At 34.6% G+C, this 60,948-nt stretch overlaps 5 protein-coding genes and 3 pseudogenes across 5 annotated transcripts; 5 read left to right on the forward strand and 3 right to left on the reverse strand.

Annotated features, from left to right (window-relative positions):
- The first annotated feature begins 21,965 nt into the window (after positions 1 to 21,965).
- Positions 21,966 to 24,453, forward strand: LOC132949878 (uncharacterized). Its single transcript, XM_061020983.1, has 2 exons — positions 21,966 to 22,095; positions 23,666 to 24,453. The coding sequence occupies exons 1-2, from the start codon at positions 21,966 to 21,968 to the stop codon at positions 24,451 to 24,453; spliced, it is 918 nt and encodes a 305-aa protein (XP_060876966.1).
- A 1,511-nt stretch (positions 24,454 to 25,964) lies between these two features.
- Positions 25,965 to 30,391, reverse strand: LOC132949882 (uncharacterized; annotated as a pseudogene).
- Positions 30,392 to 31,317: 926 nt separating this feature from the next.
- Positions 31,318 to 31,695, forward strand: LOC132949891 (jerky protein homolog-like). The gene has a single exon (XM_061021007.1). It carries the CDS (start codon positions 31,318 to 31,320, stop codon positions 31,693 to 31,695), a length of 378 nt encoding a protein of 125 aa, XP_060876990.1.
- Positions 31,696 to 37,292: 5,597 nt separating this feature from the next.
- On the reverse strand, positions 37,293 to 38,670 carry LOC132949894 (zinc finger MYM-type protein 1-like; annotated as a pseudogene).
- A 62-nt stretch (positions 38,671 to 38,732) lies between these two features.
- Positions 38,733 to 40,251, reverse strand: LOC132949901 (52 kDa repressor of the inhibitor of the protein kinase-like; annotated as a pseudogene).
- Positions 40,252 to 42,281: 2,030 nt separating this feature from the next.
- Positions 42,282 to 43,126, forward strand: LOC132949910 (uncharacterized). Its single transcript, XM_061021033.1, has 2 exons — positions 42,282 to 42,713; positions 42,764 to 43,126. Exons 1-2 carry the CDS (start codon positions 42,282 to 42,284, stop codon positions 43,124 to 43,126), a joined length of 795 nt encoding a protein of 264 aa, XP_060877016.1.
- An 8,133-nt stretch (positions 43,127 to 51,259) lies between these two features.
- On the forward strand, positions 51,260 to 52,201 carry LOC132949920 (putative nuclease HARBI1). Its single transcript, XM_061021046.1, has one exon. The coding sequence runs from the start codon at positions 51,260 to 51,262 to the stop codon at positions 52,199 to 52,201; it is 942 nt and encodes a 313-aa protein (XP_060877029.1).
- Positions 52,202 to 54,834: 2,633 nt separating this feature from the next.
- On the forward strand, positions 54,835 to 58,767 carry LOC132949929 (tigger transposable element-derived protein 4-like). Its single transcript, XM_061021056.1, has 2 exons — positions 54,835 to 56,217; positions 58,696 to 58,767. Exons 1-2 carry the CDS (start codon positions 54,835 to 54,837, stop codon positions 58,765 to 58,767), a joined length of 1,455 nt encoding a protein of 484 aa, XP_060877039.1.
- The last annotated feature ends 2,181 nt before the right edge of the window (positions 58,768 to 60,948 follow it).

Consider the following 60,948-nt stretch of genomic DNA (forward strand, 5'->3'; position numbering starts at 1 on the left):
ATGAACATGTTTATCCTCGGAATGTGCTAGATCTTCAATGTTTTTGTAAAAGAATTCTGCATCTTGATCAGAGCAAACTCCAAAAAGAATGTTTGCTAGCCTTCCTACTGCATTTATCAACCCGTGAGGTTGTCGATTCGGATGTTCCGAAGTTCTGTGGTTTGACCCAAGGATTCGTATGACAGAATTGAAATTTGATTCAATTTCTTGCATGAACGGAAACGTGAATTGTATGAAATCCGTACACGCACTAGTTAAGATCGAGTCCTCTCTTTTTTTCAGTTGAATACAAACGTCTCCCGTTTGATCATGGAATTTCTGGAGTATTTGGTACTTCAAGTAATAAGTTGTCAGATTTACGTAAGTCATGAAATCCCAATTTGTGTAAGATATGCGAAGAGGTCCCATTGCTTCAAAGTATAAGCCTGATGAGTTCTGGAATGAAGTAACTTGAGAACGTCCGATCTGAGAGTTTGAAAGTCTACAACATAACAGTGAGATTCTGAAACACAATTTAGATTTCATTCATGAAATTTCTTCAAGAGATTTTTGTGCAATTTTACATGTTTATTTTTTTTTTAATATGGTCACATTCGGAGAGTCTGTATTAGTTTCCACCACTGGGAATGGTCCTAACCACTAAGGTACTAATTTTCCTTTACTTGCTTTTTCTTGCACTATGACTTTATCACCTACATTGATTTGCAATGGTACTGCTATACGATCATATCGCTCCTGCGATTTGTGTTTTGATTTAATTTATTGCTCTGTTACCATCTGATGCGTTTCTTGCATAAGACGTTTCATTTCATATTGGTAGTCTTGATAGTTATACTGAGGTTCTGGCTTACAACTTAGAGAATTTGGTATTGATAATGGATATCCATACACGACTTCGTGTGATTGAAACCCTGTGGAGGTGTGTACTGAAGAATTATGTCAGTACATGGCATAAGGAACATATACATCCCAGTTTTGCGGATTTTTTCCAGAGTAGTTCCGCAAATATTCACCAAGGGTTCTATGACTTCTCTCTAAACTACCGTTACTCTGAGGATGATACGAAGTAGTTGATGTTTGAGAGATCTTCAAGAGTTTGCATACTTCTTTAAAAACCTTACTAAGGAATTCGGTTCCACAGTCCGTCACTAGAGATCCTGGTTGTCCATGCAGACATACAAATTGAGTAACAAAATGCTGTGCGACGGTGTTTGCTTCATGATCCTTCATGGCACACGCCCAAGTGAACTTTGAAAAATCATCGATCAGAGTTAATATATATGAATTCCCGTGGTAAGATTTGTTGAGAGGCCCTACGATGTCCATGAATACTTTTTCGAATGGTTTCGAAGCAGTAGTTGTTATCACCATAGGTTCCCTGATGGTCTGGTTTGGAGTTTTGTTGATCTGACATACAGGACATTTCTTTATGTATCTCCGGATTTGTGCTCTCATGCCCTGCCATTGGTATTGTTGTGCAATTTTGTCGTTACACCTTGATGTCCACCAAGAGGATTTTCATGAAATTCCTGGATGATCTGTAGTTTGCTATCTGCCGTTAACTCATCGCGTGTGTATATCTGAATATACACAGGAGAGTCACTGAAGATATACCTTAATATATTTCGTACGACTTCCCACTGCAGTCCATCTAGGTCGCAACCTAGACGTGGACAAGCGAGCTGTGTAACTTTATACTTGACACAGATTGACTTGAGGTTCTGCAGACTTTGAAAGAGAATTTCATAAATTGTTCTTTGCCAGAAAAATTCTTTTGTGATTATATAAAACACCTGATGATTGTTCACATTGATTGTTGCAATCTCTGTTATTTGGCATTTTTGTCGACGGAGTTCATTAACTTTTCCAAATCGGTTTCGGAATTCGAATGCAATTCCTTTTCTCGATTTAAAATCTGCCGATACACAATGAGCTAATGAGATTTCAACATCTACGGAAAACAGATCTCCTGTTCGCTCGGCAATGTTCTTCGTAGGACCCAGCTTGGTTTCATCTGCTTTCAGAAATGCTTGATAACCAACATCACCTTCGCCCTTCGATTCTAAGTCTAGGTGTTCGTTATCTACTAATTGTAAAGAGGTTCCTTGAGTTTCTGGAGATTCTGACTGGTTATGATGTCCCAACGAGGTTTGAGCTGTCGTAGTTACTATTTGAATACGACTCAGTGCGTCTGCATTGGTATTATTCACTCCTGGTTTGTAATGAATAGTAAACTGGTACTCTTCAAGCTTCAAATGCCATCGAGTTAAACGTGATCCCGGGTCTGTAATATTGAATAACCAAACCAATGCACGATGGTCCATTATTACGTTAAAATGCTGTCCAAAATGGTACGGCCTAAATACTTTTATTCCCCATAAAATACTAGTTAGTTCTTTTTCCGTAGTGTTGTAGTTGATTTCAGCCTTGTTTAGTGTCCTCGATGGGAAAGCTATTGGTAAATCCTTTCCAATAGGTACTTGAGACAGAATACAGCCTATGGCGTAGTTGCTTGCATCACACGTTAGATTAAATGGCTTCTGGAAATCTGGGTATTGTAGAATCGGAGCTTGAGTGAGGAGGTTCTTCAATGTTTCAAATTATGCCTGACATAAATCGCTCCGTCTATAAGAAACGTCCTTTTTTAACAATGAGGTTAGTGGCTTAGCGATCTGCCCGTAGTTTCTGATGAATCTTCTGTAGTAACCTGATAGTCCTAGAAAAGACTTGACCTCTTTCACATTTCTCGGAATTGGAAATTGTTTCACACAACTTATTTTCTGAGGGTCTGGCTTGACTCCTTCGTCAGTGATTTGATGTCCGAGATAATTAACTTCTTTTCGGAGAAATTCGCACTTCAGTGGTTGAAGTTTGAGATTATATTGGCGGAGTCTCTGAAAAATCTCGGTGATTTTCTGTGAATGATCATTTAGATCTTTTGCATAGATGATGATATCATCTAGATATACGAATGCTTTGATTCCATTTATACCAATCAAAACTTTCTTCATAAGCCTCTGGAAGATCCCTGGAGCTCCCTTCAAACCAAATGGCATTCGTTCAAATTCGAAATGTCACCGGTCTGTAGAGAACGCCGTTTTGCTACGGTCGGAGGGATCCTTCAAAGTTTGGTAGTACCCATGGGCTAAATCCAAGGTACTGTAATATTTTGACCCGCCTAGTTGGTCCAAAATATCCACAATGTTTGGAAGTGGGAAAGCATCTCCTATCGTGACCTCATTCAGTCGGCGAAAATCCACACAGACACGGTATTTAACCTGGCCATTGACGTCGGGTTTTTTCGGGACTACTAAGAGTGGAGCGTTACAAGGTAATTCACTAGCTGTAATCACACCTTCCCGTTCGAGGGCCTCCATTTGGTCCGTAATTTCCTGTCTATGCCTTTGTGGTAACCGGTAGGGCTTCACGTGAATTGGTGAAACCGTTTCTGAGGTTTTGATCCTGTGCGTCACCGCTGTAGTTGCTGATACTCGATCTCCTTCTAAAAAGAATATGTCTGAGTAGTCTTGACAGATGGCCACTAATGATTCCTTTTCTTCAGAATTCAGATGATCGGTTCTAAGTGCTCCTTCCAGTTGTTTCAGTCGACTACTGCTTGCATGAGGTTCTTCCTGTCGATCCGTGACTTGTACCGAATGGATCAAAGCTTCCCTGAACTGCTCGTGGACCAGTTCCTTTAACTTTGGCGTCTTTAGTCTAATCGCTTCTTCAGTAGGGTTGATGAATGTGGCTAACACCTTTTTGTTTTGTACTTTGGTTATGGCGTTGCTGCAAGTGATTGATATCGTGATTTCTTGACATTCGATTATGATGATTTCGTCTTCTGCGCGATTCCATGCTTCTATTACTACAATGGTTTCAGTGCGGAGTTGTAGCACTATTTCAGCCCCGTCAGGAATGATAACTTCATTAGTCTGATAATTCAGAATGATTTTGTTTTCCACCATAAATGGCCGTCCAAGGATACCATCATTGAGGATCGGGAATGCAGAATGGATTACTTGGAACATTGCAACTATAATTTTATCCTCGAAAAATAGTTCAAGTTTTGTTTGTCCCAGTGTGTGTACTATCTGGTCATTAATGCCCTTCAGGTGGTATATAAGGTCTTCATACACGATTGTATGATCCACGAGAGAAGATATTTTTATTAGATTAAGCTCACTCCCAGAGTCTAAAAGTAGCTTTGATTTTTTGCTGATGGTCTGTTCGATATAGCAGGTTAGATGATCTTGATCTAATTCTGCTTTGAAGTAGAGGATTTGGCGTTGCCGGTATTTTTTAACTCGCTCGCCGGGCGCCCACCGCTTGCTGCTGGTTTTCCTGCTAGTTGCCTTCCTTTTTGGAGTTTATATAATTCCTTTTACGACAATCTTTCAACAGGTGTCCTGGCTTTTTACAATAGTTGCATTCAATGCTTCTAATTTGTGCCGTTGTGGAAGAAGGTCTTGAGTTTATCGTTGTCAGTTTGCTTCTGCAATCCTTTGCCATATGACCAACTTTACTACGGTGGAAACATGTGGGTGTCTTCGTGGGTTGGTTTGGCGCTCCACATAGCTTCTTTGTCGCTTCTTGTGAGTTTCTGACCCTTTATTCTTCTCCTGCTGCTTGTATGGCCTTGTCTAAAGTTCACGGATTCCTGGCCTTGATGAAGCCTTTTAGAGGTCCTAGTCCCTCTACAAATACTTGAATGTTTTGCCTCTTGATACTTGCTCCTAGCGGTTGAGCTACCTCCCAACTGTGTCCACTCGTCTCTTGCTCTATGATAAGTGTTTGGAGTTGCTCAATCCTATTTGCGTAGTTAGTTACATCTTCTCCGATTTTCTGTCTGGTTGAATACGATTCTGAGAATAGATAAGTGGTCGTCCTCTGCGGTTCCAATGCAGATTTCTACGCTTCCTTTAGTTCAGTCCAATGTCTTATTTCCTAAAAGTTGACTGCCTGACGGGCTTTCCTTGTCAGTCTAACTTGGATACCTTGGAGAAGTCGAGCCTGTACATGGTCATGTGCACATGCTATCGCAAACTCGCATTTTTCCAAGAATATCTCCAATTCCTCCTGCTTGTCTCCACTGAACGAGCCTGGCAAGAGTTTTAGAGTGGCCTCCAGTCCTATTGTCTCTCCTCTTGATCTGAATGAATATTGTTCACCGGATTGATCTGGATTTTCTTCGATTACTTGAGGATTTGTTATCGTTTGAGTATCTGCATTTGATGGTCCTTCAGAATTCACCATGACGCTTTTCTTATTATTACCGGTACCACCCTGTGTTTGAGCTGTTTCCTGAGTACCTGGATTCATGGTTTGGTCACTAGTGTTAAGAGGAGGGGAGGGTATATTCTGATCTAAAAGATTTTCTTCAATGGATTGGTCTAGGATATTAAGGTTGAGTCGATATTCTGTTTCCCCCAAAACGGTATCTACTTCCCCCAAAGTTACTGAGACGTTATGTATTATCTCTGAATTATGGTCTATTATATCTACTGCGTGTTCCCTCTCCTTGTCTTGTACACTAGAGTTCCTGTACACCTCGATGTTTTGGATTTTCTGGACACTTCGGATTTTCTTCTTCACTTAATTATATTAAAAGCATAGATTTACTTTAACTCGAAATCACACGACAATTACTAACTTATTGTTTAACGAACTGGAATCTACAGATCCCACCGCTGCCACCAAAAATGTTATGGACGTCTCCAAAACCGAGTTTGTTCGTTAATAAAGAAATACGTGGTGTATGAGTTATCACTAATACTTTATTAATATAATCAATTTTAAAAGAAATTTAGTTGTACAGAATACTTATGAGACTTAAAAGATTAACAGAGGTTCTTCTCGATGGTCTGACAGTACTACACTGACTCTTATACAGACAGCGAAACACGGTAGGGGCTCGCTCGGGCTCAAAACTGTCCACACAGCGAATTCCCTTAGCCCGTGTGACTCTGCCTGTTCACATATTAATATGCTTACACACTATTCTATATTATACTATTACTATATCTCATACTGCGTAAAGCATACAGACAGGGGTTCACAACAACAGACTCAGTGAATATTTTTCAGTAAAACAAATTACATACGTGGACGAAAAACTAATAATTACGAGGGACTGAGGGTTCCAAATAAATAACTTCCAAGAATTCCAAGACACATTCAGAGACGAATACTGGTCAAGAGATATACAAATGCAAACTTGGAGCAAATGTCTAAATACCAAGCAAATACCGAATGAAAACAGCTACAGAGAACACTTCTCATACTGGGCAACCAAGTTAAGACATCTTGAGGTACCAAGATTAAATGAACATGAAATAGTAAGTAATATTGCCGGTCATTACCCCGGATATTTACGGGCTATTCTAATATCACTACCTAAATGCACAATATTAAATGCAATGAAAATATTGGGTACCGAAGAACATCATTTTTTCAGACGATCCAGGACTGATCAGAGGATATGAATGTCAAATTAAACTGAATCCAGGAGAACCGATATACCAGCGACCATACCCGATACCCATATCTAAACTAAGCAAAATGGATAAGGAAATACAACGTATGATAGATTAAGGAATAATTGAAAAATCGGATTCGCCGTGGTCATCACCAATAATTGGGATTGAAAAAAAGAATGGGGATATCAGATTATGTCTCGACGCAAGGCAGATTAATAAAAGAATCATACCAGATCGTGAATGTCCCATGAATATAGAGGAGATATTATTAAATATAAATGCAAATACCTCAGCACTATAGATCTGACGGCCGGATACTGGCATTGCCTACTTAGAAAAGAAAGTCGAAAAGTAAAAGCTTTCCTCCATAGGGGACGAAATTACCATTTTAAAGTACTTTCTTTTGGGCTAGTGAATTCGGTGGCAGAATTCCAGAAAATATTGGACAGAGTTCTGGGACCAGAAATACTAGAATTCACGGCGACGTATGTGGATGACATACACATAACATCCACGAACTTTGAAGAACACATACAGCACCTGAGAGCAATATTACACAAATATATATACACAACGCGACAGTGAATATCCATAAGTCACAGTTTCCACAGAAAAAAATCACCTTCCTGGGCCATATAATCTCGGAAGAAGGCATCGGCATGGACCCAGAGAAAATAAGAACTATTCAAGAGTTCCCCGCACCGAGGAACCAAAAACAATTAAAAGTAAATATGGCAAGGTATCGGCAAAGGATCGACCAGCTATTTGGAAATGACGGGGTCACCGAGGACGAGGAGACCATCGGAGAACAGCAGTTATTGAAACAAAGATTGAGAATTTGGAAGCGATAGCGAGCCGGAAGAAAAGAACGAGCAATGGACCGACACCAGCGTGACCGAAGGTGAAGAGGACTGACACTGTACGCAGCGTCCACCAGTACAAAGTACAGGTACCGCAGCGACCAGTCTACATTTTTCGTCAACCGCCACTACGGGCTACAGCGCGACAACGCCAACTCCCCCACCACGCCACAAAGGCACAAGGTGGGACGGGAAGGCGAGTCGCGTAGAACGAGTACCGGCCGTCGTAGACTAGTCACTCGTCAAAAGACACACGTTGTGAGCACACGCCACGACCACAACCATATATACCTATATCTTCTTCATATAGCCCGCCGTCAATTGTTCTTTTTTTTTTCTTTAATATCTTTTAGTATACATATATTATATAAATATACGTGTGAAATAAACACCGATCTTGTTCACCCGAAATTGTGTTTGTCGTTTTCTTTTTAAACGCTCGAGTGTGCCACCCATCCTACCACATCAACGACCGGCTCTCCGCGGACCATCTACCACCACCGTCGTAGCCGCGTCAAATTGGCTCCCCGCAGAGGAATCATCGCCTCAAGTCAGCGAAAAGGTAAGAGTTTTTCACGCTGACACATACCTCGGTAGATTGCTTATATTAAGTTAATATTAAGACTTTTAACCAGGAGTGTGTTTGCCGGTTAGCTAGGATTTCCAGTGAACATTACGTAAGAATTATTTCTAGCACGTAACAGGGAATCCCGCGCAGCCGTGCATAACCGTGATACGGATTGGGAAGTAGTTATATAACAACCACCACCCCTCCGCAACGCCTACTTTTCGTCCCACGACATTACCGTCGATAACAGCACAGCGCGCAGGCCAAAACTGGTTTCAGCAGCTGCAGCCGTCAACTGCCGCCGCCGAGTACGTCGACCCAGTTCTGCTATTCTTGGAACGCAACGGCGGTACCGTCAACAGCTGACCAATTAACGTAATCGCTAATAAACTTCCGTAAACAGCGCACAATATTCACGTAAAAAAAAAAAAAAAAAGCCTCAGGCTACCCCACCGACCAACAGCTTAACGACAGCATTTGTAATTTAATCGTACATGACTGGTAAAACGTTACAACAGTTATCGTCGGCGGAGCTGCGTAGCGAGTGCTCGGCCCGCGGACTCAGTGTGTCCGGGTCGAAGTCGGATGTGTATGTCAGGCTAGAGGAGCACCTTAGGGAAAGCGGACTAGTTCCCGAGAACGTGAGGTTCGAACCAGTGCAGCCCCCAATCACAGGATTAGGGGACGGTACTGGACAACAACCACACGCTCGATCAACGCTGTTAAGCACGGACGTCAGTCAGATCTTCGAACCATCGACTAGGGGTATCTCGACAAGCCATACGGCAAGTCAAGGACCAACGGACGATCGGCCAGAGGACTACGACAACCAGCTGACCATGCAACAGGACCAGTCCGCACACCCATCAAATACCGACATTTTTAAAACCGCAGCGGAACAACTACAAAAGTTAAAACTGGCGTTGCCACAAACGAACGACACAACGTCGTTCGAAGCACGCCTAATGGCGCTTGAGGCAAGCATGACGCGGTTCTTTACGGAATCGCGCACGACCGCCACGCAGCAGCCACACGACTTTGCAGTCCCGCGGTACACCAACCACCCGTCACCCGTACACATAACAACTCGTACACACGATATTTACCAGTCGGGTAGGTCGTATGAGCGTAACGAAGGCGACGCTCAGCCGAGCGCCAGCCACACTGCCGCCACGAACAACCGACCGTTCTTCACGCGCGACAGTCAACACGACTATACGGGTCACACCACACGCGTCATACGAAGCGCACGTACATGAACGTTCGGTACTAATACCGTACGAGGACTTGCGTACAGCAAGAGCCTCGTTACTCGAGTTCACAGGAACTAGGGCCGAAGACCCCGTACGGTTTATAGACAATACCGAGTCGATTTTGACGCAAGCTCGTATACACCCATCGGGTTGGTGCAGGGCGGTCGAGCCGCAATTAAAAGGAACGGCGAGTACATGGTACAACTCTATCAGGGCACTCGACCTTTCCTGGACAGAATTTAGGGAGGAATTTTATGAAAATTTCAATAACGCCGAAATTCAGTCTCGATTGCGCGCCGACATCGTGTCAACACGTCAAACGCCCAGACAGTCGTTAACGGAATTTGTGCTGATTAAAAACCAGCTGGCGCGCCGCGTAAATACCGGCCTATCCGAATCGGAGTTGGTAGGTATTATCGCCGGACTAACGCGTGACACTTTTCGTACACACATACGTCTACACCGGCCATTGACGTTCAGCGAGCTGCGACGCATCGCAGGCGTTTTGGACCCGGTAATGGACAACACCAACCCACCCCCACAACAATGGGCTCCTAAAACTAAAAAAGGGGTGGAAACCCCACAGACAGCCCCCCCGGTCAAAAAAAAATTTTTTGCGAAAGCAACTGATAATACACCACCGGGGCCGTGCAGATATTGTGGGGAACTCCATTGGAACAGTAAATGTCCAAACAGACCGACCACGTCGGGAAACGGCGGGGGAGTCGACGAGGACTAGTCCCCCTCATCGACTCATCACCACCCCCCCCCCCCCCCACTCATCACCACCCACTCTCGGTAGTACACACGGAAAAAATAAGCGTAATCGAAAAGCGCGTAGTTCGGTAATTCAACACACAGAACAACCAACTACGAACATTTTTTCCGTCCAATCACCACTCGGCACCCGTTCACAGACCCCCAACCTACACCAGCCCACCATTGAACACACTCACCTCACCGGTGACACGTGTGCTCAGCAACAACCGGCTCATGGGGCAGCCACAGGTGTAGGGACAAAGGCAACAGAGACACAAGTGTTCACCCGCACGGGTGACGGGGACACAAGCACACACACCGCGCTTATCCCCGCATTAGGTCAGTTTGCGCACGTAAGGCAACAGGCGAGCAACGAGGCAACCGATGTTGACAGTATGGTCATGGCGGTTAACACCACCGACAGTCTCCATCGCGGTTCAGAACCAGTTGTCCCGCTCGACCAATTGCAATACGACTAATAACGGTACGCGTACATGCCACGACAAAATTCCGACCCCCACGGTCGAACTCGAATTTCCGTCAGGTTTCGTAACAGCCCTATTAGATTCGCAGGCACAAAAATCGTACGTAAACCCGACAGTAGCCCGTAAATACGGCAAAACACCCACCCACGGACCAACAAACACAGTCCGGATGGCGGACGGTCGCACTTCCACAACCAGTGGCACCTCCACATTCGAAGCTAGGATAGGTGCACTCGATATAAAATTCGAAGCGACCATCCTAGATAATTTGTATTGTGACGCGTTACTAGGACACGACTTTCTTGTTAACAATGAAGTCCCTTAGGATTACGCCGCGTGCACAATTCACATGGGTAAGCAAATTTGTACGTCGACATGTTGGAAAGGGAAATCTCAGCCACCCGCCACTCGTCCCGACCTGTCACAATTAGAATTCGGAAACGACCCCGAAACACGCGCGAAACTAACCAAGATTTTAAATAAATACGCGGTAGTATTCAGCGAAAAAGTAGGACGTACCAAATTAATTGAACACGAAATTCTGCTAAAAGACCCGTCCCCAATCGCGCTCAAACCATACCCATATCCGCAGCAGAAGCAAACTACTATCGACGATATGGTACGCGATATGGAACTCCATGGGCCGCACCAGTAGTAATGGCAAAGAAAAAAGACGGAACTTTTCGTCTCTGTGTCGACTACAGGAGGCTTAACGACGTTACGGAATCCGAAGCGTACCCTATGCCAGATCTCAACAAAATGATTAGGCAAATGCGGGGCGCGAAAATTTTCAACATTTTTGACCTTAAGTCGGGGTACTGGCAAGTGCCGCTACACGAAAATGCACGAAAATACACGGCATTCCAAACACGTAGAGGTCTATTTCAGTTCAGAGTCCTCCCTTTCGGTCTAAATAATAGTCCAATGACTTTCGTGAGACTCATGAACGAGGTCATGAGGGGGGTACCAGGATGATTTCGTACAAGTTTACCTGGATGATATTGTAATATTTTCAAGGGACGAGTACGAACACCAGGCCCACTTAGATAAGATTCTCGAGCGGCTCAAGAGGTTTGGACTAACGTGCAACACAAAAAATTGTAAAATCGGCCTTCGCGAAATTTCATTTTTAGGGCACATCGTAGACTCGGAGGGCATACAAAAACAACCGGAAAAATTGGTATGCATTGGCAATTTTCCGGTTCCCAAAAAGGTTAGGGACATACGTAAATTCTTGGGCGTGTGCAACTGGTACAACCAGTTCGTAGATAATTACGTGGATACCATAGCACCTCTCACTAATTTATTAAAACAGGGAGTACGGTGGAAATGGACAGAGGTAGAACAACGCGCGTTCGAAACAATAAAAAACGCGCTAGTCACATCACCAAAATTGTCGCCACCCGATTATAGCAAACCGTTTTGTCTGCAAACAGATGCAAGCGAAATAGGAGCCGGTGTGGTACTTTTCCAACGGGGTGACAGACCGGAGGAAAGACGCATAGTGTCCTACGCAAGCAAAAAGTTTAGCGAAACGCAAACAAGGTACGCCTCGGTCGAACGCGAGTGCCTAGCGATAATCTGGGCGACAGACAAATTCCGTCCATACCTAGAAACCCGACGTTTCGAACTCCTAACCGACGACTCGGCACTAACATGGTTATACAGGGCTAAAGACAAAAATTCAAAATTAACACTTTGGTCACTACAACTAGCTAATTTAGATTTTAGTACGGTACACGTCCCGGGAATACAAAACGAAGCACCAGATTTGTTATCTCGTGACCCGGCACCGGGCACACCCGTAGACGAGGATCGACTTGAGGAAAAATTGGTAGGGGCGCCCACAACGCCGACAACCAGTGTCGACCTCGAATCTGACCGAATATTTTCCATGTTCGATAACCACGTTAGTGACGACACACCACTCACCGCGACGACTCTCGAAAAGTGGCAGTCCGAAGACGCCACAATCCGCGAAGTAGTCGCCGGTCACAGGTGGGACGGGCCAGCGCGGAACACTAGGAGCACAAAATCGGGAACAAATGCATACGTTTTTTCCGAAGGTCTCTTACGCGTAAACGTAGGCTCCCACACACCCGTCGTGATACCAAAAACCAAAGCACAACATGCAATTTGGAGGTGTCACGATCACGTCTTATCCAACCACCCGGGTTGGAAAGAGGCGTACCGGGCGGTTCGACAACGGTACTATTGGAAAGGTCAAAAAAACGACGTCAGGTTATATGTCGGTGCGTGCCACGTATGTGCGTGCACGAAACCACTAAACTCACGTCCAAACGACCCAATGCAACCAAGAACCCCCCGTGAACCATGGGAAGTTATCAGTGTCGATCTCATGGGCCCATACCCACGTTCTGGTAAGGGAAAATCGTACATACTGGTAGCAACCGACTGTTTTAGTAGGTGGACCGAGGCTTACCCTTTAGGAACAGCAACCTCTAAAACAATAATCGAAACGTTAGAACGCGAGTTCTTTTCGCGTTTCGGTTACCCCCGCGTGTGTCTCAGTGATAACGGCCCACAGTTTGTGTCAAACGAAATGATGAACGCGCTAGAACGCTGGGAGGCACAAGGTTGGACGACCCCAGTCTACCACCCAAGGGCCAACCCAGTCGAACGCCGTAATCAAGATTTAAAAAAAGGGTTACGCGCACAACTAGTAACGGGCAAACATAAATCTTGGGACACGAAACTACCCTCAATCCTATTTTCGATACGGAACAGGTGCAACGAACAGACATGCTACCCACCCGCGGTCCTTGTCCTCGGCAGAGAGTGCAAGAGACCCGGAGATTGGGCGCTGTCTAAAGCGGCGCCGGTACACATCGAAAAAACACACGAAGAGAGGGTAGAGCGGGAGAAACGTATTTTAGGCAAAAAGGTAGTGGTAAAACCAAGCACGAACACCGGCACACCGGTGAAGTTCGGCAAGGGCGACGTAGTCTACTACAAAGCACACCACTTATCTAAGGCACACAAAGATTTTCATGCCGGTTTCGCACCAAAGTGGTGGGGACCGGTAAGACTGGCAAAACAGGTCGGGAAAGGAGTCTTCCAAACCGACCAACAACCGCCGCGGAAAATACATGTGTCATACCTGAAACGGGCACCAATAGGCCAACGTTAAATAAACAATTGTCTGTAATACCAATCATTTACAGACAACATGACCGGCCAACAGCAGGAGAAGTGGCAGCAGGTTGCCGACCTCATCCAACGGCTGGGGCTGGTATCCGGTGGCCAGGATGAGCCGCGAACCGCCGCCCAGGTCGCGAGGATGACAACCCACCAACTCCTACAGGACCCAGTGCGGGCGGCCATCTACAACCGGGGCTGGGCGGACCGTACGAAGGACATCCAACGGAGGTTGCGGCCACACCGACCACCATCAACAACAACACCCGGCAGCCGCACACCGTCCCTGACAAGCCCACCACCTCCAGCAACGACACCTGCCCCCGTAACACCTGCGGAGCCGGCACCGGTACCCAGGCCAACAGGGGTACTCCCCGGCCCAACGGGAAGGGTAAGGACGGAGGCGCAGCAGGCACGGAACCGCCGTAAATTCCAGCAGCTGAAGAAAAAGAGGAAGGCCAGGGAAAGCGAGGCAAGCCAACAACGTCGGCTTGCCAAGCAATCCGCGCCAACCTCAGACCCGGAAGCAGCCGGCACGCCTCCGGCCAACCCAACACCGATGGAGGTAGACAAACCGGCATCCAAGGACGGCAAGTCCGAGGAGCTTGGACAGCCCACCAGCCAGGAGTCGCCAGACCAATCAGAGGCCATAGTAGACATAAACGAGGCAGATTGGCTGGTGGCGTTCAAGGGGATGCCGGAGTTGGACGACAATCACTCGTTCTACACTCCGGTAGGGTCCCCAAAACACCCCCAGTAACACACACGGGCGCGGGCAAGTCTACCTCAAGTGAAAGCCAGAGGTAGTACAAGCCACCCCGTCCCATAATGGCACACAGACACCGGTACAAGTGTACCCCGTGTGACGGTTTGGCGGGGGAGTATGACACGGTACGCAGCGGCCACCAGTACAAAGTACAGGTACCGCAGCGACCAGTCTACATTTTTCGTCAACCGCCACTACGGGCTACAGCGCGACAACGCCAACTCCCCCACCACGCCACAAAGGCGCAAGGTGGGACGGGAAGGCGAGTCGCGTAGAACGAGTACCGGCCGTCGTAGACTAGTCACTCGTCAAAAGACACACGTTGTGAGCACACGCCACGACCACAACCATATATACCTATATCTTCTTCATATAGCCCGCCGTCATTTGTTCTTTTTTTTTTCTTTAATATCTTTTAGTATACATATATTATATAAATATACGTGTGAAATAAACACCGATCTTGTTCACCCGAAATTGTGTTTGTCGTTTTCTTTTTAAACGCTCGAGTGTGCCACCCATCCTACCACATCAACGACCGGCTCTCCGCGGACCATCTACCACCACCGTCGTAGCCGCGTCAGGACATGGTCGAACTAACTTGCAACGACATTAACGAAGACTTAAGAACCTTACAAGTGGGCAAGATCCATGTCGAACAGGTCACATATGACGAAGGGAAACACGCCAAGGAATTAGCACAATTGCAGAGGCATGTGGCAGCACGCATTAATAAGCGAAAATACGACGAAGAAATTGGTCAATATGGGATCGAAGTCTTCCAACAAGCCGAGGAAATACTCCAGACTAAGAACCTGATAGCAGCTACGATCGCCTCTATGTCCGCTGAATCAACTCCACCCGAGGATACAAATAGTACAAAAACCGTACCAAGACTGACCAGAGCAGAACGTCGAGCAGCCGCCAAACGTGCCTGGTACAAACGCAAGAAATAAAAAACGTCGTAAACCAAACCACCCACTCTCTATATACAATATAAATAGTTTTTTTTTTTTCTCTCTCCTTTTCAAGAAAAGAATTTGTCAAAAAAAAAGGGGGACTATGTTACGAACACGGAATACCCACATATAAAACTGACGACGCGCTACCTAACCACGGACAGCAGAACAAATATGTAGCTAGCCGCTCACAGTTGCCCGTAGAGCGCGCCCTATTGAACGGAACGTTTGCGTATCAATAACAAACGTATTGGCGACCGTAAGAAATATCATTAACTCAACACGCGCCGTCGGCTGTCAAAGTATATATAAGAGAGCCCGGCCAGTATTTTGATCAATAAAAATGATCTAAAATGTTCTAAAACGTTATACGAACGTTTTATTTATTTATTTATTTATTTATTTAGTTTGAATATAAACGCCTAACGGCTATTTAAAAAAAATTTTTTTTTTATGAGCATGCATAGTTAATATTATTATTATTATTGAAATATGTCCCCACTTATACCATATTTAACCATAACACGTACGGTATAAAAATACGTTATTTTAATCTAACAATTATTAGTATGACTTGTGGCAACAAGAAGTAGATTTAATTTAATTTAAAATTTTTTCATAATAAATTGTTTTATAATTTAATAATATTTTTTATTTATACTTTGAAATATAGAATCTTTAATAAAGTTTACAATATGCTTATACATTAATCATATTATCATATTATGATATAGTAAGTAATGAATAACATGAGGAATGTGAATAAAGAAACTATCCAGCAGTAGTACTTTTGGATTTAATAATATAAAAAATAATATTTATTTTTATTTTTATTGTATTTATTAATCAGTTATTTAAAACCTGGATTTGATTAAAAGTAACTAGTAACGGCTGGTGAGTGAATATTCTGGCAAGACATTAATTTGATAAATTATGATTTATGACGACGTACAATAACTAACGAAAGCACGGCATATTATATTGTCGTAAACCCAGTTTCAATTGTGCCTATTTTATACCAATACGCGACTTCTTCTCCCTGGCCCCCTCCGTCCGCACAGCGATAACATTACATGTTATGATTGAAACTGTCAGATGGGAAATTAATTGTATGATATTCTTAATTTTACATTTTTTAAAAATATTGAAAATTTTTAAATGGTAAAATAGTAATCGTGTGCGTACGGGTATGTTTATTTTTTAAGTTGCGATGTTATGTTATATACGGGTTTGGACGACCGGTAGCGTCGTCCATACAGTAACATATTATTATTTATATACCTACTACTATATTGGGTAGTTTATTTTTTAAATAAACAGCGTTGTCGCCTGTCGGTTGAAAATTTTAATTTCCATTTTATACTGCGACCTGCGACTAGTAAGATTTATATTTTCGTATATTTAAATAATTTGTTACACCTATGACTACCGCTATTATATTTAAAGTCGCACCCCAACCACTAGCACCCAGGAGCTGCGGGCATCACTCCATAGAAATAACTATTTTAAAGGTTTTAGATTTAGCGGCGTTCAATAATAATTAATAAATATTGTGTATCATCCACATAGCTCTATTGGAAATTACCTAACAGTTTTATATTAATATGTTATTATGCTCTACATGTAGCGAGGAAATCTTCGACAAAGACGATATACAGTGCTCAAAGTGTGAGGTATTTATACATTTTTCCTGTGCGGGATTAAGAGAAGCAAGCTTTAGAAGCTACACTGACAATAGGAAAAAATCATGGTGCTGTATTAAATGTAGAGAAGGCTCATCGAAAATAGTAGCTATTAATAAAAATATAAAGAGTATACCAGCAATGGAAGATTGTAATATTGTTTCTAAAGAGCAACTATTGGATCTCACAAATTCAATCAACTTTATGAGTAGGTAAACAGTTTGATGATTTTACAATTCAAATCCGGGATCTGGTGAACTCCGTAAAGGAAATTAAGGAGGAAAACAGACATCTAAAAGAACAAAATATAAAATTAAAAAGTGAAGTTTCGATAATAAATAAACGTATTAATGTAATTGAACAAGAACAATTCAGCAAACATATTGAGTTAATTGGTTTACCTGAACAAAATAATGAAAATTGTATCAAAACTGTTGAAAATATCTCGGTTGCAGTAGGAGGCAAGGTTAATGTGGAAAAGGCATATAGTGTACGCTCAAAAATGACAGGAAAACCAGGAAAAATTGTCGCAATTCTAAAATCAATAGAGGAAAAACTAAACTTTATGCATTTAGTGAAAACTAAACGATTATGAACTACAGACATAAATGAAAATTGGAAGAAAGAGGGTATTTATATCAATAACTATTTAACTCAAACTTATAGAAATCTATTTTTTAAAACAAAATTACTTGCTAAAGAAAAAAATTACAAATTTGTGTGGTTTAAGAATACCTAACAATCCTTTTGTTAGGAAAAATAATGACACTAATGTTATACCCATAGAAGACGAAAATAGTTTATCAAAGTTAGTTTAATTGTTAGACACTTTTTATCTATTACGTAATAATTAATAATTAGTATGTTTTATCATGGATATTTTTCATACGTTGTCAACCTCAAATTTTTCTAATTATACAACCAATTATTTTTGTTCTTTCTCAGACTTTATATACAGCTATAAAATTATTAATGGTTTCTTTCTAAATGTTCTGTGTTGCAACATAAGAAGTGTAAATTCTAATTTAGATGAACTATTACTTTTCTTGGAAAATTATAAAAAAAATATGCTTTTAGATATAATAATTCTAACCGAAACTTGGCATGACGTTAACTGTTGTAATATATCTATCCGTGATTATAATACTTACTTTACTAAAATTAAGAGAAATCAAAATGACGGAATAATTGTTTTGTATAAAAAAAATGTATGTATACAATTTTTTGAATTTGATTGTAATGAAGCTAATATTGTTAAGTTAAAAATTAATATCTCTAATAATCCAATTACTTTATTTTGTATAATATATAGATCACCATCGAATGATATCCAGGAATTTTTGACTATGTTAAATAATATCCTATCAAATGAATATACATGCAATGACATAATGGCATTATTAGGGAATATAAATATTAATATAGTTGGCATAAACTCGATTGATAATGACTATTTAAATTTGTTGTCTTAATATGATTTTAAATCTTTTATCAATGTGTATACTAGAACTCCAAATCATTTCAGACATTCTTGTATAGATCATATTTTTGTTAAATTTAATAGTATGATAAATAATTTTGAAGCTGGGGTAATACAGACTAGTATAACTGATCATTTCTTAACAGTATTAGCCATACCAATAAATGTCAATTCAAAATCTAAACACAATAATAATAATAATAAAAAAATTGAAATTATTAATCACGAAAAGTTGAATATTATATTGAAATCTGAACAATGGGAAGATGTGTATAGTAATAATGACATTAATAGAAGCTGTGAAATATTTTATGATAAAATTAACAATGCTATCAGCTTGGCAACCACAATCAAGAATGTAGGCTCCAGATATAAACGTATTAAAGAATAGATGACAGCCGGTTTATTATGCTCAGCACGTAAAAAACAATATCTCTCTATGAAAATTAAAAAACACCCTAACAACACATATTTAATGTTATATTATACTAAGTATAAAAATACGTTTACTAAAATATTGAGACTCACAAAATTAAATTTTTATCAAAATAAAATTAACAGTGTTTCATCCAACCCAAAATTAACTTGGAAATTAATAAATGAAATAACAAATAAAAATGTCGATAAGGCTAAAGAAATTAATTCAATTCAAATAAATAAACAAATGTTATATGCCACAGACGAACCGCAAAAGATCGCAAATATTTTCAACACTTTTTCGTCGATATAGGCAGTAAACTAGCTGAAAATAATATAGTAGAATTTAACCCTATAGAGGAAGTTATTCAACTCAATGGAAACTCGTATGATAACATTTTCAACGAAAAAATAACAGAAGCAGAAATCTTGCTAACTTTAAAAACTCTGAAAGATGATACAGCTGCCGGAGTTGATAAAATAACTGTAAAATTATTAAAAACCATCATAAATTCTATATTAGGCCCACTTCTATATATATATAATCTAAGTATTAAATACTGTTTATTTCCTGAAAAATTTAAGATAGCTGTAGTAGCTCCACTATTTAAAGGAGGAAATCGAGCCGAAATAAATAACTATAGACCAATATCAATGATTGTTAATTTTGCCAAACTGTTAGAAAAAATCATTAAAACAAATTAGTTAAATACCTTGAATCTAATTATTTACTCTCGAAAAATCAATTTGGTTTTAGACCAGGTCTAAGTACAGAGGATATTATATAGTGTAACTAAGTTTATAAGTAATTCTCTAGACAATGGTGAAAAAACATTAGCAATCTTTCTAGATTTAAAAAAAGCTTTTGACACAGTTATTGAATTAATAAAAATTCTTCCAACTTTTGGAATAATAAACAAAAGTCTACTTTGGTTTACTAGTTACCTAGAAAATAGGTTACAATTAGTTAATGTAAATGGTTTTCTAAGTGAAAAAAAAAGTGTTATCTGCGGTGTACCACAGGGAAGTGTGCTTGGTCCAATCCTCTTTATGTTATGTATTAATAATGCTTGCAATACTAAGTTAGATGGTCAAGTGATCACATATGCCGACGATACATGTTTGCTTTTTTCAGGCGCGACATGGAAATCTGTTCACGACAAAGCAAGAAATGGGCTAAATAAAGTTGTGCGTAGTCTAACAAATAGGAAATTGTCATTGAATACTAGTAAGACCTTTTACATGACGTTCACTATAAATAGTACTCAAATCCCTATGAGTGATTTAAAAATTCACTTTTGTGAAAACACTGAAAAGTGTGCTAACACAATACGTGTAAAAAAATTCAAAGAGTTCAAAGTATCAGATATTTAGGTATAACTATTGATAAACACCTGAGATGGGATCTGCACATTAATTATTTAATTAAACGCCTACGTATATCATTAAATCATTTTTATAAACTCCAGTCAGTTTTACCTAAGCACCTCATCAGAATAGTATATATATCCTTTTATCAAGCTGTTCTCCAATATGGTGTAAGGATTTGGGGTGGTGCAACTGTGAATGTAATAAAACCGCTACAACTACAGCAAAATAAAATAATAAGAGTATGTCTGGGTAAAAAAGATTTAGTAGGGTCAACTGTACATAACTATAAAGAGCTAAACGTTTTGCCTTTTAAATTAATTTACCAGAAATTAGCAATATTATGGGTAATTAAAAATATAAACACTTGGTTTAATTTAAAAAGAGTAGAAGATAAAAGAACAAACAGAGCATATAATGCTCCTGTAGCATATACAAATACCTCATATGGTCAAAGATTTCTGGACTATCAAGGTCCTAATATCTTCAACTCCATGAATAATGAATTAAAAAATACAATTTGTGTAACACCTAAGTATGCGAAAAAAATTGGTTTCTGATTGGTTATTTACTAACATGGAAAAACTTTAATACTTGTACTAGGGTTACTAATTATTATGCTATATAAAAAATAATATGATAAGTGTAAATGTTAAATGTCTTCTTATGATTATTTTTACCTAGTTGTAATATTTTACCTTTATGTGTACTTAGTTTCTGATAATTATTTCTTATATTTTTAATGTTAAATTTATTTTTATATGATATTATGTAATTAAGTCTACCACTTTATAACTCTCTTTCTCCAACACAAGCGTAAGCTTACAGGAGAAAGATAAATCAATTTAATGTTTTATTTAATATGTTATCTTGTTAAATATTATTTTTCTGATTAAAAAAAAAAAAAAAAAAAAAGTAAAGTAAAGTAATAAAGTAAAACAACTAAGAAGTAACAAGCCTAACGCGGGTACATAATTTTAAAAAAGCAACTATTTTGTAAGATAATAATAACAAAAAAAATGAAATTGTGTATTACTTACATTGTGTCGTTCATATCTATTAATCGACAAGACTAAAGACGACAACCATTCACCAGTAGTGTAGATAATAAAATGATGGTCAAAAATGAAAATAAATTGGTCAAATAAAATTAATTTTGTCAATCTATAAATAAGTTATAAATAATGATTAAATGCCTTATACTGGTATTTCCACGATTTTTAATTAAAATGATAATCGTGCTCCCTTGGTCGACTTGCTTCGAACAGTAATAATTTATAGCTATAAAATATTTGTAAGTAAATATTCATATTTGTATATAACTATTCTATCTACCTATTCCATAATAATTAACGACGTGGAATCGGTTGCCATATTTCTGTACAGCAGTGAATATCTGTGTATTATAAAATCAATAACGCAGTATAAAATACGAATACCAGAACATTTTTATTCACATAAACATGTAAAGCTCTATTCACACTAGCGGTCTCGGTTCGGTCCGGTCACGATCAGGTCAACATCGGTAGTACGTAATCCAACGGAATCGTACACACTATCGGTCACGGTCAAGTCACGGTCAGGTCCGATCAAATCTCGACCGGTCGATGCACGATCCAGACCGCGGCAGTCACGAGATTTCTGGTCGAGACCGCATAGTCTGAATTGAAACCGCGCTAATCATGGTCATATTTGTTATTTTTATTTATATCTGTTGTAAAATTTGTGAAATGGACGACGAAATTCTAATTGAATTTGTACGTGAGAATAATGTTTTATATGACTTTTCACATAAAAAGTATTGTGATGCAACTTATAAATTCAATTTATGGAAAGAAATTGGGGAAAAACTACAACAAGGTGAGTTATTTAGATTTGATTTATTATAAATTGATATTTTAATTAATGCATAATATAATATACACTATACACCCAAAGTCTCGAAAGTATAATTACAAAATCGATTTTAGAGAGTACATGTTATAAAGTATATTATTAAGTTTTTACTTTCTACGCTTATAAAAAAAACATCGATTTTTTGATTTTTTTAAATAGTGGTAATATAACAATTAAGTAGTAACAATAGTAACAATTTATAAAAAAAATATCAAAAACCGATTCGAATATTATTTCTTAAGTTCTTAATCATACATACATTATGTAAATATACTTTTATTTTCAAATGCATCCGTATTGCCAGGGTACTGATCCTTCATTTGAGTTAAAATAGTTCGTAAACTTTTCTCTTACATTGAATGCTGCAGTTTGGGCATTGATACCAATAGATGGTAAATCATTCAAAATAGTAGTTTGATCTAGCTCACCATGAGAATTATTTTCTATTAATGACGATTCTATTATTCCGTAAATAATTATGCAAAATACAGGTTACTAGAATTATGTTTTCTATGTAACCAGGTTTGGAAGTTATTGTTCTAAAATAAATTCGAAACCGTTGGGCCAAAATGCCAAAACCATTTTCAACAACGCGTCGGCCGCGGCAATGTCTGTAATTATAAATTTTTCTTTCTACGGTTAAATCATGTCGATATTGAGGGTATGGTCTCATCATATACGTTTTGAGTGGGAAAGCCGAATCTGCGATAATAACATGTGGCGTAGAAATATGGGACCCAGGCAGTTGTTTCCTTCCAGGAACATCCAAAGTACCATTGTTTAAAGCATTCCCTAGTTTTGAATTAGAGAAAATACCTCCATCGCTGTTTTTCCCATAAGACCCTATGTCCACAGCAATAAATCTATAATCAGCATCTACAAGTGCCAGTAAAACTACAGAAAATGTTCTTTTGTAGTTGAAATAGTTAGACCCACTATTCGCAGGAGCAGTTATTTGAACGTGTTTACCATCCAAGGCCCCAATGCAATTCGGGAAATTCCATAAGGACGAAAATCTATTGGCAATTTCTTCCCACTGCTTTTTGTCAGGTGTTGGAATGCATTGAGCAAATAATTGTTTAATTATTGATTTACATACATCGTGAACAATTGAATGAACTGTTGAATGGCCCATACGAAAACTAAATGCAATTGTCTGAAAAGAATCACCAGTTGCTAGGTATCTGAAAAAAATTATTTTATAAAAATATTTTTTAGATTTTGAACGAGAAGTGATAAATGTATTGAATTTACAATGATGTGTGTTTGTTTGTGTCTATGTACACTATAATTAAACATAATTTTATTAAAATAATATAATATTACAAAATGTTGGTTAACTTTAAGGCTTAAGCTATACAATTACTAACTAATACCTATGAATATTAAATATAAATATATTAGGTATTTAATAAGAAAACCTAATCTGACATATTATGCTCTCCGTTTTCTGTATTGAAAGAACAACTAGACAATATTAATTTTTATTTATTTTGGTTTACATTTTTTATCAATCAGTAATTGGTCGTTCTAGATGCTGCAAAATGCAAGCAACGTTGGGAATCTCTACGCTCTCAGTACAGGAAGTATTTGCGCAACCAAAAGCCTAAAACGGGTGATCCCGGTGGGTCGCAACCCACTTGGAAGTATAGCGAACAAATGCTATTTCTTCATCCCTACATGAAAGATAAAGAAAGAATATCTTCCGTTTTAAGTTTAGAAGACACAATAGATGATACTGAAGAGATATTGGAATCGAACGAGCAAACACCTCATGTTGCATTTAAAAAAATTGACTCCCCAACCACAAATGAAAACCATAGAGCCTGGAAATCTCCTCAGGGCACGAAAAGAAAAACATACCAAGCAGAGACGGCTAGTAGTACTCTAATGAAGCATTTAATAAATGAAGAAAAAAAACAAAAAGAAGTAGATGAGATTGATCTTTTTTTTGATACAATGAAAAGGACAGTTAAGAAATTTTGTGTTGCAGATAAGTTGTTAGTGAAACGTAAAGTATTTAACATTGTAAGTGATATAGAAGGAAAGTATGTTGGTGAAGAACAGCCTCAGAGTCAGCAATGGTACGGACAAAAAACTCAATACAGACACCATAGTTTAACATCATTTCCACAGACCAATGAAGAACACGTTTTCAATTTAACACCAAACACTCAACAACAATTTGTTTCCTCACATTCGACTGGGCCCCAGATCAATCCTTATTACGAAGAAACAAGCAACCAATCTACTTCCTACACTCGACCTTCTTCTGCTGATAGTGTTCATTCTTACATTAGTAACTATAATCCAGATGTATAGAACAATGTACTCAAAATACTTGACATTTAAAAAGATTATATCAATTTAAAATAAGTGTATTATTTATTATGATCCAAAATAAATGCTTCATTTTTCATATGTTATATTTTTTTTACATTATTATTTGTGTTCTAGATTTTGAGTCAAACGAAAAACTTATTGGTTTTACAATGACGTGTGTCTTTTCTATGTGTGTGTATGTGATTACTTTTTTGAGTAATTATCAGTGTTGAGATCAATTTATTGAGATAAATTTTCGCCTAAAATCGTTTTCCCAAAATGTATTCAATTGGTTTCAAATTTAAAATAATATACCTACTATATTACGTATTTAAAAAGTATTCTAAACACTAAAAGAGTATTTACTAATTACTATAGAAACACATTTACTCAAATACTTTGACTTTAATTGTGAAAATGGCTATTTGGTGTTCTAAAATCATTCATTATCCTACCCATTGCGCAAAGTATGTACGTCTTTTTATATATTATATTTTAACTAAAATTAATTATATGTGTTATATTTTGATTATAAGAGAACATTTTACAAAACACACGAAAATATAAAAATTTAGGATTTTGCTTACCGTAAGCAGACAGATAGTTTTTCTGTGGGAGAAATAGCTTTCCGAAATTGTGTGTCCACTTTTCTCAAATCAATTTAAATTTTCGAGAATATATTCATGTATTCTTCATGGGACATACGGAAATATTTGTAAAATTTTACATCATCATTCACTAACTGGGGATAAAGTGTTGTATATTCTCCTTCCTCCTCGTGTGTCCGGACCAATGGGTGAACCCAAAATAGTCTACTTCGTTTACTTTGTCTCATTTCTTTTCTTCGTCGAGAATCAATGCAATTTTCATCAAATTATACTTTGAAAATGCCATCACGACAGGATTCAATGAAACGCCAGACTGTTAGACTACGTGTATACGAGTACTAGACTTAGGTTAGGTTAGACTTTCAGACTACGTATATACGAGTACTAGACTTACTTACTAGAGACTATTATTTATTAAACATATTTATTATTTATTAATTAAACATAAAAATATAAATAAAATTGATTGCCTATGATCGGTAGTGAGAACTCTACATCATAATCCTTGACCGTGACTTGACCGTGACCGGACCGAACCGAGACCGCTAGTGTGAATAGAGCTTAAGGCGCGAGGCCCTGGGCGTGGGCACCACTCACCCGGCCCTGTTGGTTGATACAGTAGTGCATTTTTTATATCATAAAATCTAAATAAATTAGTAATATACATTACAAAAATAAGAAAACTAGAAAACTTAGTAATTTTTTCAGGGTTCTGTTTAAAACCAAAATGTACCGAAACGTAAAAAGAAAAAGGTGGGTAAGTGGATGTCGCTCTGCTGTACAGTAGGTTACAAGTGGGTCACTGTATTGGATGGTGTTAAATTTGAATTCAATGATATAATATCATTGTATAAGAAAAACGATTCTGGGCGAAAACGGTCAGTTAGCTTTAAGCATTTAATTTTATAGCACCATTCTTCTCTCGGAAGGAGTTAATATTTTAAATTGTTGAATCACATCATCAACATTTATATTATAAGCCAATTTTTGTTCGATAGACATTGTTAGTAGTCCATCTAGTCTGTCTTGTTGCATTGTACTACGTAACTTTGTTTTGACTAAACTTAATTTTGAGAATGTTCGTTTGCATGAACAACTAGTAACTGGAATAGTAACAAAAGTTTTTAAAGTTTTGAATATATTATTGAAAATAGTTTCTCTTCCACTGCCAATTTCTGTTAACCAACTTATCCATGTGTCACATTTTTTTTTATCACTTTTAGGTAGATTGTTTGTCTATTTAAGTAGATTCACTTCACTTTTTAACATTTCAGAGTTCAGAATTTGAGGATTGTTGGTGTCAAAAAAAGGATATATGGTTCCTTGTCTGGTTTCTTGGTGATGATATTTCAGATTTTCGGGTTGATCAACCGTTCCTGGTTGTTGATGTAGTTGATTCTCTAGCGTTTTATCATTGGCATCATTTACTAGTTTCATCATATCAATTTTTAAAATTCTTTTTGAACATGGATTCAACAGTTTTATATCTGGTAAGAGGCTTTTTAAAAAGTCCATATCTGGATCATTGTTATCAATCTTGACCTGTGCTTTTTTTTTATTACTGAAGTAACCAGTAACTACTTTATTCAACTCATCTATTGATGATGTATTAGTTTTTTTTTTTACATGCCCGTTCTTGGGAATACTCTGAATGGGGCTTTTGGAACTTTCAGCATATGATATAGAAGTATCAATTTCATCTTCATGTGCCTCATCACTTTCTGAATCATCATCAAAATGTCTATGTGCTTGTATTGTTTGTAAATTTCCTGTTTGAGATCTAGATGCTGTAAATGGTTCAATAAATTGCAAATATTCATTTAAATACTAGTCTTTTTTTTTGCGTTTGGCTTCAGATCCACTTGGTGGTTGTTTTTTAACTTGCCTTAAGTACCTTCCTCTAATATTCCTCCATTTTTCTTTGCAATCACTTACTGAAAATATAAACTAATAGATTTTAATACAATTTAAACTTAAATATTATATAAAATATATAGGTATAATAAAGATGGGCAAGTTAATAATAATAATTATAGATACAAGATCGATAAGTTAAAAGTTAACAGTTAACTTATTATTCATTTAAATCTATAGGGGAAAAGTTAATATAGAAAAAAATATTAACTTAAATCACTTTAAAAAAAGTTAATATACATTTTTGGTAATTATTAGTATGTTCATCACATAAAGAGTGCATTATTTTTAATTTCCAAAATTATAATAAACAATTTTATTGAGCATTAACTGTAATGTATAGTGTATGTACCTATTTTACTTTATATGATTATTAAATATTTAAATTATACCAATTCAATATCCGACTAACTCAACATCCAAACCCTCTTATTACTCAACTCTCATCCGCAACTATCCCAGGCAACCCTAAAAAAAGGCTAAAAATGAAGTGGTGTTGTGACCTGCTAAAATAAACTGGGGAAAAAAAAAATGTAAAAATGTGCAATATAGTCTACTATAACTACTATCTTGACGAAGTACCTCCATTGGGAGGTCTCTTCACTCCGTCATTCCTGTTATATTTTACTATTATATCAATTAAGCTTATTGTTCTAAATTGTAACAGATTGCTATATAAAGAATTAAGTTTAAAAAAAAAAATTATGCCAACACAACCTTATTGATAATTTAACAAATATAAATTTGTTTTTATCAATTAGCAATTTAATGTCATATAATATTATGCCTACCTAATCTAATTAAATATATCTATATATCTAAATGAAGGTAAGTAATAAGGTTTATGGAAATAACCATAAATAAGGTTAGGTTAGAATTAAATCAAATTTAATTTAATTAATTAAATTTGTAAGGTTGGACATTCGGAGTACAATTTTTTTTTTAGATTTCTTGCGATGGGAGATAATATGAAGGTTTGTTCAATGTACTTTTTAAGAGGAGAGTCAACTACTAGAACTATTATTTCTGAAACATCCCAAGTTATTTGGGATTGTCTCCACGATACATATATGCCAATTCCTTCAAAAGAACATTGGAAAAAAGTTGCAGATCGTTTTTATGATTTATGGAACATTCCAAATTGTATCGGCGCTATCGATGGGAAGCACTTTAAAATCAAATGTCCATCAAATACAGGCTCGATTGATGTTGGTGATTATGGGCGAAACAGTGATGGCAGAGTATTTAGAAGGAGTTCGCTTGAAATAACCTTAAAAAACAACGCACTGGATATTCCCGAACCTAAAGTATTACCTGGATGGGAAAATAAGGACAAATGTCCACACTATTTTGTGGCAGATGAAGCATTACCCCTAAAAACCAATATAATGCGACCATTTCCAAAAAGGTCATTGAATAAAGAGACGCATAATTACAGGTAAAAAAAAATTTGCACTATCTTTGTAATACTATACATATTACTCTCATAAATATTTATATATTATATTGTATTTTTATTTACAGATGTTCTAGAGCAAGGAGGAGTGTAGAGTGCAGTTTTGGAATGCTTGTGTCAAAGTTTAGACTTTTTGAACAACCTATAGGTTTCAAAGTATAAACAGCCGAAGCATTGATTCAAGCAGCATGTGTTTTACATAATTTTATTCGCTTAAATGAAGGTGTATTTTCAACACCTTCACACTCATCAACCATCAATTTAATGGGATATCAAAATATTGAGGATCAAGGCATAAGACCAACTAGAGCAGCAGAAAGAAACAGCGATTTTTTATGTGACTATTTTGTATCAAACGAGGGTAAAGTCCCATGGCAGGACAATTTCTCGTAAAATATTTTTATAAAGTTATTTGATTTTAACATTTTTAGTATAAGATAGATTAGTGTTAAGATATATTTTGTTTGAGTAAATAAATAAAGATAATGTAAATTATTTATAAATAAAACATAAAAATATAAATATTATTTTAAATTGTTATTGTTAAAATTACAAGTCTCAACATTAGGTATATAAGTTATTTGTTATAAAATGTTGGTATTGAACCTATAATGAATTGATATTTTAGAAAATTTACCAATACATTGCTACACAAGTTGCTAGTTGGCAGTTGCTTAGGTACTTATCATCTAACTCAAAACTCAAAAGTCAAAAACTATCACCATGTCTTACCCAGATTGTTAACCATTATTAATTTGATGATAAGTACTTGGTGGTATTTAAAAAAGATAAAGTAGTTTGGTCGTTAGTGTTAAGCAATAGGTAAAATTTAAAAGTGATACATTGGATATATTAGTATGGGCCCTGTCAGGTTAGGTTGAAAGTTGAGCAAAAATAGTTTTGATAATTTTTATTAAGTACCTACCTACTGAGACTCGAGAGTACAATAATTGATTAATTTATTAAACATAATAATTAACAGTAATAAGTACCTAACTATATACCTACTATATACAATATAGTGATAATTACCTGATATATTAACTGTTTTTGAAACCTCATTCCATGCTGCTGTTTTTTCCCGATCGTTGCTATACGATTTTAAATTATAATCGTACAAACATGGATATTTTTCAATTTCCTGTACTAATTGAATGTACTTGAAAAAAATGTTACAATTGTACCCGGTTCTGGGTCAATTGTAACAGTACTAGGGGACAAATGTAACACATATATAATATATTAATCAAAATTACATTTTTAATAGTATAAGCCTATATTACTAAACATAACAATTAAAAAACAGTGGTAGAACATACTTTATATAATAATAAAGAACAAGTTATAATATTTTTATAGTTTGAGCCTTTATAACAGAATATAAATAAATAAATATTAAAAAACAGTGGTAGAACATACCGAATATAATAATAACGAACAAGTTATAATATTTTTATAGTTTGAGCCTTTATAACTAAATAATAAAATCAAAAAACAGTGGTAGAACATACCTAATATAATAATAACGAACAAGTTATAATATTTTCATAGTTTAAGCCTTTATAACTAAATAATAAAATCAAAAAACAGTGGTAGAACATACCGAATATAATAATAACGAACAAGTTATAATATTTTTATAGTTTGAGCTTTTATAACAAAATATAAAAATTTTAAAATAGTAGTAAAACTTACTTAATAAAATAATAAAATAATATAAAGTTTATTAAAAGATTATAACTTAAAAATAATTTATTAAAACAATATCAGTCACAATGTTACAATATTAATAGTTAAATATCATCAGCCTCACAATTATCACAGATATAAAATACAGTGAAGTTGTTATTAGTACAAGCTTCATGAGACCAAAGTTTGCACCTATGACATTGAATCCATGATTCTCCACTTTTACTTTTTGAATAAAGTTCTGAACAAACCGTACAAAAAGCATAGTCATCTTCATCACTTGAATCTCGTGCTAAAATGCATGGGCCTCTGGATAAGTTTAGTGTTTTTAAATATGAAAACCACTTGCAGGAAATAAAAAAAAAATAAAAAAACAAGATTCCCATAACAAGGAGCATATAATAGGATAATTGAAAAACACCATCTTTCAAGTAATTGCAGTACATTTGGTATTGATACATATTCTGCAGTATCCCCGGTTTTAAAATATGAAATTTATTATGATGTTTATAGGCAATCTATAGTCAATCCCACAGTAAAAATGTTTAAATAATTGAGTATTAATAATACTATATAAATTAAGTATTTTTTACTTAATTCTGATGAAATTAAAGATCAATATGTAATGCTATTTGGTAATAAAATTGCTAGAATATTACAAATTATTCAAAATGAAGATAATAGTATTACATTGAATATTTGTATATTTAACGACATGCCACTTTTTTATAATGACCCATTACCGTCAAATGTTTTAGGTTTATTTTATGTAAATACATCAAGTGTATCAAGATAATATATCTATATACCCTTTTCTTCCGTTCTTTATAAATGTTTTTTACAAAAACATCAGAAAATGAAGCAATACTTATGTCAATGATACATTCACATTCATCTGAGCATTAATCAGAACTATAATTACAGTAGAAACTCGATTAACCGTCAGTTTCTATTATCCGTCATCGGTCACCGTCAAAAAAAAAAGTAAATGATGCGATCGCGATAAAATCGTCGCGGTATCTAACGCGGCGACTATCATGCGTATAAAAATAGTTTATAATATCAATGCAATAAACGCGAAAAAATGCAGAGATAACGAACAAATTGAATAGTTATAAATTTAATTTAACCAGTGACTGACGAGTAGCCTGTGTATACAGATTAGTGTTTTTGTTGTTTATGTGTTTTGTTTTGAAGATGGTAGAAAAGCGCAAACGTGTTGTATTAGAATTTAATCAAAAACTCGAAATTATCAAACGATTGAAGAAAGGTGAAACTGCTACCAATATTGCTCAGATTTATGGTGTTGGGAGAACAACAATGAATGATATAAAACGTGATGCTGAAAAAATTGAGCAGCATGTACCATTAATGCAAAGCAATGATGGTGATGTAAGAAGTCATAAAACAAAGAAGCCGGAAAAATATGAGCAGCTTGACAACGTTATGCATCAGTGGTTTATTCAAGCCCGAAGTAAAGGAATTCCATTTTCAGATCCTATTTTAATGGCCAAGGCAATTGCAATGAATATAAAACTAAATGGCGATCCAAACTTCAAAGCAAGCATAGGATAGCTTGATAAGTTTAAATTTCGTCACGGCATTCGACAACTAGATATTAGTGGAGAGAAACTTAGTGCGAATTGCGCAGTTGTTGCTGAATTGAAGGAACAATTCAAATTTAAAATACAATCTGAACTTAAACTCGTTAGAGAATAAGTTCTCAACCTAACCACCACCTTCTACAACACCAACAGTGACTGACCCATTTTGCACCTATTTGATGGAAACAACGAAAGATTTACCTAATAATATAAAAATTCAATGGGAAGAGGACACATTAGGATTGGCGTTTGCTGAAAAAAGCAGTATTCAAAAGATTAGTACAAATTTTATTTTTAATATATGTCTATTAATTTACTTTTATAACTGTCTCTGTAGGTACTCTAAAGATCCTGCATGGTTAACATACATTTTTAATTTATCTCTTATTTCTTTGGCATTTGAACTATAATGATTTGAACCTGATTTTAATCTGTTTGCATGTTGCTTGCACTGTACGATATGGTTTGGTTGTACATGCTTATACCTGTTAAGAATGAAAACAAAATTACTTCAACAGATTTAGTATAACAGAAATATAATGTACATCATTATATTTATATTATTGTTAACAATTATGATTTAATTCAAACATTATGTTCACATTAATCAAAATATAAATTAATCATCCATAATATTTACCTGCGTCTGTTTCCAACTTTTTTATAAAGTTGTGTAAAACAATTGTCGCTTTTGTTATATTAATTATTGTTTTTTCTGAAGCTATTATTGGCTTTCTGAAAATCCTAAATCTTGATGCTAGTGTGGCGAACCGCCGCCACATAACTACCTCCCAGCGTCGATCATCATGTAAACGGTTGGTCACAATGATTCCCGGCAGACGGCGATTACCGTGACTCGGCGGCCGCCTGTCTCGGCCTCTTCACCCAGTTCAGTTTTCGTCCTTACGTAACGCATCACCCTACGCTCTCGCTCTCTGCCGCCGACTCGCATCTTTCTCGTAATATATCCCGTAACAAGTTCATCGTGACCGACCGCCACTTTTCTTGTTGCACTCGACTCAACGTCGCGACGTACTGTAAATCTCGACCGACCTCTCATAAAAATAAAAAGTATTTTATTCCAAATCAAACGTTTGTCGTTTTTTCTTAGAGTTAAGTTCGTCGTGGTTACGCAAGTAGCGACGACGTTGGAGGTTCTCTACTGATAATACGAGAACTTCCACACTAGTATGCCAAAAGCATTTTCAATTGTTCCTTGTGCTCTGCTTAACCTTAATATTTTTTTTGAATATTTTAATGGTATAATTAAAATATTTAAAAAGTAATAATTTTTGTTAAGAATATACCACTAGATCTATAATATGTGTTTCAAAAAACATACTACATGGATAATTTGCATTCAGTAGATAATATCTACAAACATAAAATCTTTAATATTTCTCTAATTACATAATTTAGGTGGGCCTCAGTACACAATTAAGGAGGGGGCCTCGTCGGCATTTGTCGACTAAACGACCGTTAAATCCGCCACTGTCCAATACGTAAAAATAGATTTACACAACATCAACGTAGCCTCTGCTCCAAACCAATTTGTAAGGAACATACTGCATCAACCAACTTAATTTGCCTCATTTGTAATAATCCTCAATATTCTGATAATTAATATATTTAAAATTTTTGTATGCATTTATAATTTTCGGTTTTTCATTTATCTATTTTGAATCTATCTATTATTAATTATTATATAAATTATATTATTAATTGTTGAGGTGTCAAAATTATCTCTCATATACTGTCTTTAATTTATAATGCAATAAATGTAAATTATATAAAAATGGATATTGTATTTCAATGTAAATAAGTAAATTGACATATAGTTAGACAAAATCTAACACGCGAACAATCGCGTAAAATAAAACGCGCGAGTGATCCTGGGTCAAGTTTGCACTTAAGGAATATTAAACACAAAACAAATCGTTTTAAGAAGTTTACTTATTTATTAGTCCCAAAACACCGTTATAAAATAAAATAGACTTACATTAACAGAATCACTGGCTTTTTACGACTGTATAACAGAATACATACACCAGCGATTGCGTCGTAATGAGAATAATAAAAAAAAACGTAAAATACATTATGCTTACATGTGTAGTGATCCCTCACTAACGCTTATATTTTTGAGTTGTGACGACGTTGCTGTATGTGGTAGGATTTGTATTGACAGAGGTTCAAGTCACAGGTTTCAACAATTAGTTATAATAGTTTATTTAATAAGATAAAGTAATTTGTTATAATAAATGTTATAAAAATTTGTGGACAGCACGTTAAGTTACTGCCCGAGAACTAGTTAAATCTACGTAAGATTACTGGGAATGTACTTAGTCTGGCGGCGATGTAGAGTGCGCGGACTCTACGACCCGGTAAGTACTACATGTAGGGCTATGGGACTAATTCTAATTCTGCTATGGATGGAGACTCGTATATATACCAAGTCTCCCTTAACGATTAGGTACACGGTATCGACTTAGGAGGTGGATCGGAAGAGCACCGGCGAAGGAGTAACGAGTACCGACGCAGGTGTGAATGTTGTTGCCAAATCCTTGAGTTGGATAGGTACCGGATTATTTGTGATTCTCAGAATCTGGAGACTTGCAACAACAACCAGGCGTGGTACGAGGTTTAATTTATAGTGAAGTGACAAATAGTTGAATAATAAAAATAATAGTAAACTGTCGTCGGTTTACTACACATGGCTAAAATATCCTAATGCATAGTGCATTCTTAATACTTCAGCCAAGGGTTCCCAACATAGGTACTCAATTCTTGCAATGTCTGTAATATCGTCCTCTATTAAAAAAAAACAGTCAGCAGCATTAACTCATTGCACAATTTTTGACTTGTCAGGCATTTTGAACGACAGGGCTAGTATAATATGACATTTTTGGACCATTGTTCAAATGTTCTTCTAGAAAGTATAAAAATTAACTTTTTAACTCGTTGCCTTATGGATGAAATGAATGGACATGAATGGAAATTTGTTAAAAGGAACGTATTTACACTTTTAAAAAACGTCTACATCATCTTCCTTACCATACATCTTCTTGTTGTTGTTTAATATCTCGATTAGCTTCAGTCTTGCATATTTATTCTGCATTAATAAATCAGAGACCTTGTCAATTTTTGTTTTATTTGTTTTAGGAGTTAGACTTGTGTGAGGTGAATGTACTGTTTGTTGAGAACCATCATTATAAGACGTAGGTACTCAAGTCCGTAATATTTTGGTTCTCAGTCAAAGCATCATCGTTATCAATTATATTAATTTCTTCATCTTCTTGTTCTATATAGATGATAAATATCAGGAATATTAGATAAAGATCTGTAAAAAAAGTAAAAATTAATTTAATAGTAATATAATACTCTAGTTAAATATAATTTTTTTCAATACTTTTAAATTGACCTTCTTTCTTCCGATACATGGGTAACTGGGTAAGAAATGATAAATTGGTAAGCAGGGGCCAAATCTTCGTTTTGCGATCAGTAGACCCGGTTCCTAATTTCCCCTCTCTTTTAAGACGCTTGTAATGGTCTCTTATAGATCGCCACATCTTTCTACAATCTTCTTCTATATTAATAAAAAAATTAAATATCACAAGGAATACATTTTTTATAATACGTATTTGGTTAAGTTAAATATATTTACAATTACCAAATGTAGATAAAAAATATAAAAATACCTAATATTATAAAAACTTATTTATCAACAAACATGATGTTTTAGGAAAAACGCCTCAAAAGTATACGATACTATAATAATAATAATAAGTTTATTTTGCCAATATAAATTTTCAGTGATACAAGAAAGTAATAGAACAAAGTAAGAATGAATTATTTTGACTCACTTCTAAAAAACTAAAAGCTTGTGCTAAGGAGTGAGAGTTTCTTATAACATTATAATATATAAACGAAATGACTTAAAAAATGTAATACAAAACGAGAGAATAAAGTAAAAACAAAAAAAAACATAACTAAGTGTAACATAATCAAACTGGTTAATCAGTGATGAAAAATCTTTTATTCCAATCAATATTTTTAATACATTTTTATATACCTATAAATTTATAGTCATTTGCGTTACACAAATTGTAATATATAAAAAATATATTTTTATTTTATAATAATAAAAATAAAAAAAGGTGGGCAAGTGGATGTCACTCTGCTGTACAGTAGGTTACAAGTGGGTCACTGTAATGGATTTAGTTAAATTTGAATTCAATGATATAATATCATTGTTTAAGAAAAACGATTCTGAGCGAAGACGGTCAGTCAGTCATAGCTATGATATTACAAAATATATTTGATGATATTATTGTGAATAAAGTAATATATACATAACCTATTTGTTGTTGAACCTTGATTAAAATTTTCGATTTTCAACAAAAAGATGAACATTTTATATATTTTTAACTACAAAACAATTATTAAATTTTAAATTTCAAAAAAATTGTCAACATTTGAACTTTAAATGCTTATAAAAAAAAATTGAGACTGGATTTTTAATATTTTCAAATGTCATTGTAACAATATAAATGGGAGCCTTGTATAAAATTTTCAAGCTTATTTACCCAACAAATAACACTTTATTGACATTCATAGATAAAAAAACTAAAAGAATTGAAACCGAAGATGTTCGAAAAAAAAACTAAAAACAATTGTAACTGAGGATGTTTGTATACAGTTCAAAACAAATCAAATTATCTTAAAATTTTTAAAGAAAATGTTTATATAAACAACCTGTAAAAATTTCATGTTTCTACAGTCATTTGTTTTTTAGAATTACACCAAAAACCAAAATCGAATCTATCAAAAATTGATTTTGCGTAAAAATTCCTGGTTTTCTTTAATTTTTTTTGTTTATCCCGGTGCTTTTGAATATTACTGGGAATTTAAAATTTTTACCTCCCGAAAAACCAACTAGATTCACTTTCCTATCGAACAAGATACCGTTGAAGAAAATCAAAGCAGTTTTACTGCCTTAAACAGCAATGACAGAAACAAAAAATTAAAATTAAAAATCTCACATCATTATAAAATCAATACTTTCATCGCTCGCTTATAACCTAAAATTTTAAACTTGATTTAAATTTTTTGGGACAATTTGAAAGAGCCGTTTTGTAAATCTGATTATAAGAATGATGGTAAAAACTTTTATCTAAGTCAAGCAGTTTATTTTTTATAATTTTCTTAAATATCATTATTTGTTTGAGTAAATTAATTTAGAACGTAATAACTTTTTTAAAAATATTATTTTTGGGAATTTCCTGACATCAGTATATTTATTAACCATATTATTTTTACAATTTTTGTCATACGTTTAAGTAGCACTATTTATTTTCTCTCTGACATCCTTTTTTCGTGGTCAATAGAGTTGTATATTTCAAAACTGTAAGTGTGTTTAATACAGTGGTGTATTTGACACTTCACCTAGGGGGGGGGGGCGATATTAAGAGGAGTAAACCGTCCCCACCAATTAAAAACATTTTTTTTAGACATATAAACAACAAAGCATTTTTATTATTTATTTAAGCACTTTTATTAAAGAATTTTTATTTACAAAACAAAATCTATATTTCTTTTTTTAAGATTTGTGAATCGATCAATTTCATCATCAACATTTATTTCTATTGATCTATGAATGTTTAATAATGCCAACCCTGTAAGCCGATCCTGGCCCATTTTTGATCTCAGCCAAGTTTTTAACCTATTGACAAAATAATATAAAGTAGGAGATATGACTAATATAAGGACATAAATAAAAGAAGTGGAAAAGCCTAAAAGTGGACGTGAAGTAAAGTAAGGAGGAGAGTAGTAAAGGAAAATAACAAAGAGAGAATGTGACACTATTACTAAAAACTAAATACAGAGCAATTAAGCATATGCCACATTCCGATTTCCGAATAATGAAAACATTTGTTTCAAGGTTGTTAGTAAGGCTTTATACAGTCGAGTTGTGATAACTCGAAACACTTGATTTTTTTTTTATTCCCCTAGAACTTCATTTACCCTAAATTCGAGTAAAATATCTCTACTAATACACATTTCAAAGTAAAATTGTATCCCCATTCAACTTTGAGTTATCGCGACTTCACTGTATATCAAATATGTAAATAATATTGCTTTTTAATTAACACATGCATTCATACCTTCTAAGTGTAGAGAAGCTGCGTTCAGCAGAAGCAACACTAATAGGCCTCTGCGATTATATATAATAATTTGTGCACATTAGGGAATATAATAGAATTGCAGTTATCAATTGATAATAAAGCGTCTTGAAAAAGTTCGTGGCCTGAAAAAAAAAATATTCAACAAATTATAGAATATACAAGATCTATCTAGAAATTAATATTGATATTAGGTACCTTCATTTTTTACACCCTGCCATTTTGTTTTCCATAGTTCCAATTCTGTCTGTAGTTCCAATTTATCATCGAGTTCTGTTTCATTGAAATTATATAATTTTGTGGCAGCCTCAATTATTTTTTTTAAAATCTTCACTAGTAATATCTACAAAATATCGTGGAACTAACAGGCATAGATTCAATAACAACTTATTTTCTTTACTCAAGAACCGTGATTTTAAATCTTCAATAATGCTATCAAGTAATGGTATATAAACAGAAACTCGATAATATTCTTCTGTTGTTTTTGCCGGATGATTAGGACGGTTGGTTTGTTTTTTTGATAATCTAGGCACTTTAACGTCAATATCCAATTCAATCATTAACTCTTCGCATTCTTTAAATATCTCTTCAAATATTGATTGGCAATTATTACGTTTATTTTCTAAATTTGAAATAACATCGTCAATACAGTTTTTAGCACATTACACATCATTATTTATGCCTTGAAGAATACGACTCATTGGAGCTGTCACACATAAAATATTTGATAAACATTGAATTGCGATTATAAATTCGCAACTGCACATAGCTGTTAATAAACTTTTAGCTTTGGATGAAGAGACAAGTTCATTCCATTCAGAAATTTTAGTTAAAGCATCAAAATCGTATAGGGTATAGATTTTTTAAATATCATAACACTGTCATGGCGTTCTATCCAGCGGGTCTCACATACATTTTGTAAACGAGGCTGACCATCCAGGACAGTTTTTAAGATAAAATTTCTTTTAGATGAACAATTGAAAAACTCTATTATTTCTTTCATTGATCCTACGCTGTTCCTAATACTTTGGACTGATGATGATTTTGAGATAGAGAGATTCAATGCATGATTTGCACATAGGCAATGGATAGCATTTTTGGCATATGATTGAATTTTTTGCACAGCTCCTCGCACTAACGATACCATAACCAAACAACCGTCTGTTCCAATGTCCACGCAGTATTTAAGATCTAAATCAAATTGTTGTAATAATGAAATTACTGCGTCACCCAAAACTTCACCATTTAATTTTGGTTCTAAGTTTTTTTCTGTATCTGTATTGTAAACATATGCATGACAATCGATAAAGGCAATAAAATTTTCTTTTACAACTGCTTTATGTACCTACGTATCGTATAACCAAACTCATTTGAGATGAATGACTAATGTCAGTAGTTTCATCAAAAATAACGGAATAGAATTTTGATTCTTTTATTTCTTTTAAAATGATTTCTGTTACAATTGTTCTACAACAATCAATTAGTTCATTCTGAACAACAGGACTGATATATGTAGCTTTAGAATGTGTAGTTTTCAAATGCTTTTCTAGAATTGAATCCCCAGAATTGATTCGGTAATGTAGAAGTTCACGCAAGGTACCTTTATTGACTATAGAATTTTTTTCGAGATCACTTTCAAAAAAATTACCGTGATCACAGTGACCCCGAAAGGGAATATTTTGTCAACCTAAAAATATAATAGACTCCACAATAGGTTTCAAACGATTCCGGTTTTCTTTAACTTGTTTTTTTCTCTTGGTATTTATCAAATTTATAACTTCCTTTTTTGGATTATTAAAAGTAGTCATACAATTATCTGCAACTTCAACACAAGCTACATGATAATGGTTTCTACTATGAACTTCTAGATCTCCGTCTTTACCTAGGAGCTTGGCATATTTTTGAAGTGGTTTAGAAACAAATTTGAATAATTGAATAGTTTTATATCGACCACCTTTATCACTAAACAAAACACAATATTTACAAAACAATCCAGACATCTTTTTAGAATATGTCAACCATTTATATTTCTCAAAATAAATTTTACTTAGGTACCTTTTTTCTTCTTTGCCTTTTTTGGAATGTATAGAAAATGGATAAACAAAATCAATATCAGGTATATTACTCGATTTTATCAATACAGCACGGTCATGGTCAGTTATACTAATGTTAGATTCTTTTAAAAAGTTTGCTATATCTAAATTAAATGTGGTAGTGTCACTACCAGATGAAATACTAGTTACTGGTGTATTCAGCGATGATGAACTTGTAGATGTTGGTGCGCTTATATTTGTCATAGTGTTATTTTTCATTTTTTTTGCTGTTATTGTCAGGATCATTGTCAACATCTTTGAGTTTTAACCATTGACTCAATAAATTGGACATGGTAGTTAAAAGGTAAGATTATTATTTACCTGTAACAGCAATTACAACAACTGAAGAATTTCGCACGAGTACAAAATAATGCTATACACGACGACTGTGTGATGAATTGATGACGGCACAATGGCGCGTATATAAAATAGCGTGTACGGGAATACCGGATGATAAATCAGTTGCAAGTCGCAAGTGTACGAATAACGATTGTATGGCGAACAGGCGAACGGAACAGTCGAACAGACACAACACATTTTCATAAATATCATATTTAATTATTCCATAGATAAATATCAGATAAGTTATCAGATTATCATAATGACAAAATGACCCATCGTGACCATTTAAGAACCATTTCGACAGGTGACGTTCCGTTCCATCATTCGTTTGGCACGTCTACGTCACCCAGTCCTCGGGCCAAATGTTCCATCTTTTCCCTTAAATACGCCACTGGTTTAATACTTAATATTGTGTAAGCTTTTTCGACCAAAATGTGAAAAAAATTTAAAATTTATATTTATACCGCTAGTTGCGATTTTTTATAATCATTGAATTCAAATTTAATCTACTTGACTACTGAACATCAGAGCGTCACCCGCTTGACCACCTTTTTATTTGAATTCCATTTGTTATTATTTTATTAATTGTGATGGTTATCTAATTATGAGAAACCTTGTATAAACCTTGTAATTAAATGTAAATAATATAATAATACAAGTTAAAATATGCCAATATAATAACTATACAAGTACAATACTTACCAGTTTTCCCAATAAATGAACTATCAATTTCCTTCCAAATGTTGTCCTTCAACATAACATCTTTAAAATCCGTTTTGCCATAATCGTACAATGCTGGATGATTTGATATAACCTCACATAACTTTGATTCGTCATCTCCCGAAAAATTAATTTTTATTAGGACAGGTATAAATAATTAAATGTAATGCGTACGGGAATTTTCGCTACCCACCAATATTATTTGTTGCGTATTATAAGAATAGACCAGATATTTTGACATATTATAAGTTATTAATTTTTATAAAATTGTATAATAACTATTTATTTCCAAATAAGTTAAAAATAAAAACAACAGGTAACCTAACCTTGATGGCCAATATCTTATTATTATTGTTCAATGATATTATATAACATTTTATTTCAGTATATAAATTTATGAATTTTGAATATTGGATTCTCTCTACGAGAAACGTGTAGAACTATTATAATATACACTATGGATGCTATAGACTATAGGATAATATTAATAATTAATACAAACATAGTACAATTAATTCAAATGGTATACATCCGTTGGAGATTCATTGAAGAGGTACATTTGACATGGGTCGACATCTTAAAATATTATCAATAGATGAGTATATAAGTTAACTAAATAAAGTTGAAGTCTCGAGAAGAACTCATTTTTTGAATGAGGTGGGAGCATAGCCCCCCTCATTTTTATCCGTAGCCTCACCAATTTTTCAACTTTTTTACTATAAAATAATAATTATCATAGTTTGTACTGCTGATAAACCCCCCGGAAAAATCTTCCTAGTTGCGTGTATGGGTGGGAGAAATATTATGGACGGTCGCAGCAGTGGACTGCATTGTACTATTAAAAAATACCCGTGATGTGACTGCTAAAGCATGTGGCATAAGTCTCGCTTGTGTAAAAAAAGTTTGTTCTGAAGCAAAAAAGGAACTAGAAGTCGGACCTTCTAACGAAATTGCTTTGAAATCACCTAGGAAAAGTTATAAACGTGTAAAAGTAATGAGTTCTGTTGACGATTTTATCAACGAAGTTGTCAGAAGAACTATACATAGTTTTTATAATAAAGGTGATTTTCCGACGACCGTAAAAATGTTAGCCTGGCTCAAAAACGTCAGTTAAACGTATTTTACACAATTTGAACTTCAAGAACAAGAAGTGTAATGTTGGGCGTAGATTTCTGATGGAAAGAAATGATATCGTTGCTTGCCGGGTAAAATTTTTAAGAAAAATGTACGAATTGAGACAGAATAATGACACAAGGCCGGTAGTTTACCTAGACGAAACATGGGTAAACCTTAACCATACGCAAGGTTATATATGGCAAAATCCAGAAAACACCGAAGGACTCAAAGTACCAATTGGAAAGGGTTCTCGACTCATTGTATGCTACGCTGGTTCACCTTCATTTGGATTTGTGAACAATTCAAAATTGGTCTTTCGATGTAAATCGGGTAGTACGGAAGACTATCATTCGCAAATGAACGCGGACATTTTTGAAAAATGGTTTGTTGAAATGTTGGCCAGTTTAGAAGAACCGTCTGTTGTGGTAATGGACAATGCTTCCTACCATTCTGTGATAGCCGAAGATTATCCTAGAGCAAACGCGCGAAAGGCAGATATTCAAAAATGGCTTGAAAAAAAATTCATTTCATATTCACCGGTAGAAACATTGTGTGAACTACGTGAAAAAGTTAAAATGGCCATACCTAGAGAAATAAATATAAGCTTGATGAAGTCGCGTTACAAATGGGTCATGAAGTGGTAAGACTTCCACCTTACCAATGTCAGTACAACCCAATTGAGCTGATTTGGGCGCAAGTCAAGGGTGAAGTCGCCAAAAAATACAGCACTTTCAAAATAAGAGATGTTGAAGTGTTGGTAAATAATGCCTTAGATGAGATAACTAAAGAGACTTGGAAAAAGTGTGGCGAACATTGCAATAAACTCCAAGATGCAGATTTCATAAAGGAAGGGTTAAGGGATGAAATATTAGAGCCCATCATACTTACAATAAATCCTGATGACAGTTCGACTGATGAAGACGAAAACGACGATGACGAATTACCTTATTAATTTTTATTACGACGACGACTTTTCAACTATTTGTAAATATATATTTATTTTTGATTTATTTTACTATAAAAAGTGTAAAAAAAAAATATGTAATAATATAGTCTAATGTTTACTTTAATATGATATTTTTTTTTTACATTTTATTGTACCTACATTAGATGATTTGAAATTATATTGGGCGGTAAGAAGTTTAGAAACCCGTACCGTAAATCGGCCGGTAGGCGCGTGACGATCGCGGCCTACTTTTCGTGGACCGCACTATAGTCCTATGACCAGTCGCTGCTGTCGACCGCACGCAGCTCGTGCGCCGTTGCATGAACAAACCCGGCTGCATAAGTTTTTGTACGAACAGTGCGTGCAGTCGACTAGAAACGAAACCGTACCTTACAGTGCATCACATCTCCGTATAATTATGATTTTTATTTACATATTGACATTAAATCTTCAACATCTCCAGGGTTCAAAAATAACAATCCAAAAGTATATTTTATCCAGTTTCCGATATCTGAAAAATCGTTTTTATATTCACTAACCAATCCTAAGCTTTGGACTTGACGAAACCAATATTGGGTTAGATGAAATATACAGCCGATAATTTTTGAGTGGCCATATTTCTACGATAGCTTTATGTATTGATATCTCAAAATCAACGGTCACATATTTTGGAGAAAATAATAAATTACATTTGTATGTAGCGAAGCGTATATGAGTATGTTTATTATTATGCTATTTCCTAAAATTTGTTATTTTTTCCTTAAGAAACTCACTATTTTGAAAAAAAAACTTAAAGAAATGTTTTGCATACTGAAAATTATAAAAATATTAGATGTTTTACCATAATTACAATAATGGTAGGTAGAAAAGTATACCTCTATATTTTTGCACATGTCAACAACATCTATATTGACTCTATGAGCGATACAATGAATATAAATTGCTTGTGGGTGTTGAACTTGTAATTTGACTTGAACACCATTTCTTTTACCAGACATGACACTAGCCCCATCATAAGACTGGGCTAATATAGAAATATCTTTTAAATTTAATTTATCAACTAGCTATTGACATATATCCATTTTTAATAAAAAATAAATTCAACACAAATAATCGTAAGCTGCGATTAAGAAATCCATATTTGATAAAAAAAATCTATATTCCAGCGTCCAGATTGGTGCCGACGGTGTCAATCGGGTAGTTACTATATTATTAAAAGGGAAAGAATTATCTAGAGCAGTTCGTAAGCTTTGTCCTCTTCCTTTTGAGGGTAATAGTTCATAAAATAAAAAAATAAAAAAAAAATTGTTTTTTATATATAATTTTTATCATATCTAAATACATATTATATCAAATTCTAATTATTTATGTATATTTATATTATTTATTTATTTGACGTTATTTATCTATTCAAACATCGATGACTACATTCTATAGTTATAATAATTTAATCTCCTCAAGGAAGTGATTTATCACTATTTACCAGACCTCTACAACACTTACACAGCCGACATTCCCAACTCCGAAAATACACTGATAGCTACTTACGCCGATGACACGGCAATCCTCTCATGCAAGCCTGTTGACAGTGTATCCTGAACAGCTCTCATGCAAAAATTTGGGTACGAGGTTACTGGCTGACCTCCTAGAGATATACACAAATAATCGTAAGCTAGATGAAGAAATCCATATTTGATAAAAAAAAACTATATTCCAAATAAAGCTATATTTAATAAAAAAATGTTTATTCAATATAGTTTTTATCAAATATTGATTGAAAATTAAATATAGATTTTATTTTAAATCGAACTTCATTAAAAAAAATCTATATTTAATCAAACATTTTTGATTGATTAGAACATCTAATTCAAATAAAACAAGTATAAATATAAATAAAACAACCGCAATAAAAAATATTATTTTAACATATTATATAAAAAATCTATATTTGATAAAAAAATTATACTCATGAAAATAAAGCTTGATTGGATGAAACAAATCTAAATAGAAATTCAAATGATTAATTATTACAATTTAAAAAATTATATTTAAAAATAAAATATTAACGTTATGACTGTTTATAACTTGGGGGGCCAACTTCATACTGCCCCCCAACATTGTTCTATTCCCACCAATTACATTTTTTTTAATTGGACGTAATCTGACCACAACATTAAGGAAGTCAGTCATCACCGTCTAAAGCCGCGCATACACTAGACCCGAACCGGCCGGACCGACCGAACCGAAAAATATTCGGTCCGAAGTTTTTCGGGTATAGCTGCATTGAGTGTCCCCGAATTTTCGTTCCGAAAACAAAGTTAATAGCTAAATAGATAATTAAATAATCATATTATGTCGTGACTTGTGATAATAACTAGAGTAAACCATATATTGTATCTTCTACAATCAGTTTTCGACAGTTGACGAATGCATCGCATGGTGTGCAGTTGTAAAAAATATGGAATATAATAGTTCTTCAGATGATGAATGGGATTCATTTTTATTAGAGAGCCCGATCTTCAAATCACGGAAAAGATATTGGGTGCATGAACTTTGGCAACAACGAGATGATAGTGGCGAATTTCAAAATGTGTGCACTGTTATAAAAAATTACCCATCAAAATTTTATAATTACTTTCGTATGGATATATCAACGTTTGAATATATTTTAAATGCCATAAAAAACGATTTGACAAAATATTCAAATTTTAGACGCTGCATTGAGCCCGAAGAAAAATTAGCTGTTACTCTCAGGTAAAGTTATTTTAATTTTATTAATTTAAAATTTAAAAATTTATCAAATATATAAATATTAATTTTTAAATAAAATATAGGTATTTAAATATTCAAAGAGAAAAAAAATATTGTAAATTACTGTAACTACTATAATCAGAATTATAGACTATATTAACTTTTATTATAACTTATTATTTAAAATACTATTATTATTAAACATATTGTACATTTACATAACTTTATATTAATTATTGACACTCGTTTGTAACTATTATTTATAAATTAGTGTACGAATATTGGCAATCTTGAACAACAGATGATTTTTCATAATTTTTATATGGTTGTTGCGTATAATCTGAATAGCCAGATGCACTGGAACTTCTGCTAGGTGTCATTTCTTCCGATTCAAGCGTTTTGGTGATAATACTGAGTACTTCCATTCTAACTTTCATCTTTTTTAATGAATCCATTTTTTTAAAACTTGGCAACAAACTCGTTAAAAAGTGGTAATCTTCATCACTATCAGCATTCTTTTTCGTTTTAAGACGTTCTTCAAACAGTTTTATTTTTTTCCGTTCGATTTCTATTGCTTCTGTTTGATACGATTTACGTTTCGAATGTTTCCTATATTGAGGTGTTGTACTTTGCACATTAGGAATATTATTCAACCCAACTTCTTCATCTTCGTGTTCATTTTGTTCAACATGTTCATCTTCATCAGTTAAATCAAGTTCGCTGTTATTATCAGAATCGTCGAGTGTGGGAATTATAGGGTCTCGAGGTATATTGGTCGCTGTATTTCTAGGTGTCATATTATCTTTCAAAAATAACAACTGATTAAAATATGGCCATTTTGAGGATTGTGGTGTGAATCCTTGTCCAGATTTAGGTTTAGGCACTTTCTTAAGTGTAAATACATCCATTACCAATTACACATTATTATGTTTAACATTTTCATGGTACCGTTTATTTCGTATGTCTTTAAAAGTCATTTCGCAATGGGTACACTTGTGCAAATCGACCACAGAATGCTTCATTTTTATATGTGTTGACAAATTAAATTTTAAATGAAACGGCTGACCACATAGGGTACAGTCGTAATTTACACCACCAAAGTGGCTTAAGAAATGCCGTTTTAAATTATCTCGTCTTTTGAATTTTTTTGGACAATAGTTGCACTGATGTTCGCCCACTGCAACGTGGGTGGTCTTGTGATTCTTAAACCATGATCGAAATTTGAAATTTCTGTCACATTGGTCACATTGGTATGCATTAACTGGAAATGAAAAAAATCCAAATGATGCTTCCATAAAAATAAAATATACAGTGAGCATTGTTATTACCATTATAATTGGTACAATCACTGATATCATCATCATCATCAATGTCACTGTTCACGCTATCATCAAATATTTCCTCCTCAGTTCGGTGTTTGAATGAATTTTGCAGGATGAGGTCCATACTTAGTGCTGTAATATCGATAGGACTACTTCTATCATCATCATCATCGTCGTCGCCATTGTCTATCCCAGTTGGCTGTGTCACTGCATCCTGCTGGATGAGATCCATGCTTACTGCTGTAATAAAAAAATATAATGTAATCAAAACAATGCTACTGGTATAGATATTTGAATTTAATGTTGGGACATATTGTAGCATCATGCAGCATATGTATGATAATATATCATAAATTTGAAAAATTATTTTATAATAAATTTTGCCCCCTACAATCACATAAATGCAGTGTTGGGTAGTAACGTAACGCAAATTACAAATTACTGTAACGCAATTACTTTTTCAGTAACGCAGCAGTAATTTCATTACATTTTAATTGAAGTAACGCAGTTGTAACAAAATTACTTTTATAAAATAATGTCTATGAAGTAACGCACTAACGCGTTATTTTCCGCGTTATTAAAATAATAGTTTTGAATGTATTACAAAAACAAGGCGATAGGATATCCCAGAAAAATTAAAAATCAATTATATTTATTTTTGACTCTGATAATAGTTTACAATATTACTAAACATTTCACGAATAAATGTTATCTCTTTATTAGCAGAAAGAAAAGAGTTCAGTTTAAAAATAAAATTTAATAAAAATAATTTATGATTTATGACTTACGACTCATACGTCATATAGCCATATAGGTGAGATGATTGTACATTTGTATAGGTCTATTACCACTAGGGAAATGATTGTAAAATATAGCACCTACCTTTACATAATAATTGATTGATATATGAATTGAATATGGTTCAAAAAAAAAATTATAAAAAAAAGTAACGCTATTTGTAACGCACTACTTAATAAATAAAAAAGTAATGTAACGTGATAAAAATTATTTTAGGTAACGCAAATGTAGTTTAAATAAAAATATTTGAAGTAACGAGTAACGTAATTTCATTACTTTTTAAAAGTAATTTACCCAACACTGCATAAATGACATAAACAAAAAGCTTAGGTGAACATTGTCATTACCTGTATTGGTATTGAAATTGCTAGGATTGCTTCTATCATCATCATCATCGTCGTCGCCATTGTCACCATCACTAGTGTCACTGTCACCATCATTGTCGTCATCATTCACAATATTCTGATTATCACGTTTCTTTAAAGTAAGTGAGTTTATACCAATTGGCTGTGCCACTGCATCCTGCTGAATGAGATCCATAGTTACTGCTGTAATAAACAAATATAATGTAATCAAAAAAATGCTACTGGTGTAGATATTTGAATTTAATGTTGGGACATACTGTAGCATCATGCTGCATATGTATGATAACATATCATAAATTTGAAAAATTATTTTATAATAAATTTTGCCACCTACAATCACATAAATGACATAAACAAAAAGCTTAGGTGAGCATTGTTATTACCTGTATTGGTATTGAAATTGCTAGGACTGCTTCTGTCATCATCATTGTCGTCATCATTCACAATATTCTGATTATCACGTTTCTTTATAGTAAGTGAGTTTATACCAATTGGCTGTGCCACTGCATCCTGCTGAATGAGATCCATAGTTACTGCTGTAATAAACAAATATAATGTAATCAAAAAAATACTACTGGTGTAGATATTTGAATTTAATGTTGGGACATACTGTAGCATCATGCTGCATATGTATGATAACATATCATAAATTTGAAAAATTATTTTATAATAAATTTTGCCACCTACAATCACATAAATGACATAAACAAAAAGCTTAGGTGAGCATTGTTATTACCTGTATTGGTATTGAAATTGCTAGGACTGCTTCTGTCATCATCATTGTCGTCATCATTCACAATATTCTGATTATCACGTTTCTTTATAGTAAGTGAGTTTATACCAATTGGCTGTGCCACTGCATCCTGCTGAATGAGATCCATAGTTACTGCTGTAATAAACAAATATAATGTAATCAAAAAAATACTACTGGTGTAGATATTTGAATTTAATGTTGGGACATACTGTAGCATCATGCTGCATATGTATGATAACATATCATAAATTTGAAAAATTATTTTATAATAAATTTTGCCACCTACAATCACATAAATGACATAAACAAAAAGCTTAGGTGAGCATTGTTATTACCTGTATTGGTATTGAAATTGCTAGGACTGCTTCTGTCATCATCATTGTCGTCATCATTCACAATATTCTGATTATCACGTTTCTTTATAGTAAGTGAGTTTATACCAATTGGCTGTGCCACTGCATCCTGCTGAATGAGATCCATAGTTACTGCTGTAATAAACAAATATAATGTAATCAAAAAAATGCTACTGGTGTAGATGTTGAAATGAATTTGAGCATCATGCTGCAAATATAAGTGCTTACATTCTTTTACTGAGAAAAATCCCCTGCAATTAGTTTCGCAGGTTTTACATTTACATTCAATATTATTTGTACCAAAAAAGTGGGGTCCATAGGACACTAATATTTCTTCATTTGTTTGTATGTTTTTTATTGTCTTGACACAAGACAGTGATTTGCTTCGACTATGCCATTGGACATTTGGACTACAATCATGATTAACGAAGGATACTGGACCGAGGAACATTAGGTCCTTGTCATTAATACATGAAGTGACCGTTGAGAAGTCATTCACCCCAGGTATTAAAAAGTGGTCGCTCACCGCATAGAGTTGACCGCACAACTCAAACAATACAATATTTTTATTTATGGGTCTAATTGCCACTACCTTTGCACCTAATTTAAACACATTAAATTAAGATTACAAAAAAAAATATATAAATATCACTATAAATTACCATTAACTTCGTCAAACCGATCGTGTGCGACTATTGTATATGGGACTGGTTTTGTACAAAAATTGACATAAATTAGTTTTTGTCTTTCAATGATTGTAAAATCAGCATTTTTGAAATGGAATTGTGGTGTTTTGTTCCTGTGGGTTCGTATGCCAAGTTTTTTGTCCAGTATGGTATTGAGGCATGCATCGTCAGCAACGCACAACACCGCAGCCCGACGATCCTAAATTGGAATGTAATGAATTATTACTAAAACGTTATTACTAAAACGTTTATTAACCATAATCAAAAACAAATACTTACACACTTCAGTGGCCATGTGTTATCAACCATCACAAAGCAGAAGGTAGCAACAAGTTATTTTTCGTAATCGTGCGGCACATAAATGATAACTAAATAACATACATATGTTTATGTAATATTTTTAATATTTTAAGTAGTAAAATTTAGGAAAGAGTGCAATAAATAATATTGGCAAATATTTGTCATTGTGTGAATAGTAAATGAACCTTATGGCCCATTCACATGGACGCGTATGATACGCGTCCATGTGAAAGGGCATGGCATATGTGTGTTATTTCCTGTCTTTGTCTAACACGCGCGAAATGACGCGTGATGTGCGTTAAAAACGGATTCAGTTAGGACATAGCGTTTCGCGATTAAAGCGCGGCGTACATATGCAATAGGCGTGCGCACGGGGGGTTCTGGCGTCCCGGCACACCCGACATTTTGTAATTGAGGCCTTAAAATAAAAATCCAAGAGCATTCTGCACGTATGTTAACGGAATAAATGATATTTCGCGAAAAATTATAAAAATCAAATAAAATATATATATTCTTTTGTCAAGAGATGGCCCAAAAATATTATTGGCACGCGTATGGCGGCGTAGGTAACGCATCTGTCGTGTACACCTACTCCGATATAATTCATTGCATTTTTAATTCGACGGAAAACGTCGAGGAATAAGCCGTGTATAGCCCAGGATTTTAATTCGCACCAATAAGAGTCTAATATTAAATGAAATTGTTTAAAATTATAAGGGCCGTTTCACACAATATTTAATACTCACATGGTTGTCGGCTATCGTCGTTGTTGTCGAACTTCATTTGTCGTTCAGTAGAGCTGATTGCAAAATGAACGGCAGTAAAATTGCATTACCAATAAGTATTTCACAACACTGTATTTCACTTTGCTTTAAAATGCATAATACTACGGTTGGTGCAATTGTATATGAAGTATGTGACGCAATATGGAATAGACTATCGACAACACATTTATCTATTCCAACTCCAGAAGATTTTTTAAGTATAGCAAATGAATTTAATGTGAAATGGAACTTCCCACATTGTATTGGCTGTATAGACGGAAAACATATACGTTTACGAAGTCCTACTCACTCTGGGACTATGTATTATAATTATAAACATTTTTTTTCCATCGTACTACAAGGTGTATCTGATGCCAATTATAAATTTATATTTGTTGATGTTGGAGCGTACGGAAAACAAAGCGACGGAGGAACATATGCATCATCAACTTTGTCAACTTTTATAAATAATGAAAATAATCTACCAAAATCATCTAATTTGGAGGGAACATCTGTAGAAGTACCGTTTTTTATGTTAGGTGATGACGCTTATCCATTAAAACATAATATTATGAAACCCTTTTCTAAACGACTATTATCAAAAGAAGAACGTATTTATAATTATCGTCATGCTCGTGCCCGTAGATGTGTAGAAAATGCTTTTGGAATTATGGTATCAAAATGGAGACTCTTGCATAAACCCATTGAAACAACAGTAGACAATGCAATTAAAATAGTTCAGTGTATTTGTCTTTTACATAACCTTATAATAGATAAAGAAGGGCAACCATGTGCACAAACACTAATATCTGCTGCGAGTTCGTATGAAAACGATAGAAATGAAAAAAATGTAAGGACAAATGTAATAAGACCATTTAATCGGAGTTCAAACTTGGCGACTTTCGTAAGAGATACATTAAAAAATTATTTTATTAGTCCTATAGGATCGATTTCATTTCAAGAACAGTATGCAAACGTTCAAAAGTAGTTTAGTTTAATTGTAGGTATAATACTATAATGAGTAATGACTATTAAGTATTATGTTAAAATTGTATTATTACTTGTATTGTATAGGTATTATTATTTATTATTATTATTATTTTTGATAATTTAGCTACATTTATTATTATAATTGTATAACTTTAATCTTTTGATTACAAAACAAATTTCTTTTTATAATTAATATTAATATAAGTTTAAATAATGCATTACCTGTTGTACCCAGATTTGTAGCAATACGTGTCCATATTAAAATTTTTTCATCTCTATTATGGTATTTGTCATGTTTTTGATTCCAAATTTGGTTTTCCGCAAATACTAAACTTATGAGTCTTTCTTTTTCAAATTTTATAGATGACATCTTAGCAACTCTCACGTGCGACGTATTTACAACTACTAAAATACTTAGTTAGTTCGACTACATTATCGAAATACCAATGTGAAACGGTTGATAAAATTGTAGATAAAACGCACGTTTTCAAAACATATATACTAAAATATCACGATTTAAGATATATCTAAAGTACTTAATACTAGGACATAGTAGATAATGGGTTATAGGTACACAACGATGTTATTAAAACACCAAATGTGATATGACCACAATATTTCATTTATTAGCGTCTCAAATCAAGAGGTAGGACCTATACATAGAATAGTACCGCTAATTTTCGGCCGAAAAATTCAAACATGTTTGAACGGTTGAAATCCGAACCGACCCGAATTTCGGTTCGGGCTATCGGTTCGGTACAAGTGTATGCACTCACATATAAAATCGGCATTTTGATTTTTTTCGGTTCGGTCGGTTCGGCCGGTTCGGGTCTAGTGTATGCGCGGCTTAAGACAAAACCAAAATGAGCAATCCGTCTACGGCGGATTGAATGGTAGGTATGTGCCGTCGCATGTCCGGTAGTTTTTCTTATGTAAAAAGTGTAAAGTCGAAAACCGTGTTGGAGTGTCTAGAAAGTCAAAATCTATTAACTTTAAAGTTCGTCAGCCAGGTAGGCTATCCGACTTAGTCGAATAGAGAACAATGTGCTGCAGAAAATAAGTCTAGTATGTATAGTATAGCTGCTATAAGTGAAGAGAAAAAATAGTATTTTCCAAAAACCCAATCACACAACATTTGAAATAACTTACGAAAAATAAAGACAATTTAAAGAAAATAATATGTGTTAAATTCCTAATAATGTAAATAACATATAGGTACATAATATATAATGTAAAATTAACATGTATATTATTATATTATTTATGAAATATAACGTGAAAAAAAATGCAAAATAGTCTATTTACGGGCGGCCGTGCCTTTGAATACACGGTACAGTCGTCGGTTGCCGCCCGAACAGAGCTACGACGATTTCGAACCCGGACCTACCTATCATCCTAAGTTTGGGGAACCTACGCCTAACCTATCGAGCCACAATTTGTGATGCATATCACGGTCAAAACTTCAACAATTAAGCTGTGTGTCTACGGAGCGACGTAAACCAATATATTCGATATACGTCGATGTAATCGTATATAATATTCTATGTATCATAATTCTACACACTGTTTAAACTTTAATTGTATTTTATTCACTTATCTGACCGTTATTATGTATGCTTGAATAATACATTTATTTATTTGTGTTTACGTTAAACAATATACCAGCTACGTTATTAAGGATCAAACAATACGTCTACAATCACATAATGCAATATTTATTGAATCAAAAACAAAACAAAAAAAAACAGTATATATTTATTGTGCACTTGTGCGTTGGAACGAAGACCGACTGACATTTCGTGAACGCGAATTTTTAAGTGTACAAACCGCATATTCACGGGGTTCAAAAGAAATAAACTTAACAAATAGAGCACAAACGGCAATTGAAAAGACGAAACGAAAAGCGATAATAACGACCTACGCTGGCGTCGATTGCGATGGCTATGGACCGATATCGCGTACAAACCACGCGGCTTTTAAAACAAACGAACTATATGTGAAAATGTCTAAAAGTCGAAAAACAGCGTAAAAAGCGTGACGTTTTTCGAAAACGTTTAAAAACCGACCGCCGCCGCCGCTGCGAAGGTACGCGATTGGTCGCGCTATAGGGAATCGACGGGATGGGTCCGGCGGACTGGGGAAACGGAGCGGTGTTTAATTTTTTCAACCATGAGATCCTCCATGAATTCCCTATAGATCAGCTGTTTTTCTTGCGATTTTATAGAATAAGATTTATATACAACAAAATAGTTAAAAGTATATTCATGTACTATAATACAGTAAAACTCGCTTAAGACGCTCTCGCTTAAGACGCTTTCCCGCATAAGACGCTGTTTTTAGTCGGTCCCTAGACATTTCCTATACTAGTCAATGTAAAAATCACCTGTTAAGACGCTCAGTTTTTCTCTGTCTAATCGGGTAAAACGCTCTTTTTTTCAGCAGATTACGATAAATTTTAGTAGTTTTGTGAAAATAAAAATAGAATTTTTAGTATTATACGTGTTCTTATCGTTTTATTTTATCGCTATACCTATTTTATCATTACTTATTATAACAGTTTTACTGTATTTCATCGTCTTATGAGATTTAGTAAGTGCTGTTCGTTCGCATGTGTATAACCGTAATTTCGTTATGGCTAGTGGTATAAAACGTAAAGCGCTAACGATTTCGGACAAACTCAACATTTTGAAAAAGTACGATGAAGGATTGGCTGAGAAAAAAAAACAAAAAGATATTGCTAATGAACTGGGGATACCTCCTTCCACTTTAAGAACTTTATTGAAAAACAGACATGAAATAGAACAAAGCAGCTTGTTAGGTGGCAGCAAACGACAAAAATTAAAACACGGGAAGTATGAAGAGTTGGAAAATATTTTATTGGAGTGGTTTCAACAAGCTCGTAGTTTAAATTATCCAATAAATGGAGGTATAATCACGGAAAAGGCGATGGAGATTGCCGCACGTCTCAACTTAACCGAATTTAGTGGATCGACTGGTTGGCTGGATAGATTTCGGAGTAGGCATAGCATTGTGTACCGGCAAATATCAGGTGAGGCTGAATCTGTTAATAATGATGATATAGCTTCATGGAAAAATAACGTGTTGCCTTCATTACTGCGTGACTATGCTCCTGACGATGTATACAACGCTGATGAATTCGGATTGTTTTTTAAGCTTATGCCAGATAAGTCTTTTGTTTTTAAAAATGAGACATGCCATGGTGGAAAGTTGAGCAAGGAACGTCTCACGGTTTTAGTATGTACAAATTCTACCGGAACCCATAAATTGAAGTTGGTCGTCATTGGAAAAAGTAGGTCTCCTCGCTGTTTCAAAAATGTTCGTACGTTTCCATGTGAATACCTTGCTCAAAGTCGTGCTTGGATGACAGGAATACTATTCATAAACTGGATTCAACAGCTAGATGCATTTTTCGGTAAACAAAAGAGAAAAATTATTCTATTCGTCGACAATTGTCCGGCTCACCCTAAAGATATCCCTACTACCAATATAAAACTTGTTTTCTTTCCACCAAATACTACATCTAAGTTACAACCCCTAGATCAGGGTATCATTAAAGTGATAAAACAAAAGTACCGAAAAAAGTTAGTTCAGCGGTACTTGAGAGACATGGAGAGTACCAACCAAATTTCAACTAAAGTTAACGTTTTGGACTCCATACATTACGTTAGTGCCGCTTGGGATGAAATTAAACCAGATGTAATAATAAACTGTTTTCGGAAAGCTGCATTTGGTATGTTGAACAACTCTGAACAGGCTGATAGCTCACCTTTAAAAGAAGAGGACTTTCAGCTTCTGCAAAATTTTGCTGATTATGCAACAGTAGATGATGAACTCGTAACCAGTAGCACTCGGACTTTAGATGAAATAATCGCTGATACGAACTTAGTGGACAATGAGAAAGAAGACGACGATCAAGAAGAAGAAGATCAAGACTTTCCAGTATCTACTCCTACAATAACTACTGGTTTGCAACATTTATCGGAAATTCGGAAAGTATTATTCTGTGTTGAAAATTCCGAAGAAATGTTAGGTTGTCTTAATAAAATTGAAAACTTTCTTGCTGAAACACATTGTCAGAACCTTAAACAATCAAAAATAGATCATTTTTTTAATAAACAATAATAAAATATGTATGTAATAATAATATTTTTTTAAATTAAATTCAGTAGCACAAAAATATAAGTATGTATGTATATCGTAATTATAATTAATTTTTAAGTGTATTTCTCATTAAATTATGTTTAATAATAAAAAAATAAACTCGATATTTCAACCACATCATTTTGTTTCATTCCCGCATAAGACGCTTTCCCGCATAAGACGTTTTAGAGAGCTGGTCCCTTAAAGAGCGTCTTAAGCGAGTTTTACTGTAGTTTAAAAACTCTCCTGTCAATTAAATCACACCAAAAACACTTCGTTATAACTCCGAGTAAAAAAAAAAAAAAAAATTTAGTAATGATTAAATCTTTAAAAGACGTGATATATATAATATGGAAATTAAGTAAAATGCCATTTTATAATATTACTAATACCTATGATCAGTAGCAACTACAATTTTGAGGCCCAGGTGCAAGTTAATTTTAGAGGCCCCTTATTGTCAGCGGACAGTGGTGTCTAAATGTTGAGTCATTGATGAATTAATGAGCTATGATTTGATGGGAGGGGGGTATACAATAGTATTCAAATATCATAAACCACAAAATAATGATTATGCTACTTTCTCTTATAATTTCAACTTCCACTCTACTTCAAAAAGTTTTTAAATCCATGGAACATTTTAGTTTGAAACAATGTTTACAGTACCTATAATAAATGTTGTCAAGACTAACCAACCATTAATGAGTAATACAATTATTTATTGATTTATTGAAAAAAAAAAATTACAAATACTTATAAGTTATCAGTCATAATTCATAATATAATAGTTAAAATATTTTAAAACAACAAATTATTTAAGGAATTTTTTTTTTCTTGCTTTATTGTTGGCAAAATCATAAATTATTTTATTTTTATCCAATTCATTCGTACGGTTTCGCTCAATGTTCAAAATACTTATTATATTTGTAAGCCGATCTTGTAGCATGGAGTTTCTTAAGTAATTTTCAATTATTTTTAATTTGGAAAATGAACGTTCTGCATTTGCTATAGTGACCGACAATATTAGGAAAATAATACATGCACTCAAAATATCTTTGTAAATAGAGGCCACATCATTCTCCAATAGACACTGCAAAAGATTTTTTATGCTGTGGATTGTTTTAAGAGAATCTTTATATACATTTTTAATACATAACATTTGCCTAGTTATATCTGTACTGATGTCATTTTTATGTTGAAAGTCATAAGTTGCTTTTACAATATCATGTTCAGTAGACTTTAAAATATTTTGAGGTACCAGAAAATTGATTGAAGGTATTATCATTGAAAAGCTAAGATGATTTTGAATAATACCTATATATTTTTATATGATCATTTTAGATCTCTTCTTAAATAATATCTTACAAAATGTAAAACCACTACTAAAAAAATGTTTAATAGTGATGCAATATATATATACACCATGCATTTATTAGAATAACATGTATGAACTTAAATTAAACTTACCATTTGTATTGATGTCCATTTCAAAATAATAATTACACTTTTATAAAATTGAGCAAACACTCTGAACACAATCGACGAAGAAATGAATTGATATTCATAATAAACCGTAAATATTGTACATTTTGTCTCTAATCGTTTTACAGTTATCGCGTTTTTAAGTGGTTATTGTTATTATAATAACCCAGAGTCTATTAAATGTTGTTCTATTTATTGTAATGATATAATATTAAGTGCTAAATATCTAATTTTTATCTTTTTTTTTTTTTCTATTTTGTCCACCTAAATTTGTATTTCCGACCTGTGTGCCGCTGACGGAAACTGGTCGCCGCCGTTTGCGTTTCTTATTGTGAATCTTCTAGACTCTTCTAGACATACAAATTTATTTAGGTAGGTAGATTCAGTGGCGTGGCGAACTAAAAATTTTCCAGAGGCCAGTTACAATAATTGTCCCAAGCATTTATGCATAATAATGTATTATTGTAATATAACAAGTTATATTTCAGATCGTTATCGACTACCTATTGAGAATATCAAATTAAATTTACTAGGGGACCCACTGGCTACCACCCAACCCGCTATTTAAAAAAAATTTCAGAGGCCAAGGCCTCTGGAATTACCGTTTGCCACGCCACTGGGTAGATTATATAGTACATGTCTACATATAGTGGGTTATGTATGCGGCTCTGTGAGCGATCTAGGAATAAAGTGTGTAGATCATGATAGATACTATACCTAACCGTGGTGTAGGGTGATTAAATAGATTAAGAAATTTCCAACAGTTGGAAATAAAATACAAGTCGAAATTGTTATAATTTATATTGACTCAAATTTTGAACAATATTAAAAAGTAAATTGTGATTTTATTAGCTACTTTACATTATTTTGAGAGGGAAGGCTGGAAAAGACCTGGGATATTTTGGATATCAATTATTAGCCTAGTTACGACCGAGTCCGCTGTATATGAGTCGACAATAAACATGCACAAACATTCGCTGCGGTGTTGGAAACGAATTTGTATATTATAATAATAATAATATTAAAAAATAATAATAGTGTCTGAGCAGACTGAACCAAACATATAGGTAACGAATAGAGCGGTCTCTAAATCGGAACAAGAACGTCAGTATGAGCCCGAAACAGTGCGATCACAATCCAACCTCGGCAACCGAAAACGATTTGCCGGCGATGAGTGGTGTCGGCGGTGGCCCGCTGGAGATGATGTTGTTCATTGTTAATCAGATGTACGAGCATGCCATGTTGGTAAACGAGCTGGAATCCATAGCCATGATCAAGTCCATTTCTGTGGTTCGAGTCCGGCGGCTGCAACGGAAGCTGCTCGACAGCCTCGTGGTCCTGGCCCACATCGCACACCGTTTTCTCCTGCACGGTGACCCGGCCGTCCGGGCAGCCGCCGAATTGCTAACTACAGGCACCGCATTCTTGATCGGTCGCTTGTACAACTTAACGAGGGGTGGCCCGCCAATGACAATGTAACGCGCCTACATCGATGATAATCGTTTGCATTGTCACATAACTACAATACATGCATCCATGGAATTAGCAACAGCCATTAACAATACAATAACGTTATATTGTTCGGCCCCGATCATAACCTATTCCACAACTACTTATGTTATTTATTAGTCACATTAATCCGTCACCCCACACCTTATAATAATAATAATAATATACTTCTATAGGTACCTACCTAATATTAAGTTCAGTCTGTTGTACACTTGTACCAATGATGTGCGATTTAATATCCTACAATATTACGCGACGACCGAAACCGTATCATATCTCATAATCCTTTATCTGTGTCAAAAATAAACATTATACGTACCTACTATAGGTTGGGAATTTTATTCTTTCAAGTTTCCCATTATATGATATACAGTTATTATATAATACAATATCCAATAGGTATAAGGGTAAGTACCTATAACTTATACCTAAATATAGCTCTCTATTTACTAAATCTATATAATATTATATAAAAATGAATGATTGTTTCTCTGTTTGTGTGTGTGTCCTTTTGCATTCCTAAACCATTCATCCGATTAGATATAGATTAGACCTTTGAGAAGAATACTTAAAAAAGGGTAAATTAGAGGTCCAAACCGGTTAAGTGCTCAAACGGGGATTTTGAGATATACGATATAGTAGGTAGCACAATAAAAAAACACGTAATTATAATATATTTAAAAAAAAAATTAAATAAAAAAGATTCCCTCGTCCGCTCATAATCGTTTTTTATCGAACGCAATCATTGCATTCAAATCGAATACAGTAAAATTACACTATCCTGTCCTAGGCCCGAATGGATCAATGGACAAACATCTACCGCCGAAATGCGCCGACCTACTTTTTTAAATTTTAAGCTAGTTTTATCATCATTCTCTTTTATTTTTAAATGTTTTTCAATTAGTTTGAACATAAGTGGTCTAACCATCGATACTGGTGAATGTTTTTTATTCAAAAGTACAGTCGTAATTATTTGTAACGGTTTCAGTAAAGTAACCAACGTTTCGATATTCTTCCAATCACATTCTACTATTTCTAATTTTTTTGCCTTGGCCGATTTTGTAACTGTACGGTCGGCTACAACATTCGATACTGCTCACCTATTTGTGTAAAGGTGATTCAACATCAAGCATACAGAATTCCAAATAGTTGCACAACTTTGTATTAAAGTATGTTCAGTTAGTCCAAATTTTGAAACCAGCCTTTAGAAGTCGCTTACATATGAGTTGTAGTCCTTGAATAGTAGTGATCCAGTTGGCAATCGATGGAATTTTTTTTGTTATGTCATACTTCATACTTCGTAGAACATCTAAAGCTTTCTCCAAAATGCTCAGTGAGGAGAAGTCAATGTGACTGCACTTCGAAGTTCTTTGCCGGGTGTTGGTTTTATGCCATTTCCATTCAGACTGTCAAACAAGTTTTCAACGAACAAGCACAAGTGACCAGTATCTGCAGCTTCTCGATCAATACCTATAAAAGTAGAAATTAAAGCAATTTAGATATACATTTAAATTAATGAAATAAATTATGTTAAGATTTTGTAAAATTTAGTTATGAACTCACTCGGTGAAGAATTGATTGACATGACAGCTATCC

The sequence above is a fragment of the Metopolophium dirhodum genome, chromosome 1 (genome assembly GCF_019925205.1).
Source record: "Metopolophium dirhodum isolate CAU chromosome 1, ASM1992520v1, whole genome shotgun sequence".
In the NCBI taxonomy this organism is placed as follows: domain Eukaryota; kingdom Metazoa; phylum Arthropoda; class Insecta; order Hemiptera; family Aphididae; genus Metopolophium; species Metopolophium dirhodum.

Coding starts and splice junctions, on each gene's coding strand:
- LOC132949878 (XM_061020983.1), top strand. CDS start 21,966: ATGGACGACGAAATTCTAATTGAATTTGTACGTGAGAATAATGTTTTA. Junction 22,096..23,665: donor TGGGGAAAAACTACAACAAG/GTGAGTTATTTA, acceptor TGGTCGTTCTAG/ATGCTGCAAAATGCAAGCAA.
- LOC132949891 (XM_061021007.1), top strand. CDS start 31,318: ATGGTAGAAAAGCGCAAACGTGTTGTATTAGAATTTAATCAAAAACTC.
- LOC132949910 (XM_061021033.1), top strand. CDS start 42,282: ATGTACGAATTGAGACAGAATAATGACACAAGGCCGGTAGTTTACCTA. Junction 42,714..42,763: donor AATTCATTTCATATTCACCG/GTAGAAACATTG, acceptor GGCCATACCTAG/AGAAATAAATATAAGCTTGA.
- LOC132949920 (XM_061021046.1), top strand. CDS start 51,260: ATGAACGGCAGTAAAATTGCATTACCAATAAGTATTTCACAACACTGT.
- LOC132949929 (XM_061021056.1), top strand. CDS start 54,835: ATGGCTAGTGGTATAAAACGTAAAGCGCTAACGATTTCGGACAAACTC. Junction 56,218..58,695: donor ATTTATCGGAAATTCGGAAA/GTATTATTCTGT, acceptor TGATTTTATTAG/CTACTTTACATTATTTTGAG.